This window comes from Mustela lutreola, chromosome 8 (assembly GCF_030435805.1).
Source record: "Mustela lutreola isolate mMusLut2 chromosome 8, mMusLut2.pri, whole genome shotgun sequence".
NCBI classification, from domain to species: Eukaryota; Metazoa; Chordata; class Mammalia; order Carnivora; family Mustelidae; genus Mustela; species Mustela lutreola.
This window is the reverse complement of record NC_081297.1, coordinates 20,654,465-20,726,553: the sequence shown is the minus strand read 5'-3', so window position 1 is coordinate 20,726,553 and position 72,089 is coordinate 20,654,465.

Here is a 72,089-nt window from a genome sequence, read left to right as displayed (position 1 = left end):
TCCTGGACCACCCAAACTTCTGATAAACCAACTGTAAATCTACAACCACTCCTTGGGTTCGATAATTTGCGAGAGTGGTCCCAAAGCTCAGGGAAAACAGACTACTTACTATTACCAGTTTATCATGAAGAATTCATCTCAGGAATAGCCAGTGGGAGAGATGCCCGGGGTAAGGTATAGGGTTCAGAGCTTCCGTGCCCTCTCTGGATACACCACACTTCCAGGGCTCCCTGAAGCCCATTGTTTAGGAGTTCTCAGGGAGATTCCATTACAATTGGCACCATTGATTAAATCATTGGCCATTACTGATTAACCTAATTTCCAGGTGCTTTGCTCTACCTGGAGATGGGGGGGGGGGGTTGGGGGGTAGGAGGTTAAAAGTTCTAATCTTCTCATCCTACCTTGGTCTTTCTGGTGACCGGCCCCTGTCCCGAAGCTATCAAAGCGTCCACTAAGAGTCTCCCCCTAGAATAAAAGACAATCCTAGCAATTTTATCACTCAGGAAATTCCAAAGGATTTAGGAGCTCGGTGCCAGGAAACAGGGACAGATCAAATATATATTTCTTGTGGTTCTTCTCAGGCCTTGTGAGTCAGAGACTTCTGCCAATCCTCTCTTCCCCCTTCTGCGACATGCATCTCCTGCTTGCCACAATAAGAATGTTTCTGCACAAAGACGCCTAGTACTCAGGAAGCTTCTCACAGCAGATGTCCCTTTGTAATGTGATAGTAGGCCCACCTGGGTATAGCAAACAAAACACATTCATAGCACACCCTTGCACTGAAGAACTGGATTTCCATTTGCTGTGTATTTTGAGGATTTATTCAATGACTATTTACTGCTCACCCCACCAAGAGCTACACGTTATTTTGTGTGCTGGAAATTCAGCAATATTATTTGTTTTACAAATATTCACATACTGCTTTTCTTATGCCAGGAACTGATCTAAACATCTTACAAATATTAAATTATTGAAATCTTATTATCCCACTTAGGCAGGCATTCTCTTGTGCTAGACGCTGAATGTCTATGTCCCCTTAGAAATCACAGGTTGAAACCTAAATCCCAAATGTGATAGTATTTGAAAGTGGGGATTTAGGTGATGAGGTCATGAGGATGGAGCTCACATGAATGGGATTAGTGCCCTTATCAAAGAAACCCCAGAGGCACCTGGGTGGCTCAGCCAGTTGAGCACCTGCCTTTTGGCTCAGGCCATAATCCTGCAGTCCTGGGATCGAGTCCCCTGTTGGACTTTCTGCTCAGCGAGGAGTCTGCTTCTCTCTCTGCCCTGCTTGTGTTCTCTCACACTCTCTCAAATAAACAAAATCATTAAAAAAGAAGAAAAAGAAGAAGAGACCCCAGAGAGCTCCCTTGCTCCTCCCACCCCATGTGATGGCAGAGCTAGAAAACAGCCTTCTGTGAGCAGGGGAGGAAGGTTCTCACCAGACACCAAATCTGTTGGCACCTTGATCTTGGACTCCCCAGCCTCCAGAACTGTGAGAAATAAATGTTTGTTCATAAGCCACCAATCTATACTATTTTGTTACAGCACTTGGAACTGATTAAGATACTGTGTTACAGAAGAGGAAGTGGAGGAACTTAGTGGTGGAGCAATCAGTCCAGAGTTATCCAGCAAGTAAGAGGCAGAGACCAGATGCAACACTTGGGGGCAGTATTCTTTGCCACTACTCTGGGCTGCCTTTGACACAGAAGAAAACAATAAAGATCCCTTGTCCTTATGTGCTTATGTTCTAAGGGGGCAAGGCAGACAATAAAACAACATCTAGATAAGGGAGGAGCAAGATGGTGGAGAGTAGAGACCTAGTATAATTGGGTCCCAGGAGTTCAGGTAGACCGTCATCAAACCATTCTGAACACCTACAAACTCAACGGGAGGTAGAAGAGAAGAAGAGCAGCAATTCTAGGAACAGAAAAGTGACCACTTTCTCTGGATTTTGTAAGAAATCCAGAGAAGTGAATCCGAAGCAACAGATGGGAAGAGAGACCATGGGGGGAGGGGCAGCTCCTGGCAAAGAGTAGAACAGCAGAGCACAAAATCCGAACTTTCAGAAGTCGGCTCCACTGAGGGACAGTGCTCCAGAGGCTAAGCAGGGGTGGAGACCTCATGGGGACAGAGTGGTCTCAGGAACTGCGGGGTCACAGGAAGACTGGGGGCATCTGAGTGTGGCGGAGTCCCCAGGTATTAGAATGGGGAAGCCAGCAGCAGAGACCGAGCCGGGGAGTGAGCTTTCAGCTCAGGGTTACCTTAAACCACAATCCCAGGCACTGTCAGACCCCTGCTCTTCGATCAGGGACCCCACAAGCGGCAGGTCCAGGGAGACTCCCCTTCTTCCCAGGGAGGAGCGGCGGGAACAAGCTGCAGGAATCTGCTGGGTTTGGAGACTCCAAACGGGACCGTGAGCCAGAGATAGAAATGCTTGGTCACAGGCCGGGTGAGCACAGAGCTTGGCTGGAGACGAGGGAGATGGGAGAGATTGACTGTTTTTCTCCGAGGGTGCACTGAGGAGTGGGGCCCCGAGCTCTCTGCTCCTCCAGCCAGAGACTGGGAAGCCGCCATTTTCACTCCCATCCTCCAGAACTCTATGGAAAGCGCTCAGGGAACAAAAGCTCCCAAGAGCAAACTGCGCAGAGTGCTTAGCCCGGCCCCTGGCAAGGGCGGTGCAATTCCGCCTCGGGCAGAGACAGTGGAGAATCAGTGCAACAGGTCCCTTCTGGAGAAGATCAGCCAGAAATCCAGCCAAGACCAAGTTCACAGAACAATGAGAACTGCAGAATTGCAGAGCTAGGGAAATGAAACGCATAGAATTCATGGCTTTTCCCCCCATGATTCTTTAGTCTTTAAATTATTAAAATCTTCATTATTTTTTTTTCTTTCCTATTTTTTTAATGTTTCCTCTTTCCTATTTTAACATATTTTAACTATTTTATCCTATCAGTGCCTTTTCAAAAATCTTTTACTTTTCATTTTTATAGTCATATTCTATCCCTTCATTGTATTTAACCTGACTTTTTTTTATACATTTAAGTTTTTCTTTCTTTAAAATTTTGGGATACAGTTTCTTCTAACAGACTAAAATACACCCTAAATCTAGCATATGGCTGTCTCCAGCCTGATCACATTCTTGTCTCCAGCCTGATCACATTCTCTCCTTTTTTTCCCCTTCTTTAACCAACTTCTTATCAACTCCTTTTTTAGAATATTTTTAAAATTTTTATCTTTACAGTCATATTCCATCCTTTCATCATGTGTACCCTTATTTATATACATATTTATATATATATAAATTTTTTCTTTCCTTAAAATTTTAGGAGGTAATTTCTTTTAACAGACCAAAACACATCCAAAATCAAGTGTGTGCCTCTGTTCTATTCATCAGCTTAATCATACTTTTTTTTTTCCCCCCTTTCTTTTCCCCCCGGTTTTGGGTCTCTTCTGATTTGGTTAATGTATATTTTTCTGGGGTCACTGTTACCCTTTTAGCATTTTGTTCTCTCCTTCATCTATTCTTCCCTGGACAAAATGACAAGGCAGAAAAACTCACCTCAGAAAAAAGACCAAGAGGCAGTAGCAACTACTGGGGACTTAATCAATATGGACATTAGTAAGATGTCAGAACTAGAGTTCTGAGTTATAAAGATGTTAGCTGGGCTTGAGAAAAGTGTAGAAAATACTAGAGAATCCCTTTCTGGAGAAATAAAATCCCTTTCTGCAGAAATAAAAGAACTATAATCTAACAAAGTTGAAATTTAAAAAAGCTATTAATGAGGTACAATAAAAAAAATGGAGGCTCTTACTGCTAGGATAAATGAGACAGAAAAGAGAATTAGTGATATAGAAGGCCCAATGATGGAGAATAAAGAGGATCAGAAAAAGATAGATAAATGACTTACTGGATCACATGGGGAGAATTCGAGTTATAAGTGATACCATAAAATGAAACAATATTAGAACAATGGGGATCCAGAAGAAGAAAAGAGAAGGAGGTTGTGATCTCTTCTCTTTAATTCATGATTTTATTAATTTGGGTCCTTTCTCTTTTCTTTTTGATAAGTCTGGCCAGGAGCTTATCAATCTTATTAATTCTTTCAAAGAACCAGCTCCTAGTTTCATTGATCTGTTCTACTGTTCTTTTGGTTTCTATTTCATTGATTTCTGCTCTGATCTTTCTTATTTCTCTTCCCCTGCTGGGTTGAGACTTTCTTTGCTGTTCTTTCTCCACCTCCTTTAGGTGTAGGGTTAGGCTATGTACTTGAGACCTTTCTTGTTTCTTGAGAAAGGCTTGTATCACTATATACTTTCCTCTCAGGACCGCCTTTGCTGTGTCCTAAATATTTTGAACAGCTGTGTTTCCATTATCATTTGTTTCCATGAATTTTTAAATTCTTCTTTAATTTCCTGGTTGAGCCATTCATTCTTTAGTAGGATTCTCTTTAGTCTCCATGTATTTGAATTCTTTCCAACTTTTCTCTTGTGGTTGAGTTCCAGTTTCAAAGCATTGTGGTCTGAAAATATGCAAGGAATGATCCCAATCTTTTGGTACCAGGTGAAACCTGATTTGTGACCCAGGATGTAATCTATTCTGGAAAATGTTCCATGTGCAATAAAGAGGAATGTGTATTATTTTGCTTTGGGATGGAATGTTCTGAATATATCTATGATGTCCATCTGGTCTGCTGTGTCATTTAAAGCCTTTATTTCCTGTTGATCTTTTGCTTGGATGATCACTTCAGTGATGGGGGTGTTAAAATCCCCTCCATTCTTGTATTATGTCAAAAGTTTCTTTAATTTTGTTATTAATTGGTTTATATAGTGGGTTGCTCCCATGTTAGAGGCATAGATAATTAAAATTGTTAGATCTTCTTGTTGGATAGACCTTTTAAGTATGATATAATATCCTTCCTCATCTCTTATTATAGTCTTTGGCTTAAAAATTTAATTTATCTGATATAAAGATTGCCCAGGGAAATCAGGGCAGAGCCCAGGGCCAAGGGCCAGATGGCTTCCCAGGGGAATTCTATCAAAAATTTAAAGAAAAATTAGTACCTATTCTCCTGGAACTGTTCCAAAAAGTAGAAATGGAAGGGAAACTTCCAAACTCATTTATGAATCTAGCATTACCATGATACCAAAACCAGACAAAAAGGAGAATTAGAGACCAATATCCCTGGTGAACACGTGTGTAAAAATTTTCACCAAAATACTAGCCAATAGGATCCAAGAGTACATTAAAAGGATCATTTACCATGACCAAGTAGGATTTATTCCTGGGCTGCAAGGTTGGTTCAACATCCACAAATCAATCAATGTTATACAGTGCATTAATAAAAGAAAGAACTATATGATACTTTCAATAGATGATGAAATAGCTTTTGATAAAGTATAGCATACCTTCTTGATCAAAACTCTTCACAGTGTAGGCTTAGAGGGTACATACCTCAATATCATCAAAACCATCTATGAAAAACCCACTGCAAATATCATTCTCAGTGGGGAAAAACTGAGAGCTTTCCCCCTAAGGTCAGGAACACAGCAAGGATATCCACTATCACCACTGCTATTTGACATAGTACTAGAAGTCCTAGCCTCAGCAATCAGACAACAAAAAGAAATAAAAGGCATCTGAATCAGCAAAGAGGAAGTCAGACTCTCCCTCTTTGCAGATGATATGATACTTTATGTGGAAAACCCAAAAGACTCCACTTCAAAAGTGCTAGAGCCCATACAGGAATTCAGTAAAGTGTCAAGGTTGAAAATCAATGGAAGAAATCAGCTGCATTTCTATACACCAACAGCAAGACAGAAGAGAGAGAAAAAAAGGAGTCGGTCCCATTTACAATTGCACCCAAAACTGTAAGATACCTAGGAATAAACCTAACCAAAGAGGAAAAGGATCTGTACTCAGAAAACTATAAAGTACTCATGAAAGAAATTGAGGAAGATACAAAGGAGTGGAAAAATATTCCATACTCATGGATTAGAAGAACAAATATTGTGAAAATGTGTATGCTACCTAAAGCAATCTACATGTTTAATGATGCAATCCCTATAAAAATACCATCAATATTGTTCAAAGAAATGTAACAAATAATCCTAAAATTTATATGAAACCAGAAAAGACCCCAAAGAGCCAGAGGAATGTTGAAAAAGAGAGCCAAAGTTGGTGGCATCACAATTCTAGACTTCAGGCCTATGACAAAGCTGTCATCATCAAGATGGTATGGTATTGGCACAAAAACAGACACATAGATCAATGGAATAGAACGGAGATCCCAGAAATTGACCCTCAACTCTATGGTCAACTAACCTTTGACAAAGTAGGAAAGAATGTCTGAGAGAAAAAAGACAGCCTCTTCAACAAATGGTGTTGGGAAAATTGGACAGCGTCGTGCAGAAGAATGAAACTGGACCATTTCCTTACACTACACACAAAAATAGACTCAAAATGGGTGAAAGACCTCAATGTGAGAGAGGAATCCATCCAAATCCTTGAGGAGGACACAGGCAGCAACCTCTTCAAGCTCAGCCACAGCAACGTCTTCCTAGAAATATCATCAAAGACAAGGGAAGAAGGGCAAAAATGAACTATTGGGACTTCATTAAGATCAAAAGCTTTTGCAAAGTAAAGGAAACATTTGACAAAGCTAAAAGACAACCAATAGAATGGGAAGAGATATTTGCAAATGAGGTATCAGATAAAGGGCTAGTATCCAAAATCTATAAAGAACTTACCACACTCAACATCCAAAAAACAAATAATGCAATAACAAAATGGGCAGAAGACATGAACAGATATTTCTGCAAAGAAGACATCCAGATGGCCAACAGATACATGAAAAAGTGCTCAACATCACTCGGCATCAGGGAAATACAAATCAAAACCACAATGAGATACCACCTCACAACAGTCAGAATGGCTAAAATTAACAAGTGAGATGTTGGCAAGGATACAGAGAATGGGGAACCTTTGCACACTGTTGGTGGGATTGCAAGCTGGTGCAGTCACTCTGGAAAACAGTATAGGTGTTCTTCAAAACGTTGAAAATAGAGCTACCTAGCAATCGCACCACTGGGTATTTACCCTAATGATACAAATATAATGATCTGAAGGGGCATGTGCACCAAAATGTTTATAGCAGCAATGTCCACAATAGCCAAACTATGGAAACAACATAGATGTGCATCAGCAGATGAATGAATAAAGAAGATGTAGTATACACATACATACACACACACACACACACACACACACACACACACACACACAGGAATACTATGCAGCCATCAAAATACCAAAATCTTGCCATTTGCAATGATGTGGATGGAACTAGTTGGTATTATGCTAAGTGAACTTAGTCAATCAGAGAAAGACAATTATTATATGATCTCTCTGATATGAGGAATTTGAGAGGCAGGGTGGGCGGTTGTAGGGGGTAGGGAGGGAAAAAATGAAACAAGCTGGGAATGGGGATGAGACAAACCATACAGGAATTCAGTAAAGTGTCAAGGTTGAAAATCAATGACAAACCATACAGGAATTCAGTAAAGTGTCAAGGTTGAAAATCAATGAAAGAAATCAGCTGAGACTCTTAATCTTAGGAAACAAACTGAGGGCTGCTGGGAGGTGGGAGGGGAGGGGTAGGGGGCTGGCTTATGGACAATGGCAGGGTATGGTCTATGGTGAGTGCTGTGAAGTGTCTAAGACTGATGATTCACAGACCTGTATCCCTCAAGCAAATAATACATTATATGTTAATAAAAGAAGTTAAAAAAACAAAACAATATATAGATAATCCTAATGTAAAAAGTTAGAAACTAAATGCTAAATGGAAAAATACAACCAAGAAAGGAGATCACAGATGTTAGAAAAGTGAATTTCTCACTTTAAGTAGATACTTAGGGAAGGTAACATTTGAGTCACAAGCTGGGAGTATTTCAAAGGGAACAGCAAGTACAAAGGCCACATGGGGGTAACATTCCTGGTGTGTTCAAGAAACCGCAGGCACATCAGAATGGCTTGTAAAGAGCGAGTAAGGCAAAGAGTCACAGAAAGAGGTCAGAGAGAAAATACGGCCAGTATGATCCGGAGTGAGAGGCAAAACCAGTGGAGAGTGCTGAGTAGTTGTGTGACAAGATCTGACCCCCCAACAGAAAATTACCTGGCTTCCAGTGGGACCAGACAGCAGGGAGATGCAGTTGTCTAGGTGAGAAGTAATGAATGTGACCTGGACTGGGGTTTATGTTCTATGAGATTGAAAGTTTTTGTGATGGAGGAAATAACACAGCGAGGTTATGATAAAGGGCAGAACTCTATTACTCATATCTTTGAAGGGGAGAAGCATCCCAGGCAAGGTCACATGGGGAATTGCAACCAGGGACAATGTAACAGCTAGTTGGAGTTGGAAGAAGGAGCTCATGTGTGACATGCAGTGCGGAGTTAGCTAGGTGTCCATGGGGGCCTTCATGGCTTGGCTATTTTGAATAATTTAGCCAGTTCTGGGGCTTAGAGTCTCTTAGTAGTTGTCGGATACCCATCCCTGAAGCTGTTAGGGTGGATGTACAGTGGTCCCAAATGGGAGAGCCCATTAAGGGAAGTAGCTGAGTGGTGGACTTAATGGCTGCTTGAGAAAGGAAACTGACCAGACTCTAGCTGGAACCTCAGGTTCAGGTACATTAAGAAAGTAAGAAGAGAAGAGACGAGAAGAGATGAGAAGAGGAAAGGAAAGGAAAGGAAAAAAAGAAACAAAAAACTATATTACAATGAAGCAATAAAAATGTTGATAATTGGTTGGATTGTGGCCACATGTAAAAGGAAAGCCAAGGGCCTGCTAATGTGTCAGATGTGGAAGGTGAGAGAGAGAGAGACGAGTCAACTAAAGTCCAGGCTTTGGGGAGAAATCTAGAGGAATGGAGTGGCCATTAACAAAAACAAGCAAGACTGAAAAATGAACAAGTTTGTAAGGGAACATTAGAAGTTCAGTGTAGAACATCTCATGTTTGAAATGTCTTTTATTTGTGTAAGACGTCTAATGAAGATGTTGAACAAAATAATGGATTTATGGGTCTGAAGTTCAAAAGAGATGTCTGGAAGAGAGATATAAATTTAAGAGTGTCTGACATCAATATTGTATTTAAGACCATGGCACCAATGAGATCATCCAAGAAATGAATATAGATAAAGAAAAGAAATGTGGCCTCATGACTGGCTCTTGGGACATTCCAATGTGAAGAAGCTGAGGAGCTGAAGAAGAACAAACAGAGAAACGAAAAAAGAGCAGTGGAGTGGAGTGTCTCAGGAGCCCAGTGAACGAAGTATTTCAAGAATATATAAATGTCCCAAATCACGGCATTCAAATATGCATATTAAAATGACAATGAGATACTATTTTGACTATTAGACCAGGAAGAAATTTGAAAACAGACACTGCATGATGTCAAAAGTGCAGTGAAGTGGTTGTACCAAGTTCCACTATAATTGGGAAAACAACTGGGCTGGACTTGCAGGAAAGCAATTTAACATTACATAAAAGGAATTTCTGCAGTCTATGTACTTACATTCATCATGTCCTCTTCTAGAAATCCATCCTGAAGAAACAAGCAGAAACTTAGACAAAGTTTTATATGCACAGATGTTCTCTGCAGGGTTATTTACATTAGCAAACAAACAAACAAACAAACAAACAAAAAACCTGGGGGAAAATTACATTTTGGACAAGGAAAATGATTCAAAAAATTATGAGCCCAATATAAAGTGGACACTGTGGCCCAGGAAAATGATGATTCAAAAGTATATTTAATGACATAAGAAGGTTCTCATGATACTGCATTGATTGAAGACACAAGATAATGTCCTTTTTCGTATTAACAGTAAAACTAGTAATTATCATTTCTTGGCTACCTATTACAGGCAGGGCACTGTGCTAATAATTTAGGCACATTATTTTTAATTGAATAAAGTGGGCACTATGAGAAAGTGAAGACTCAGAAAGTTAATATACTGGACCATATTCTATTTGATTACATGAACACATTTGGGAACTGATGTTATCAAGGGCATGCTTGAGCACACGTGTGTGCACACACACACTCTCACACACACAGCGACACAAACAAAGGGAAATCTGATGACCAATCCTACAGTGTCTTATCCTCATCTAAGAAGCGTCAGCTACCCGCAATGGAGGTAGACCTATCTCGTCTGGTGTAGGTGTAGGTGGACCTCCCTGTAGAGCAGGACCTCCCTGCTCTATAACCAGTGTTCGAAGGAAGGAAGGGGGTCTGCTATGTATGGCATCACCATGCTCCAAAGGGGAATGGGAAAGCCATGGTGTCTCTTCACCTCCTCCTCCTAATACACATTATCCAGCCATTAGTAACAGTCCAGTCACTTTTTTTTCGAGGGCACACAATGTGTGCTGAGTACGTATTGAGTTATTACTGAGTATGTACTGAGTACTTACTGAGCATAAAATGATACCAAAAGCCAACCTGCCCCTTACCCTATCGAAGCTTATAGTCCAGATGCAGCTGTTAAACAAATTATTAAGTAAGTTATCTTATACATAGATATATGACCAAAACAGCAGTAAGAGCTATGAGGGACAAGTACAAGATTCTAAACCAGCAGTTAGTGGGATCACACCCCAATCTACAAGTCACGAAGGAAGAGCGCCCCAAAGCCTCCAAGAATTCTATCAGTAACTCTCAAACACTAGGTGTGCACACGCTGGTAACCACATTTTCTATGTCAGAAATTAATCAGGGCCGAATGGCCTTGACAAAGAATGAGATGTTCGATTCCACTGTGTGGTTCGAGCCACAGAGGAAGAAAATAAAGGAAGTTAACGAATATGTCTTTAATCTCTTCCATAGGCCTGGAAGATTTACCGGAAGGTGAAAAATCAGACTGAGGTCCTTACTTCGAAATTTTGAGGTCTCCCAATGCAGAGACGTTAGAGAGCAGTAGTAGAAAGTTTTTTCTGACGATTACCATATAACATTCCCAATAACTTGGACCATATAGCTGAGCTTTAAAATATCTGCTTTGAAACACAGGGGCAGAGTATACACCAAGCGCTCCAGACAGAGTACCCAGGTCGGCATGCCTCAGACTGCGTTCCCTTGCTGGGACTGGAAATCAGTTTTGTGCCTCTTACCTGGTCACTTAAGTCTATTGCAAACCCTGCCCGTGACACTCCTGTACTGAAGACTCACGGACCCCTCCGGTGGCTCCTCCTCACAATCTTGCCTGTGCCAACTGGCTGCTCCCCTCCCCCACCCACGGCCCCCACTCAGGCTTAGGGACTCTGCACAGCACTGGCTGGCCCCTCTGCCTAAAGCTCTTCCTCCTCCTTGTCCAGGCTGGCTTCCAGACTAGCCCATATTTAGAACCACCTCCCTTCTCTCTCCCATCCCTCAACCCCTATTTTTCTTCCTAGCACTTACAGCTTCCTGGCCTGCTTTACAGCATTTATTTGTTTACTGTTGATCTTTCCAAAGGAAGGGAAGAGCCACAAGGGGAGGGGCTCCTTTGTCTCTCAGCCCAACACCCACAAGGGAGCCCAGCAATGGTCAGTCGTCAATAATGATTGGATGAATTAAAATGGAGGGATGAACGCAAAGATGAATGAATGAATGAATACACTGCTTAGCTTAGCTAGGCTTTCCCTGGGTAAGTGGGTGCCTCCCACTGAGATGGCATCATTGGCTCTGATAGGAAGGACATATGACATGCCCTGGGGTCAGAGGCCATAAGGAGGGCTGTTCAAGGGAAGGCTGGGGTCAGGGGAGGCATCAGGTCTGTGGACTATGACCTCACAGCCCCAGGCACTCTCCCAGGGTCCCTCATGATGACTTTTCCCTGGCCATGGTTGGGTTGAGTGAGATTTTGCTAATGGCGCCCAGATGGGTGTACTTGGGGATGGTCAGCTTTTTCCTGAATGTACCACTTGGCACTTTCCCTTTGCTCTAGTCTTCCTGAGTCTAGCAAGCTCCCAATTTCCCACTCTCTTACCTGCTTTCCTGCCAAGGGAAATCTCTTTCTAGTTGGTGAAGAGTTTTCCTCCTGTTTCTGGCCAAGATTCTCTGGTTATCTACAATCGGGAATTTTGTCATTTTATATCACTGTGAAGCCCCCAGGTGTTTAGGCTTCTGAAAGACAGAAGTTAAAAGGCAAGTATTTTAGTTCTTCAGTTTATTTTTCTCCTTCACCACATCCAGGACGAGAGGCAAGGAGTGTAGAGCGGAATTCTGCTGAGTGGCAGAAAGCAAAGGACGAAAAATAATAGATAAATTAATAAAATATATATACATTACTAGCTTGATCAGATATTCACCTCTGTCCTAATAAAGCATAGCCAGAAAAAAATTCCTTTGTGCACGGCCCTGAGTTTCCAGAGAAAGGGAGAAATGAACCCCTTTTAACTAAATAAGTGTGTGAACACCAAGTTTAGTATCAGATATCAAAGCCTTGCGGTTCTGGATAACTAATTCTTTTTTTCTTATGAAAACATTTTCCTGGAGTTATACAGCTCTATGGAAAATTTGCCTCTACTCATTCTTGACATATTAGCAATTGCAAAGTATTTTTTAAGGGGAAGATTTTCCAAGAACATTCTAGGACACATTAGCTTTCTGGTTTTGTTTTTGTTTTTTTAAATCTTCAGGGCTTGCTGTTGCTGTTTGCTTGTTTTTCGCCATCTCTCAGGAATGTCTTAAAAGCTGATAGGGCAAAACTAGCTATGGTATAAAAAGTGTAGTTCAGTGCAATTGCATTTAAGGGCTACGCTCTTTCATTTTACATAAAAACAGAACACAAAACAGCTGTCCGAATTATTTTTAAATGAATAAAGGATACGCAGAAATTTAGGAATATGTGAAGATGTATTTGCTTATCATTAGCAACCACATCTGAACGAAAGAGAAGGGAAAGGCACAAATTAGTTATAAAAATAATTTGTTTGCTGAGAGAAGGGTTTTTTTTTGTCACGTAGGTTTGGAGGAATCACAGGGAGTAGAAGAACGTATCATTGTTTTCATTCAGCCTTGGTTATCTTTAATCAACTGAACCCTGTAGTTCAGAGATGACTTCATATCTTAGACCTTCTGAGGTGATTATTAAAGGACATTTCTATTAAATTTAAACTGTATGTGCCTTTTTTTAACTTTCTGAAGAATTTGGTGACTATTCTATGTTTATTTCTGTCTTTTGACTTTACTCTGTCTTATGCTTTGAATTAAAATTCCCAACTAACAGAAAACAAAGTTTCCTTATAAATATAGAGATGGCTTCTAGAAACAGCCTTGCTTTGCGGAGGAGTGGGAGGGTTTCAGAGAAAAAGGCCTGAGGTGACTGAACAGATCCATAGGGGGCAGATGGATTATCTCTGGAGAAGGTGGGAATCTTTTAATGCAAACACCTTCAGCTCCCTGGTGGGCAGTGGGCTCAGCTCTTGAGGAAATGATTTGTGATCTAATTTGAGACTGTTGTTTAGAATCCCAACACCTAGCTTATTTCCTTCTGGTTGAGGGCATAAATAGCTGTGTCCAGCAGCTAGGAAAATCCAGTAGCTCAGATGAGCTATAGAGCTGTGGCCTATAGTAGAGACTTTGTCAGTTAAATCCAAAGACCACCCGCCATTGTCAGGTGAAAGATTGCCTACCTACTGTCTACCTCTCACTGTGGGGAAGAAAAACCCAGCACTACCCCTGGGATATAGCAGCGGGTCAATAGATGTGAATTCCCTTTCCCTATTGAGGTCCATGAATTTGTGAATTATGGAGAAAACTAGTCTCATAGATGTTCTGCAAAAAAAAAAAAAAAAAAAAATGGTTTCTATTGAAATAAGTGGAGGGAACAACACTGCTGTAGGTCAGGCTTCCTGACGCAGCTTCCAACTGCCTATTAGCCTGGGCAAGTGGTTCAAAGCAGAGGGCAGGGACCAGAATACCCGCTGGTCCTTTCTTAGCTGTGAGACCTCAGGCTATGTGCTTAACCTCTCTGTTTTCTTACTGGTAAAATGAGGGTAGTAGCTTCTACCTAATAGGATTAGTATATTACTGTTTATAAAGTACTTTCAAAAGTGCCAGGCACTTATTTAAAAGAGCTAAATAAATTTATATTATAATTTATAAATATTTATAAATTTATAAATTTATTATATAACTAAGATTCTCTGAAATATTCTTCAGAAAAAAAAATTAATCTAGAGTGTCCACAAACTTTCTTTGGCCCTGGAAACCCTCCCTACCCAACTCCACCCCATTCCTTTTTTTTTTTCCTCTACAGTAACTTTCACAGAGACAACTGCATTTCAAAATGTTCTTTAAGAAGTCGGCCATAGAGAGGAGTTCACTGAATGTACTCTCTTAACAAAGGATTAGAAAGAAAAAGTTTAAAAGAGGGGTCAGCAGGGAGCATCTCGATTATTAATTCTGAAAGCCTCAGAAATCAAAGGAGAATTTTCCAGAATATGCTAAGCGAGAAGTTTTGAGTTAATGAAGTTCATGTAATGCTGTTGATTTTCATCTTGTGTCTCACTAAGGGGGATCATTCTAGTATGATTTACAGTGTGCTGAGTGCTGATGCTTATCAGGCACTCTTCTAGCCTGTTTGGAAGCTCTTTCTAAATCTAAACAACAATCGCAAGAAGTAAGCATCATGATTCACCATTTTATAAAGATGCAGAGAGCCAGAGTCTAAGTTGCTTGCCAAAGGTCCCCCAGCTTGAAACCATAGAAGCCAAGAATTCAAATTCAGGGATTCGGACCCCAAGACCCACACCCAGAGGCCCTTAGGCACCTTTAACATGTAAATTACTTCTTCCCTCACTCCATCCCCTTCCACCGGGGGACTCAAGGACCCCAGACCCAAAATTCTGTGCTAGGATCAGCTGCTTTTTTAAATGCCCCCCCCCCCATGGGTTGAACCTGTCACTGTGGGACAAAGCTACACAGTAGCTCTTGTCATCACTGCCCTCTCCCACCTGCCCCATCACGGTCAAAATTCTGAAGACCTGAGACCATCAAGCACAATACATAATATTCCTCTCCATCTTTCGCCCTCAAAGACTTGACATTTTCACACACCCAATAAATGGAGAGAGGACTCAAACCTCAAGTTCTCCCTTCCGGTAAGGTGTTTTTCTGGAGTATCTTACGACTACTTCCAGAACTTTATGAATTTCACAGAAATCTGTCTTTGTTGTTCTTTTGAAGTGCTGACATTTAACAAATGCCACTGGTCTGGTTGCTTTCATTTTCTACTAAGGCGGAAATGTGTTGCCGAGTTCTTGAACACTGGCCGTGCGTGCGTGTGAGCTTTGATTCTGGGCAGCCAGCCACACTGCCTGCCCCTATGCTAGTGCGTGGCGAGCCCGAGTAGCACATTGTTCTAGGGACTGTGCCCCTCGCTTCACTCTTGCTCCGTCTGGGGACCAGAAGAAACATTCCACCTGGGTTTTTTTCTGAAAGGAACAATGTAGATTTTTGGAGCTGTTATTGTCAAACGTCAACTGGGTACAATGGCTTCAGTGAAATTCAACCCAACTTGGAACATTTTCTTTTATGCATAGCAAACACAGCAGACGGGTTGATTTTCTTCCTTCCTATCTTCTTCCTTCCTTCCTTTCTTTTTTCTTTTTTTAAAAGCAGGATGTTCTCAGATGCTCAGACAAAAAAAAAAGTACCCTTTAAAAGAAAATCTGTAATATATATTTACATATTTTTTTGAAGATTTTTATTTATTTATTTAACAGACAGAGATCACAAGTAGGCAGAGAGGCAGGCAGAGAGAGAGGAAGGGAAGCATTCTCCTTGCTGAGCAGAGAGCCCGATGTGGGGCTCGATCCCAGGACGCTGGGATCATGACCTGAGCCAAAGACAGAGATTTTAACCCACTGAGCCACCCAGGCGCTATTATGTATTTACATATTTAAACCCACAATCAGGTTTTCTATTTCCGACCTGTTGAGATGAAACATACCCATCTTGTCCATAGTATCTCCATGTAAATATCGGTCCTGCTGAAGAAGAAACAGAGCTGGATAGTAGTTAAACAGTAAAAAAAAAAGCAAAAAAAAAAAAAAAAAAAGCAGATTTAATTCGGGACTAGAACAATACAGGAAGAGAGACCTCAGTACAAAACCAGATGTAATTCCAAATGCAGCGGGGGCAAATGGGAGTTCATAGTCCAGGAGCAGGGTGCTGTCCGTGGATGGAAAGCTTCTAAAAGGCAATACCAGGTGTAAGAGGGAGTCTGGCTAAACCAGCCTTACAGGATCTTTGCTACAGACAGGCCTGCGGGCTGGTGGAAGAGGAGAAAGTCAGTCATGTGTTGAGTGTGAACAGATGTGGCGCACAGAGGACTCACCCTGAACTGACTTAGCGAGGTTCTTGCTAAACCTGCATTTTACAAGGCATTGCACAGAGGATCCCAAGACAAGGCTCAGGAAGTTGACTAAAATTTGGTTTGCATCTTTCCTCTCCTTCAGGTCCTGGGATCCTCAGTCAGACCTCAAATTCTTTCTACCAGAACGCCTCACCATTGGGAATGCACTACCCCACTGTGCAGATCCGTGCTTTTCTCCAAGTGGGTTCTGCAGACCCCTTGTGGCAGCATCTTAGAGCAAACCTGTTGAAAATGCAGATTCCTGGGTCCCACCTTCGGCCTAATGAATCTTAATATCTACAAGTGAGTCCTGGAATCTAAGTGTTTAACAGGCCATTTGTATATAAAAATTTCAGAACTACAAATATCTACAAAACATATAAAGGGAAAATGAAATTAAAAAGAAGAAAGAATGAGGTTTCCAGAAAAGGTGTCCATACAATTCATACTTTCAAAGATAGAAGGACGTGCTATTTCCCACAGATATTTTACACCTGCCTAACCTATAATCTTTCCTTATTTTTCCTCAGATTCTCCGTTTGCAGCTGCACCTTTGTACATGTTGAAGCAAATATCACTCTCTGTGGCCCATTATGTTGGCAGACCAAGTCGTTATCACAGGTGGCAAGTTGGGGTGTTTTTCCCCCAGCCACTGGAGGCTAAGGGTCAGGGGGCGAGGGCTGAGCACACTTGTTGTCAGCAACCACAATCCGCACACATTCCCCTTGAACGAGAGATATACGTTCCTTTAGGACTGGAAGGAGCCAGGAAAAGGGACACAGGTCAACAAAGATTGAAATGTAATCACGTTATTCCAACAAATGCTAACCCAGACAGGATGCCAGGTCACCAGAGACAGACCAGGACTGTCCCAGGCATACTGGGACACGTGGTCACTGTATCTGTGCGGCATCTGTCTCCTGCAACGTTAACCAGAGATACTATCCAACTTGACTGGGCTGCCAGAGCTTGTATAACACTGTAGATAGTCATCTTCTTTGGCTTTCTGGTTCACTTGTTTTCATTCTTGAGCATCACACTTTCACCTCTCTTTTAGACCTTCCTTTCCCTAAAGGAGAAATCTAGATAAGGGATTCATTCATGTGTTCGTTTCTTTGCTTGTGTATGCAGTGGCCCTCCTATATATAGCCCAAATCTGCTGATGGTTCAGCAGTGATGAGACATTACATTTCCAGCCATGGTGGAAATGGAGGAGATAGATACTAGAGAAAGACACACAGGAAAGGAGAGATAAGTCAGGGCCTTGATAAGTACCATGAAGAAGATGGATGTTATCCACACGGAAGGGGGAGTGGGAGCAGGCTGGCGAGCGCCGAGGGGTGAGGGGAACAGAAGAGGCTTGAGAGTGCCTCCGATCCTTGTAGGGAAGGAATTGTTTGACCAAGTACTCCTGTTGAAAGAGGTAATAATTATTTGAAGTTGTTTTTCACACAAATTCTGGGGAAGAGCCCCAGGAGGACAGAGGTCTTTTCCTACTTGTTGGCCGCCATGCCACACTGGGCAGAGGTGATCTGCCCATGTCTGGCCCCTGACACAAAGGAACCCTGGTCCATAGATCGGGCATGAAGGGAATCAACAGCCTGTGACAAGCTGTGGCCCAGTAAGCCTGGGTCATTATAAAGGGAAAGTTAACAATGTGGAGTCTAGCGATTTGAATACTGCTTCTCTTCTTACTAGCTATAAAGTGGGTTTTGATGAAAATAAAATGAGTGAATATGAGTTTAACATGCATAGTACAATGCCTAGCACATAGTAGGTGCTCAACAAATAATTTTAAAAGAAATAGATCCTACTTGTATAGTATAAAAAGTACTGGGGCGCCTAAGTGGCTCAGTGGGTTAAGCCTCTGCCTTCGGCTCAGGTTATGATCTCAGGGTCCTGGGATCGAACACCGAATCGGGCTCTCTGCTCAGCAGGGAGCCTGCTTCCTCCTCTCTCTCTCTCTGCCTTCCTGCCTCTCTGCCTACTTGTGATCTCTGTCTGTCAAATGAATAAATAAAATCTTTTTTAAAAAAGTATTGAAGGACTTTAGAACATGATATTGCCCAAAATTGCCACTTTGGCACACTCTTATTTTGAGTGGAGGGCACTCGAGAAACCATAGATAAAAGAAGGGCTGTCTTCCTCTTTTCTACCTAAAAGCAGGTCATGAGATTTCCCAGGAGAAATGTGCCCTCCCTGCACCAAGAAGAGGAGAACATTCTTATCCCTGGAGATTCAGAGTTGACACCAAAATGGATCTGTACCAACTACCTACTAAAACAACTCTTACCTTCCATTAGCTCCCCTGTGGATTTCCTAGTCACCATCCCACAATCTACTGCCCCAACCCATGCATCCTTGTCCTGTCACCTCCCCCAGAATCTGTTGTTCTTTGTTTCAAAAGATATATAAACTTTTGGCACAATAATGTCCTAGGTTTTTCACTTTCCTTATGAAGATTCCCACATACATGTAAAAATATTAAATAAAACATCATGCTTTTCTCTTTTCTCATTTGTCATACGTTAGTTTAATTCTCTAGCCCAATCACAGAATCAAAAAAGATAGAAGTTTTCTTCCTCTATAAGGTGTGTATAAGTGTATTAAATAAAAGTTTGTATTTTCCTAACAGGAGCACTCTGTCCTGGGCAATGAATAATTAACTCAACTAGAATTTCTTACTTGATTACGTTGATTAGGAAAAACATACAAGAGGACCCAGATAGTAGAGTAGTACAGAAGCCAAGACACACATAAAGGGAAAGTAGTAATTAAAAGCCTTGAGTAGGGGCACGTGGGTGGCTCAGTGGGTTAAAGCCTCTGCCTTTGGCTCAGGTCATAACCTCAGGGTCCTATGATCGAGCCCCGCATCAGGCTCTCTGCTCAGCGGGGAGCCTACTTCCCTTTCTCTCTGCCTACTTGTGGTTTCTGTCTGTCAAATAAATAAATAAAATCTTTTAAATAAATAAATAAATAAATGCAAGCCTTGAGTAAGCAGAAGCCATATGACATGGCAAAGGGAGTAACTCGTCAGTAGAGCAGCAGAGGCAGAGACAATGAGAAGCTAAGAGCAAGCCTGGTAGACCTGTGTTAGCATGCCTGCTAAAATTACAACTTTATTCTGAGAGTTCTTTCAGTTCCTCATAAGAATATATTACGCCACTAGAATCCTTGTGAGGATGCTGAGCTCAGTCAGTCAGTCCTCATGCCAACAGCTCTAGGCTTGCTTTCCCAGACCTTCAAGGCAAGTGGAAAAAGGTAATACGTCTTTCAAAATGCCCGGCAAGCCTCCAAAGACTCCATCACGTTGATTCTGGTTGGGACCCTGGGCCACCCCGGAACTAAGCCCTTGGCAGGGAGAATGGACTTTCAGCTTCAGCAGGCTCTGTAGCTCAGGCCGATATCCATAATTCCATGTAGACTGAGATTCACAATAGGCCGACTCCCCCAGGGGAAAACTAGCAGTAGAAATGGAAATTAGCAACTAACAACAACAACAAATAATAATAATAATCTCCACCTCAAGGGGCAGATGTCAGGAATACCTGGACAGGGACAATGTGGGGTGCTCAGTGGGTTAAGCACCTGCCCTTGGCTCAGTTCATGATCCCAGGATCCTGGGATTAATTCCTGCATCAGGCTCCTTGCTCAGCGGAGAGACTGATTTTCCCTCTCCCTGCTACTCGCCCTGCTTGTGCTCTCTCTTTCTCAAGTAAATAAATAAATAAAATCTAAAAAAAAAAAAAAAAAAAAAAAAAAAAAAAAACCTGGGCAGAGTCACTTTTCTTGAAAAGAAGGGAAGAGGTATGACGAGCAGTCCTGATAGGCACAGAGAATAGCTGAGCTCCAGCCTTCCAGCCTCTCAGAGAGGCTTGCGTGAAGGTAGAAGCTGAATCCTTCGAGTCTGTGGGCTCCCCCCACGCGTTCCCATTGCCAACGGCAGATTTCATCTTTATCTAGGAGGTTACTTCACTGTAAGAGTTTGCTTTAGATGCTTCTGTCGAAGTGCCTGTGGCAAAGTACTACACAGAAAGACAATGACATTACACACCAGTGCTTGTATTTTATGGCAAACAAATCTGGCTGAGTATGAATTTCCATCATTTCTGGGAACCCTGGTGAATTTATTTAATCAGGGAGCTTATAGCATCATTTTACTTAAGCCTCCTTAAACAGTTATGTTGTAAACATCTTTGCAGCAAGGAGCTTAACTTTTATCGTTCAAGGAGAGATGATGTCTCAGCATTTTAGACTCCGGGAAGAAACATGGTCTAAGATTCTGCAGAAAAAAAAAAATCTTTCCTGTTATGAGTCAGGTCTCTTTGCTGTTTAGCAGTGAATGCACAGCAAATTCAAACATGCAGAATCAGAAGATTAAAGTACAGAATGCCAGGTGGAAATGATTCTAAAAACTAAAGAAGAAATCAAATAAAGGTATGCTGGAAAATGCTCCTTCACAACCGGCCAGTTCACTCTGATTCTCCATCTGCTCCCAGCCTCTCTGGGGACCAAGAGTCCCACTTCCAAATTCTAAGGAGAATCCACAGCTTCAAGCTTTTCTACCCTTCCTAAGTTTTTAAGGGATAGAAAGTAGCTATCATCACCCAAATATAAAAATACTCTACTTTCGGGGCACCTGGGTGGCTCAGTGGCTTAAAGCCTCTGCCTTGGGCTCAGGTCATGATCCCAGGGTTCTGGGATCGAGCCCCACATCGGGTTCTCTACTGAGCGGGGAGCCTGCTTCCTCCTCTCTCTCTGCCTGTCTCTCTAACTACTTGTGATCTCTCTCTGTCAAATCAGTAAATAAAATCTTTAAAAAAAAAATACTCTACTTTCAAACTTACATCTCTGCTCCAAAATGTAATATGATTTCTACTAAGATTTAGGATCCTACTCCCTTTATGAACAATACCAGTTTTCTTCTTCATTCTATCTCTATCACTGAATCAGGGACTATGGTAATAGAATTTCTGTGGCTTGTGTCCTCCCCATCACAGAAGCTGAAGAGCAATAGAGATCGTTATCTCCAAGCAAGAATACAAATGATTCTGCCTTCTTAACTCAGAATGGATCTTCACAAAGACAAGAAGAGGAAAAAAAAAAAAAAAAATTCGCACACCCACGCACTACCAGATCTTTTCTTCTATTCCTTCGTGGATCTATTCTCTCTACGCACCTTTCGCAAGACACCCAGATCTTCAGGTTCAGCAGGGGCTATTATCTTCCAGGGTCTTTTTAAAATTTTAGACTCCAGTTTTCTTTCCTTTTTCTAACTAAAATAAGACCCGCGCCACGTTTCCTGCTGGCGGGGCTGTGTCTGTCACATGTGTCTAGTCACAGAATTTATTTTATCCTGAGTTCTCATCAGCTGGCTCTTCCCTTTCTGTTTTGTGAGGAAGCACCACATCAGTAACTCTGCCCACCTTTTCCAGCTTTTCCTGCAGGGAACGAAGAGACAATCCCTGGACCCAGCAAAGCAATTTTGGGAGCCTATGGCTATTGTAATGAAAATCCTGGTGATCTTGACTTGGCAAAAAGCTTTCTTAGGAAGGAATAAGCATTTCCCCTGTTCCTTTTTTTAAAATCAAGGAAATGAGACTGTTTCTCTTCCCGTTCACAAAGCTTCCCTTAGGGGTATTTTCTAGTTTCTAATAGGAAAACCTCATTCTCAAGCCTTGAACTTGAGCAAATCATCAAATGCTGACTTGCCTAAATGGGATTTTGCTAAAACCCCTTCCCTGAAAAAGTGACTACAAATTGCAAAGGGGCCCTAAGAATTTCTGAATGCAGTAGGCAGGTCACTGCACTAAAGAGATCACAAGATAGAAATCCCAAAGCCTGAAGTGTGCCATCTGTGGAATGATGAGGACAACGTAATAAAGCAAAGTTTCAGTATGCTGGAATGAACTATGAAAATGGCCAAATGTCACACAAATGTTTGCCCTGGAATGCACTGCTGCCAATGATCCTCTCATCGCCTGTCCACCAAAGGGCAGTAGGAAGCAAATTGTAAATCTGAAACCACAGAGAGTGAGAATCTATTTCTTTGAGCTTTGGGAAGGAATGTCAAAGAAATTTAGGTAGGCTTTCATCTTCTTTTCTACCCAGGTTAAAAGGGCGCCCTCTGCTCAGACTGTCATCCCCTCAGAATTCCTATGTATCCTTTTGCCGCCGTTTCACCCCCAAATTCTTTCTCAACCCCCTGAAATCTGACTGCTGCCTCCAAACCACCGAGGGGGTTCATAATGCTCATTTTGCTGACCTCTTCTTTCCCTTTGCCTGATCCTGATGCTTTTGTCCACAACCTCCTGATTCTGGAGACTCGCCACCCATTTCTCCGTGGTCGTTGGAGACCGGGCCCTCCCTGCTGGTCTCTCCTCCCTTCACTGGTTCTGCTTTGTTGGCTCCCCGCCCAGAGCCCCGGCTCTCACACAGCCCACACCAAGCGATTTCCCTCTGAAATCTCAGCCGAGTTTCTTGGCTTCAACCGACTTCGAGGAAAAGATGTGCATATCTGTATCCAAGCTCATTCTCCTCCAGGCTTCCCCCTCACCCCGCCACCGTATCCCCAAAAGATGCCTCAAGTTCATCTTCCTCCTAAGTCATATTCTCTCTGCACATCCTAACTTCTGGTAACAGACACAAAATTATTCATGTTAGCTTCTTATGCTTCTTGTCTTCTTCCTCTTCTTCATTTTTATTCACTAACATCTTTTTCTCCCCTGTCTTCAACCTATTGCGATAAACTCCCAATCCGCTGCAAGGTTTACAGTTTCTCTCCATTGACTGATTTGAGCCAACCGACTCTTTCTGAGTGCTGGAGGGTCAAAGAAGACCAAGACAGAGCATCTGTGAAGATTTCAGTCCAACGCAAGTATTGGCGGTGGGGAGAGGTAGAAAGGATATTTAAAATTCTCTGAAACAATTTTTTTTTTTAGAGAGAGAGAGTTTGAGAGGGGTGGGGAGGGGGGAGGGGCAGAGGGAGAGGGAGAATCTCAGTGATGTAGGGCTCGATCTCACAACCCTGAGAACATCACCTGAGCCAAAATCAAGAGTTGGACACTTAACCAACTGAGCCATCCAGGCACCTGCTAATTTTCTAAAGAATTTTAAAAGGTAATGACAAGGTGAAAAAAAATGCATAGACTCTAGGACATCTAAGTCATATTCAGGTAAAGGTGAGGTGAGGTCAAGGTCCCCAGGGAAGGTGAACTTGGAGGTGACTTTGAAATGACAGATATAAGATGGATACAAAGAAAGATAAGAAGACATGTTTTACTTAAAGCTTAGAGGCTTTGAGGTATCTTTACAAGTCTCTATGGCTAGAGTAAAACGGGCGTTCCAGAACCTCCCGGAGGGCAGGCTAGAAGGTGGGCAGGACCAGGGAAATTCCCAGGAGGATGAGTTAGCACACTCACTCAAAAGGCTGTAAGTGAACAGAATTTAGATTTAACAAGGGGACTTCTGAAGTGTGAATGGAGCAGAACCAGACTGAAGTCTAACAAGGGCAGGAAGCCATTAACCGTCACTGTCGGGAGGGAGGGAACGAGGGATAGGGGTCCTGCGAATGGAACCCATGGCCTGTTGTGGCCATGGGAGAAGAGCTCCTGGCTTCACCCCAGAGAGACACGCCCACATTCAGGCTCCTGGGACAGGCAGTGACACCACCCTGGGGGTGAGAAGTCATCAACTCTTCTCTCACCTTCTGTCTGATATCCTGTCAGTGCTTCTCATCAGACATAACCAGCGAGAACCTGGACAGCCAGGAAGCCAGAGTGCACACACGCCAGCCTTCCAGAACACACAGCCCCGGGCGGGAAGGGGAGAGCACAGAGGGGAGGGTGTGTGGGGAGATGAGCGCAGGAATTTCTGGGCAGCGAACTCTGTCGTTGGCTTGTTTGGGCATTGTGATTTGTAATTATCTCTGCTTAAAAATCTTTACAGGACCTCTTCCTTCACCTTTTGACATCTTTATCCTATTTAAAATTAATTGCTAGAACAAATTATGTACGCTGTTGTAAATTTCACTTCACCATAGTTTTTAATTTTACTTTAAGAACATGTTTTTAATTTATGAGATAAATTGCAACCAAAATATGTTCTTTTAGGGTCATTAGGGTTTTTTTTGTTGTTGTTTTTTGGGGTTTTTTTGCCTGCAAGAGTTTCTAATTTTCCACTTTATTTTTTTTTTAAATAAATTTTGTAATTTAGGAGTCTGTGCTAAACACTTTTTTTCCCTAGCATTCACCCCAAACCATCTACTTTGCTCTATGGCATGAGGTAAATGAAAGTGGGGAGCAAAATCACACGTAAGTGAGAAGAGTTGTCTTATTTGATAAATGGAGTAAATATGAACAGAATTCAATCTATTTGACAAATGGGTTTAATTTAACTAGTGTCTTGTGTCTAGTGCATTTCTCCACTTGGAGAGAACATTAGTGTTTACAGGTTTTCCTGCCTCTCTCTGTAGAGAAGCGTCCATAAGGGGACTCCTGGTCTTCGGTGGAAATTTCCCCAAGATTTCCATGAGTAATGAGAGATCACATTTTGTCTAACAAATTGACAGGGAGATTAAAATGATCATTGTGACATTTGAGGGATCTGTAGGGATAAGAAGAGGGAAGGGGGTCGGGGATGGGTCGCATTCCAGAGGGATCTATATGGGATCAGGTTTCTCCAAAAACTGCCCTAGAAGGTAGTAGAGAATGGAAAATGACCTCAAAATGAATCAGAAATGATTTGAACTCAGCATTCTATTTCTAGTCAGATCATAAATCAAGTGTAAGTGTAGACTGGAATATTTCAGACCTGCCAGTTCTCAAAACAATGTATTCCCTATGGATGGACCCTTTTCCAGGAAGATATGTTCCACCAAAATGAGGAAGGAGGGAGAGACAGAGAGAGAGAGAGAGAGAAGGGGGGTTGAAGAGAAAGGGAGAGAGAAAGAGAGAGAAAGAGGAAGAGACACAATCACACAGAAAAGGAAAAGAATTCTCGTAACAATGTTGAAGAAAAACTGTGTACAAGGCTAAGTGTACAACAATCCAGATTGAAATAGGAATTAACACTCTTAGAGATTTATCTTCAGGGCTAAAAAAAGTAACATAATAAAGGGACTCGACCTGATGTGTTTGATTATGTGAGCAGTAACTACTTTTATATGATTCAGTTTAGAAAATTAATACGAGGAAAAATCTACCAACTCATATCATCTGGCTAGAATAGCATTGATATAAAGAGTACATAAGGACAAGAGAGAAAATACAATTATAGATTAACATCATCTATAAAGGTACTTGCAGATATTTAAGAGAACATATTAGTGAAGAAATTTAATAAAATATTTTAAAAAGCATGACCAATTCATATCTAGTCCAGGATACATTCACTAAGGATGGTTCAAAAATTTGGAAATTTTTAAATATAATCAGCCACAGCAACTGAGTAAAAATCATATTTGATCTCAAAAAATTAAAGAAAAAACATTTACTAAAAATCAGCATTCATTAATAATCGAAAAACAGGAAAGTATTTGCAAAACCCATTCTTATAAAGGACTAGTATCCAGAATATACCAAGGATGCTTTATAATTTAATAAGAAAACCCCATTAAGGGTGTCTGGGTGGCTCAGTTGGTTAAGCGACTGCCTTCAGCTCAGGTCATGATCCCAGAGTCCTGGGATCGAGTCCCACATCAGGCTCCCTGTTCCATGGGGAGTCTGCTTCTCCCTCTGACCTTTTCCTCTCTCATGCTCTCTCTCACTGTCTCTCTCTCAAATAAATAAATAAAACCTTAAAAAAAATAAAAATAGAAAAATTTGAAAAGATACTGAAGTAAAAAATAATATACAAAGGGAAGATAAATCCATGAAAAGATACATATTAAATCCATAGTGATCCATAACTACACTTTCTGAATGGCTAAAACTTAAAAAAAAAAAAAAAGAAAGAAAGAAAGAAAGGAGGACAAGTGTTGGCATGATGAGGAACAGATTCTCATGCCTTGTTGGCGGGAATGCAAAATGGTACAGATACTGAAGAAAGTTTGACAGCTTCTTACACATACTTATCATACAACCCACCAGTTGTATTTCTGGGAATTTACTCAAGAGAAATAAGAATATGCATCCACTCGGGCGCCTGGGTGGCTCAGTGGGTTAAGCCGCTGCCTTCGGCTCAGGTCATGATCCCAGGGTCCTGGGATCGAGTCCCGCATCGGGCTCTCTGCTCAGCAGGGAGCCTGCTTCCCTCTCTTTCTCTCTGCCTGCCTCTCTGCCTACTTGTGATCTCCCTCTGTCAAATAAATAAATAAAATCTTTAAAAAAGAATATGCATCCACAGAAGACCAGTAGCAAATGTGGATAACAGCTTCATTCCCAATACCTGTATCCATCATGCTTTCATTTTATTTAATACATATTAAATTTAATATAATTTTATATAATTAAAATTATATAAATATAATTATTTAAATATAAATATATAATATAAATTAAATAAATAAATAAAAATATATAATATAAATTTAAATTTTAAAATTATATAAATATAAATATAATTATATAATATAAATAAAATTATATTAATATAAATTTTATATAATTAAATTAAAATAATACATATTAAAATTTAATACATATTAAATTTTAAATTTGAAAATACTGACATGGGTAAATCTAAATTATATTAGTTTGGGTGGGGGAAAACAAGTTGCAGAATATGCACATTTATCAAATTTATATAAAATTTAAAATGCTAGTCAAAATCCTAGACAATGATTTTATATACAAAAATAATATAATTATAAAACCATGGATATGAATGGTAAACATAGAATTCCTGTTTTTTTTAAGATTTTTTATTTTTATTTATTTGATAGAGATAGACACAGTGAGAGAGGGAACACAAGCAAGAGCGCGGGGCCCAATGCGGGGCTTGATCCCAGGACCTTGAGATCATGACCTGAGCCCAAGGCGGATGGTTAATGCCTGAGCCACCCTGATGACCCCAGAATTCCTATTAATAGTTAACTCTGAGGATTCAGGGAAGACCATGGATTTAGGAAGATGATCCTGAGGGCCTCAATCATATTTGAAATGTTGTTTTTGTGCTTGGAAAATTTTATAAAAATAGAACATTAAGTTTAGATTTGATGAATTGTTCAATGTATTTTGTATGTTGTTATCTTTATGTTTGATATATTACAGGATACAAACTGAGATAATTGTGTTTCTTGTTTTTCCAATATTTAGCTTTTGTATGCGTGTGTGTGTTTCCCATAACACTAAGTAATATTAACACATTTCTTAGGTTTTCTTAATATTTCGAGGGACTATTAAATCCTTTTTCTATGTTTGGACTTTTAAATGGCTTTCAATTTTTCAACATGGTAATTAATACTACAGTCAAATCTTTTCACAAAAGGCATTCAATAGTTTTTTTTTAAAGTATTAATGAAGTGAGTTACTGGAAATGAGACTAACACAGCAATGAAGAACAGAAACAGAAAACTGTTCTTGGCTGACTGTTTAAAACCACAGGCAAATGAAGCCTGGGTGGCTTAATCGGTTAAGCATCTGCCTTCGGCTCAGGCCCTGATCCCAGAGCCCTGGGATTGAATCCCGAATGGGACTCCTCGTACAATGGGGAGCCTACTTCTCCCTCTGCCTGCAGCTCCCCCTGCTTGGGCTCTCTCAGCTCTCTGTCTTTCTGACAAATAAATGAGTAAAATCTTAAAAGGTAAAAAAAAAAAAAATCAAATCAGAATCAACTGTTGAAAATAATTTATTTTTAATAAAACTGTAAACATAATCAAGGAAAAGCAAGTAAAGGAAACTTCATCGTCCGGCAAGGAAGCATCCGATTCTACAAAGAAATAGTAGAGAAATCACAGCCACATACAAGTCAACGATTCTACGACCCAGGATTGTGCAATGTTCACTTTCAAAGCCGTGTTTATCCACTGTTTGTCAATCCCATTACTTAGCTTTTCCATTGTACATGGGCTACAGTCTCTTCCTAAGTAATACTGGACACATGGAACAGGTCAGTCCTTCACGCTGGCCCTTTCAGTTACTCAAATGCAAAAATAGCCAAAAACCTGTGGTAAAAATGGAAAAAACTATTTTCCATTCATGCATTGCTCTCAATCATGTTTTCCAGAAAAAATAAAAATCACCTTAAGGCTGAGAAAAAGCACACAAAATAACAACCTGAAATCTAAATATTTCTGGAAATGAGGGGCGCCTGGGTGGCTCAGTTGTTAAGGATCTGCCTTCAGCTCAGGTCATGATCCTAGGGTCCTGGGATCGAGCCCCACATCGGGCTCTCTGAAGGTAGGAAGCCTGCTTCTCCCTCTCCCACTCCCCCTGCTTGTGTTCCCTCTCTCACTGTGTCTCTCTCTGTCATATAAATAAATAAAATCTTTAAAATAAATAACTAAATAAATATTTCTGGAAGTGAAATGCACAGAAAGAAAAAAAAAAGAAAGAAAGAAATGCACAGAAGTGGGTCAGAAGGCAGATGCTCACCCCCAGTCCTTTCTGTTCATTTCAGAGTCCTGTTACCTGAAGCATTCTAACGGAAAAACATATGTGCAGAAAATATCCTCCCCTTATAAAACTAGCTTTAGTCCTGCGTAAAACAGAGGAGGAGTATAGATTATAGGGCCAACTTCAGTGAGCGTTCAATTTTTGCCACTTTACATTGAATGAACTGAATAAATATCTAAATATTTCTGGATTTCTTTTTCTTCCATCTCTGAGATTAGGATATTAGAGAGAATTCACATTTGTCCATTTCATGTATTTTATTTTAGTTTTTAGAAAGATTTTATTTATTTACTTATTTATTTATTTTACAGAGAGAGAGAGAGAGAGTACGCATATGTTGGGGGAGAGGGAGGGAGAGAATCTCAAGCAGACTCCCCACTGAGCGAGGAGCCCAGCATAGGGCCTGATCTCATGACCTTGAGATCATGACCAGAGCTGAAATCGAGAGTTTACGCTTAACCAACCAAGTCACCTATGTGCCTCTGTTTTATCTACCTTAAATCTATTCACACTTACCTTGCTTTAAATATTATTTGAAAGTAAGCAGGGCATCAAAAATTAGAGATTAATTAATAATCACCTCATCTTGCTTCTTTAAGGATGCAGGAAGCTATATGAGGGCTGTCTAGTCTGCAAAAGGCACCCCAAAAATGTTTGTCCTTTCCACCCTCAGGAAAAAACAAAAAGATACAAAATTGTGTGTCTGCAAGAGTTGTGGAATGGTGCATTTCTTAAAATACATAAAAGGAAATTTGAAGTTTTTATAGGATTTCACAATACATAATTCTTCTTTCATATCATTACCCTTGGATATAATCTAATTCTTCATATTAGAAGCACCCGGTAAATAGCAAAAGCCAATTTATTCATGAAAATGCCATTCATTTGTGTATTTCTTGACAAGGTGCAGAGTATATTCACCTAAGAATTTCCTACCTAATGTTAGAAGGTTCTAGCTAAATAGTCTTTCTCCCCTACCACCTGACTTTCCCTTCATAGTGCTGTGATCGTACGTTTCATTACTTGATGGAATAACCGATTTTTTTTCATAAAAAAATTATAATCGACACCACCGCTTTACAGAGTTTGAGAGCCGTTTGCTCTAAGAGAAGTCTGAATGCCACTGTGTTAGAACAACGTGGGTTACTAATGAATTGTCCCCCACAGATCGGCAACGTTAAGCTCTCTGGGAATGTGTCCTAAGAGTATGTCTTTTAAAACAGTTCCTCAGATTATTCTGACAAAAGCCGATGTTTGCAAAATACTTCTTTAGTATTTAGGTCAGCGTGACAAGGATTACCGTAGATGTTTCCCTCTGCTCTGGTGGGAATATTCCTGCTATTCTGTTGTAGGTATTAAAGACTGAGGGTTCCTACTGTTATTGTTTTATCAGATATTGTCTGGTATTCTTTGGAGGGGGGGGGAGTACACAGAGTAAGAAAACACTCTGCCATATAAATAATAGATCACCAAAAATTGCACAAACCTTCCAAATTCCAGGCTAACGTCTATGCTTTGAAGGTCTTGCATGCATCATGTGTCTTCCTAGAGCCACTGCTAATTACAACCATTGGGGAAAGGTTCTCTTTTTTCCAGCCTGGCCTGGCCAGTGATCGAAATGCCAGGCCACATGTCCCAACACCAAAGAGAAATACCTTTACACTTGATCTTAGCCAAAAGGCCAAAATACCTTTAGAAAGCTTTATTCCAACCAGCAGAACCGTAATTGTTGCAGCTGGCTAAACAAACACTCTTGGACCTCAGGCCCTAAAGACAAAGATCTGGTTTGGAAACTCTCGATTAAGGTTTTTATATGCCTTTTATTCAGGTGCTCTAGCTACTTTAAACGGTAAGGAGAGAAATAAACTGATTTCATTATTGATTGAAACAAACTGATTTCATTATTCATATATGATTCCATATACTCTTAGCACCCTGTCCCTCCCCGACCTGCCCACACCAGGCCATTTATCTGGAGGTCTAGGTGCTTTTGTTAAGAAACTGGGCCTGGAGAGGCAGAGGCTACATGACATGAGAAGGACGGAACAGCGGTCACGGTACGATCTGTTCCTTTCCAGGTCTCCAGACTAGGCGTGTGCTTCTGTTTAGAGCAGAGAGATGCTGTCAGGAGAAAAAGACACCCAGTCATAAGAGAAATTCTTTTTCGGCAAGGGAGCGATATTACATCAGGCTTCACTCTGGCCTGGGAGAAACAGCCATCAGCACCGCACCCCTGCTGGCCCAAACACCACGATTTCTTCTTCAAGCATGCTCAGTACTATGGTCTTGGGAAGGCAGTGTTGCTCTAGAGAGAATCGATGCATGTTTGCTGCTGTAAAGCAGGGGCTGTGCTTTGGCTATGAACCAATTGTCAGTTTCATGTTTTGAAGTTCCATGCTGGTTAAAAGGAGGGGCTCCAGCGGTCCGGGAGCTTCTAATCCGCACGTGGGATTGCCTACTGCTCAGAGCCAGACCAACTCAGTCTTCCTCTCTTCCACGAGTAAACCCCAGGGACTCGGCCTCTAGTCCTCACGTCCTGCAGAGAGCCGCCCTTTCTTTCCCATATAGTACTTTTCTTCGCTACACCCCTGTACTTTCTGTCCTTCCTCCCTAACCCATTAACGAGTAGAACAGAACCTCCACACACCCTCCACGTCCTCTGGGCTCGGGTTTTAAGATTGTGCTTTCTAATTTGTAACTGAGGCTCGAAGCTGGCTGGCCCTTACTGTGGAGATTTCTGGTCTAGAGCTCTTGAAGTGCTCTGAGAAAGTCAAGCATCCAGGTCATAGAATACTCCCTTGAGCCCTCAGCTCTATCCCTCTTTTTCCTGACTTCAGTTCACAATGTCCCCTTCCTTCCTGCCCTGGTAAAGCCTGGAAGCCTCCTTTATGGCCTTCAGGTGAAATCACGGTGCAGATGTTGGCAGCTGGAAACCCATCTAAGAAACTGTGTTCTGACCCAGATGGTGCTTCTCATGGCCCCCTCCTCCCGGACTTCTTACCCATTATGACTTTTCCCACAGATTCAAGGGACCTCTTCCAATAAAAACTACATATTTTATTTCGGAATGCCCCCAAATCTCCAAAGTGAGGACTTTTTATTGTAGAATGTAGAACCACTAGAGTTTATCTTTCTTAGCCTTTGCCTGCCCCTACCCAAATTGCCGTAGAACAGCCACATCCCAACCTAACTCAGAAAATGAGCTGTATTTCAGTACTTCCTCCCATGAAATTATAATTTGACTAGTGTTCCTGCTACTAAAATAAATGAATAGCCACAGCATTATGAAAAACTCAGATCTATTTTCCTTCTTTTCAGAATGAAGGCCCAATCAACCTGAAAAAGCTCTTATACCATGTGCTGGCTTGGGATTCTCCCAATAACCACCATTGTTTCTGGAAAATCCCCAGTGCCAACTTGATGCAGAGTCCTAGGACTGTCAGAAAAATGTGCATGGATAGAAGAAAATAAAAATGAGAGTTGGGGGTTTTTTCCCCTATATTTTTTCCTCATCGACATCCTGTATTGGTTTAAAGTGACCTGTTATGCTTTATCTTGAGATCGTAAGCATAAAAACTTTCCTCAGATATGTTCATTCATATCTATGACATTTTATCTGTTTCCAGTACAACATGTGGGTAAGTAAGATGTAGTGGCTGTCAAGACTAATCGGTTTATTTTGCGCTAAAATGCATAATTTAATAGGCTTCCTTATTAAGGGTGACTTATAAAGCAGATATTTATGCAGTGATGCACGGTTTCTGTGTGTGTGTGTGTGTGTATATGTGTGTTTGCATTTAAAGTCATTGGATGTTCTGGACTTGTACTTTGTAGGGAAGCTTAAAAGGTTGCCAAAAATTGGAGATGAAGGGAAACTGAGGTTTTATTAACATCCTGGCACTTTGGACACAAAGCTAGGAACACACCATTGAGTCCCAATGAAGTGAGAATTGGCCGTGGGATTATCCTGAAAATCTTCTACGTGTGTGACCTGGGCTCTTACGATCCTTAGTCTCAGTGTCCTAGCCTATGAAACTAGAGTCCCTCAGAGGATTGCATTGAGGATCCAAAGGAATAACAGAAATGAAAGAGTTTTTGTAAACCATGACATACTACGTGAAGGTTAAGGTCTTCTGCTTCGGGGGTCAGTTCCCTTCCGTTGTCTTCCACACAAACACACAGCAGGAATGGTTCTCTGGGTCCCTGGTTAAGAGCCATGCTGAATAGTCAAGTCACAATGGAGAGGTCCAACTCTTTTGGCAGTCATCCATGGCATTAAAGAGAAATACCACTGTGTGGGGTGTCTCCCCATCACGCCTTCAGGATGCAAGCCTTCCCTTCCTCAGAGGCTGTGCGTGTCAGCTTCCGGCAGCTGCTGCTGGGTCCCTCTCCTGCCATTGCCTGCACCAGCAGGAGAAGCTTCCCAAGATCTGCTGATAGAAGAGTACAAAGGCCTGACCTGTGCCTCCAGCGGGTCTCCACTGAGGGGCATCGGGTATGAGCAGAAGCCTCTGCAATGGCACCACCGCTCCTGCTCTCCTTCTGCCTGGTCCTGCTCCTTCCCCTCCCCTGGCCGATTGTCCTGTTTAGGCAGGTGTACTGCCTCACAGAATCCTCCTGCTTACAAATCTTATGGTCCACTCAAGACATACTCTTTTTGCAAATTACTAATAAAAGAGTCTTCTTAAGGCTCATGAAGAATACTTTTTAAAAAGTCTGAAACATCATTCTCGATAATGGAATATTTGAAACATCTCTTTAATATCAGCAACAAGATTGTCTACACCAACTTTTCTATTCAGAATCATTCTAGAAGACCCAGTCACTGTAAATAGGCGAGAAAAAGAAATCAAGAGTAAGATCACTGGGAAGGAAATAACAAATGCTTACTATTTGCTGCCAAAGCAGCTATAAATAATAGCACTTTCTGAAACTCCAGAAGGCTTGCTGGCGGTGACATTAACATATCCAGGCTGAGACCCCCACTCTCAGCCCTGCTGTTGTATCTCTGTAACCGCTGACTTTTACAACTGACCTCCCCACCAACTCCACCACCGTCAGCCTACCTCTGTATCAGTTCACCATTTTGCCTCCTAGGTCCCTGTTTGTTCCTGTCACATAGAGATTTCTCTTTCTGTTCGACTCAGGTTTTAAGTTTTGTTGTCATGATATTTTCTCTCTCAATTTAATACACCTCTGGAGGTGATGGTCGGCCTTGACTTAGTCATCTGTGTGTCAGAAACCTAGTGGAAATATTTTTGTCCGCTTTAGCTCCGTAAACACACACACACACACACACACACACACACACAGAGTACTGAACTTCTTTTTTCTTGAGGATCAGAACTGCACATTCTTTCTTTTGTGTATTGATTGCAGGGTTTTGGAATGTTCACCGTTCTGGTGTACATCATACAAACAGAAATAAAGCCCAATTCCCATTCCTTTCAGATTCCATCATGAATTCCACAATGAATTCAAATGGGTAAATGGTGTGGACTCCAGGTTTGCAAAGAGAGGACTCACCTCCCAAAGCATGAGCCTGAAAGTTTTTCTCTCCTCCCAGAGGCATGGGCCCAGAATCCAGGGGCCTGTCCCACCTGAGCTAAGTAATGTCTGGGAAATGCTCCAGAATTCCAGAGTCAGTGATGGAAACAGCATTCCAGGGGCATGTGATCTGACGGAGGAACTTGGGGGTAACGGCTCTCATCCTTAGTCCACTAATGGTCACTGTCTCAGGAGCCTTCCATGAAGACATGAGCACTTAATGAGTGAGAAGCTGGAAAGCATCATCATTATTATTTATCATTAAAGCGACATAGGTTCGCATTCTGGTTTTTCATGTGCTTGCTATTTTACCAAAGCTCTTTAGTGTGTATAATTATATACATATATAATATACACGTGGTAAACATATATTCACTATTAAGATAATAAAATAATGTTTTATTTTAGTCTGGTAATAGTATTTCCTTCATAGGCTTCTTGAAAAGTTTAAATAAAGTGCTTAAGCCCCTTGGCATAGATTCAAACATGTCATAGTCTCTATTATTACCTCTATTTATAGTACATTCTATTATAATTATTGTTGGCACATTTGTCTTTACCCACAACATGGGGAGCTTGTGAAATGTAGAACGTTTGTCTTGCTTTTATTGTTTCTTTAGTGTCAAGTTTAAAGACCACATCTAATAGGTACTCAGAAATTTTTGCATTAATAAACGGAGGCAGTACTTTAGAGAGATTAATCTAGTGGATTCACACATGATAGATCAGAACATAGAAAGGCTGAAGCCGGGGAGATGGGTTAAGAAATCATTACAAAATGAGGAAATTTGATGGGAATGTGGGATTAGAAATGACAGGTAAGGATAAAGAGGGGGCAAAGACTTCTAACCTCGGTCTCTGAGGAAGCCAGCTTCTGTAGAAAGGGATCTTAGGTTTAATTAAGTTTAATTGTTGATATCTTGTTCCCTTTTTAAACTTACAGCTTTTGTTAAATTTTCATCATCTGCGGTAACCTAATGTGTGCCTGATTCTTGAAACCTGAGGGGTCCTGAGTAATACAGATGCTCTGGAGTGTGTGTGTGTGTGTGTGTGTGTGAGAGAGAGAGAGAGAGAGAGAGCGAGAGAGGAAGAGAACCTGAGGCAAGTCATTAACGGACATATGATTTGAGTAAAAACAACTCAGACACATTTGCTTCTTCTGAAGATAATATGTTTTCAAGTCTTTTCCTTTGGGTATATTCACTCCAAGCATACTTAAAATTACTCATTAAGAACTTACTCTGCTCTCAGCAACATAGCAGTGTAGGGAAGAACAATCATTTAATTCATCAACTGAATAGCACTCTGTCTTTCTCTCCCTCCCTTTTTTTTTGCTGGCCATATTCCATTCATTTCCATGCCTGTTTAAAAGCTGCTAATTGAATTTGATGTCATTCTGGAGTATTTTGGGTTTTTTTAGGTTGTCTCTTCTAATTTTTTTTTTTTTTTCCTAATCACTCAAGTCTGTGGTAAAACCGTAACCATCCCAGAAAGCTAGAGTAATGGCGGCAGTGAACAGTCATGCCAGACAAGCCACATGGGAGGCTGGACTTCCAAGGACCTGGGAAGAAATGGTACTTCGTGTGTGGAGGTCAGAGGGTTGTCACATGTTGTCTTTGGGTTTTGCTCCCAAATCTCCTCAGGGCTGACAGGCTTGTTGTCTAGGGTGCAACTTAGCGGCCCAGGAGATAAACAAGGAAAGCTCCTTGATACAGATGCCAATTAAGCCAGGAGGCACATAACACAGCCTGAGCTGTGTGTTCCTGAGGGGCCCCAAGGAAGATAAATATTAAATTAACTTTAACCACTTGTAAAGTGCAGTGATTACTGTACGGATTCTGCCTCCCGTCTTATTACTACCGTCAGTCCCTGTCTTTTTTCTTGAAAATATTTTCCACTGCTACTATTACTCAGAATTAAGCACACATTCAGTTTTCCACTCCTGGTCACGACCGACATTCAAGTTCTAAGACGGAATCATCCTTACTTCAAGAAACGCTCTCACTTCCCACGTACTCCTTGATGGTGCCAGCTCTGAAAATTTGGATAGCTTGCCTCTCTGTTTCAACCATGCTGTATTGAGTCAAGTTATTCTGCATCTCAATGTGTTCTCTTCTGCCTGTAGCTGTGGGTCATAAAAAGCTGTGTAAGGGGGGCACCTGGGTGGCTCAGTCAGTTGAGTGTGCAACTCTTGGTTTCTGCTCAGGTTATGGTCTCAGGGTCGTGAGATCAAGCCCCGAGGTAGGCTCAGCAGGGAGTCTGCTGGAGCTTCTCTCTCTCCCTCTGTCCCTCAACTCCCTCCCTCTCAAAAAAAAAAAAAAAAAAAAAAAAAAAAGAAAAGAAAAAAGAAAGATGCATAAGGTTTGGTACTACCATCAACGACCTTAAAAATCTTAAGTCAAGTGAAACTGAAGACAGGTAAGTACTAAACCATGTGGAGGTGACTGTAAGGTCAAAATGAGTTGTGAGAAGGAAAAGTCTGTGTGGACCTGAAGGGGTTTCAGAGGCGCCAGCAAAGAGCAGCAGTTTATAGGCGAGTCAGCAAGGAACAGGTGGGAGAAAAGGGGAGACCCATGGCACAGCAGTGACAGTAAGGATGACTTTATTAATTTGGCTTTAAGGGCTGTCTGGTAGACTGCATGTGAGGACTTGGAGGAAGGAGGGAACAAGGAAACAAGAACTGATCTGTTAATCTAAGAATGGCACTGTTGATCCAGTTATGAAGCTAGTAACCTTAAAATACCACCCCTGGCCAGGCCACTAAAAATAAAGATGGGCCTCAAGGCAGGGATCTCCATCACGATCATAAAGCCGTCCAAGTAAGCGAACTGCAAGAATCATGGCAGAGTGTACCTAGTATCCCTACAGCCGTGGTGTGTTTGTTTGCTCTTGCCTAGGGTGACTGGATACCAAGCCGACGAGAGGAAGAATGGTGCAGTAGCATCTTTAAAAAACTGTTGTCATCAGGCCATGGTTCTGTCATTAGATTAGAAGCTCCTTAAGATAGGAGGCCATTTCTTATAAATATATCCTGGTCAGACACCAAAGATGGCAAAAGTAATGTATTGTTGGTGCTGGTGACAAAAGATGGTAACTGGCAGTTCCCCAAACTTGCTGTCCCCTCCCTTGTGGTCAGCTGTCATTCATCAGGTTGTGACAGGGAACTGCCTCCTCCCCAGCTTCTTTCAATCCCCCATCAAATCAGGAGGAGAAAAATGAGTTAATAGTATTTGTTTCTTTGCTTGTTTCCCATGCAATTTCCTATCATCTATTTTGTGTTCTAATTTCCCAGGATGTTCTCTTAAAGCAAAGAAAATTCTCTTCTCTTCCCACCTCAACTATTTTAAAATACCTCCCGACAACTCTCAACCAAATGAATTCCCCCAGCGGTTCCTAAGTCTATTTTCATTCATTAATTTCTCCATTCAGTTCTATCTTCTGAACATCTACCACAAGCCAGATATCGTTCTTAGAACTGGGGAGACACACCAAATAAAGCCCGAGTCATTATTCTCCTGGTGATTTCATTCTAGACAATAAATAGATGAAAAACAAATATATATTATGCCAAGTACTAGTGTTATTGAGTGAAATAAAACAGGGATAGGGAGTATGAGAGCTCAGGGTGGGAAGCTGGCTATTTTATTTTGCATGAGGAGTGGAAGTCTTATTGATAAGGTGATGTTTAAGCAGAAACCTGAATAAACTGAGAGAGAGAGCCATGTTAATAATCTGGAAAAGAAACATTCTAGGAAGACAGAAAAGTAAATACAAAGAATCCTGTGGCAGAAATAGGCTCACCTTGTTTGAGGTACAACAAAGAGGCCGGTATGACCAGAGTGGTCAGAGTAAAGGAGAGAGCAGAAGCCAGTGACATCAGAGGGGAAGCTGAGGGCTGCCATGAAGGACATTAGAATACGATAAGAAGGACAGGGGTAGACAAACCAGCTAGAACACGGTTGCATCAAACCAGGAAAGAAAGGATGGTGGTTTATAACATGGCCATCATACTGAAAGGAAGAAGTGCCGAGACTCCAGATTTAATTTGAAAACAGATTCAACAGAATTAGCTCAGATTGGAGATGGGATGAGAGAGGGAAAAAATGCCCATCATGAATTTTTCCAAAATTGTTGACTGGAGCAGCTGGAATAGAGAAGCTTCCATTTCGATGGGGAAGATTAAGAAAACCAGGTTTAAAGGGTGAGGCAGGGAAAAGTTCAGAAATTTGATTTGGCACTTGTTAGTTTTTTTGATGTTCATTAGACATCTGGGTAGAGGCATCAGGTAAGTAGTAGGATAAACCAGTTTAGAGTTTAGGAAAGAATTTTGGCTGCAGATCAAAATTTGGAAATTATCAGCATGGATATCGTGTAAAGACAGGAGACAAGATGAGATCACCTAGACAAGGATTACAAATAGAGAAGAAGAAGAGGAGCAGTCCAGAGTCTTGGGGGAATTCTGATGTCTAAAGACTATGGAAAGGATGAGAAGCCAGGCAAGGAGCTTGACTGCTGGCTCACGGCCAGCAAAGTAGAGGGCAGTGAGGAGGAAATGGCCACGAGGATGCCAAGTAAAGCAGGTGTTTTAAAAAAAGGAGAGAGTGAAAGATAAATATGATGAGGACCAGGAATTAGCCTTTGGGTTTGGCAACAAGAGGGTCATTAGAGACCTTGACAAGAGCATTTTTGATAAAATTAGGAAATGTGAGCCTGATTGGAAGGAGTTCAAGGGAGGGTGAGGATAGAGACAGTGGACACAGCATACACAGACAGTTTTGCTGAAAAAGGAAGCAGAGAAAAGAGAAGGTTGAAAGAGGAACGTGTAGGCTCTGGAAAGTTTGTTTTTATTCCACCCAAAGATTATCTTGATCCAAGATTATCTTGATCCATTTATATCTATCATCATGTTATTAATAAGATAACGTACAGTTGTCTTTTGATAAGAAGCAAGTTCCTTTGTTTTATCAAACTAATTTTGGCCCCCTGGATTTAGCTAGTGTTCAAAGTTGTTAGAAGATTTTATGATGTTAAAATACTATCACTGAGATATCTCGGATTCTGATAAGCTATTCTAAGTAGCCAAGATACTTTTCATGAAAGGAATCTTCCATCTTTTTGGAAAATCTATAATATACACCTCCATTTTTAGAATCACATAAACTTTTTAATGGGGTTTTAAACATCTCCTTAATGAAACTAATAAGCTTTTACTTTGACCCAACACTAGACAATTCAGGGTCACATACAGGAACCTGGACAGGTTCTGGAAGGATTGGCCTCTATTCACTTAGTCCTCCAGTGGGTGAAGCACAGGACACAGGCCAACCAATGGAAAGGCAGGAGTGCAGAGGCCAGTAATGAAACAGGAAAACCAATGGTGTGTTTGAGGCAAGAGGGCCATGGGAACTGAGACCAGCCTGGGACACAAGAGCACCAGGTGCTCAGGCAAGGATGCAGTTTGCTGACGGGGAGGGCCATTGGTTCTATAGGCAGATTGGTCTTCTGCTAGGATTGGGCTGAGGTCTTTCTGATTAAGCTCCTGGATGGGAAGTGCTTAGTATACTGCAGTCAGTATACTGAGGATCCAATATGCATCAAATCATTTGATATCCACCACATTTCTGCAAGTTCAAAACCTTTTATTCATTTTATAGGTGAGAGAACTAACGTTCAGAGATGTTAAGGATTTGTCTGAAGTTACACATATGTCACATGGCTGAATCCGACACCGATTATGAAATGCAACCTTTACGTTTCTTGGTTTGTTGTCCACAGTTACGCAGACCAAGGAGGGAATGCCTGTTAGTGACTCAAAGGAAATATCCAATGTCTTGAATGACAGGGTTGATTGTGGCATCTATTATTGTGCTGTGGTCGCTCCCTAGGAAAACACCCCCACATTTAGTAGCTTAAGACAAGAACAATTACTTACTTTGCTCACCAAAGTTCTCTACACTCAGGTTGAAACTAACAGGATTTGTTTTGAAACTCACTTCTCTCTTCTCATATTTCATATGTAGATAAAGGCAATTGTTGACCCTTTTGACATGTGACCTGAAAATCTCCTTACCCAGATCTATGAGCTCATCAGATACGTTTTCTGTTTTCTACATTCTACAGCTGACAGTTGCACTATACTTTTTACCATTACGTGATACGGGTCATTTTATCTCCAGCATTTTTCTGACTGTGCTTCAAAGTTTCACCAATTGTCTCCTGAGGCACTTCTAGCTTCCACCTGCTAACTGGTCCTGAAGCTACATGTTTAGGTATCCGGTTAAGACAGCATCCTATTTCCAGGTAACAATTTCTGTTCCAGATACATTGAAAGTACTCCAAGAGACTGACAAGGTTGCTGCAAGTCTCTTAAATGCTGGACCCAGAAACTTCAAGTTTGCCCAGATTCAAGAGAAGGGCACATAGATGCTGCCTCTTTTTTTTTTTTTTTTTTTAAGATTTTTATTTTTTTGTGAGAGGGAGAAATTGAGAGCGAGCGAGAGAAAGAGAGAGCATGCTTGAGTTGGACAGAGCATCAGAGGGAGAGTGGGAAGCAGACTCTCCACTGAGCAGGGAGCCTGAGCCAGTCTCAATCCCAGGACCCCGAGACCATGATCTGAGCCAAAGGCAGACGTTTAACCAATCGAGCCAGGCAGGCACCCCCAGATACCACTTTTTGATGGAAATATTTGTCAAACAAATTTGAGGCATCTTTAATCCATCACATGTGGGGAAGCATGAGGGTAGCAGGTTTGAAGATGAGAGTTCATTTCAGCATAGGGACATTGAGAGAGACAAGTGAACATTTCTGATAGGCATTTAGATAAGACTCTGGATCCCAGAAGAGAACTCTCAGCTTGAGGGGAAAAAATCTAGGAGCTATGACCCAGCTCTTTCTGGGTTTTCTGTGACCCAGAGAAAGAGTAGAAGAATAGAAGAAGGCTCAACACTCATGCAGAACATTCCAGTTCCAGTGGTGGAGTGTCTGATGATGTACGCAGAGGAAGAGTGTTCTGGAAGGCAGGAGGAGAGCCAGGCCAGTGGGGTAGCATGCAAGTCAAAGAATAGAGCAAGAGAGAAAGAGCTGTCAAGTGACATGTGTGCTTTTCTCCACCAGGCTGCCTGCCAGTCCATCTAAAACAAATTAAAAAACAGCATACTTTCCTACTGGGTTAAAATTACCAGCAGGGTTTGGGCCAGACTATGAAATCTGTTTTTGTAAAAGAAAGGAAATACTTAAATAATGTGAATTTCTAAGGGAAAAAATTAAAAATCTAACAAACTCAATAGCCATGATCTTTCTCAGCTGAGCAAAAACAAATCCCTAGTGGGAACAATAGGCAAGAAAGAGAAAGAGGAGTATAAAACCAACAGCGTACCCACCGACGGTCCTCTAACCAAGTCAGACCCTTTGCCCTCTCATCTGCTTGTCTTTAGGGAGAAGGACAATCTTTGGGGAAAATTAATATGATATATATTTCCATTGAGTATAAATCAAGCAAGGAGGCTGTTGACAAGTAGACACTTCCTTTTCAGACTACATTTAGGAAAGTGAGTTTTGTTAAGGATGCCGCCTGGGTGGTATTTCTGGACACTATGAGCTGACCTTGTATTATTGGACGTAAACATTGCAATTGGCTTGAAATATTTTTCCCTACTAGTATGCCTCCTTAACCCTTGGTCCAGTTCCCGGCCACACAGGAAGCCAGGATTCACCTGGCTCCCTTCATCTTCACCTTCTCTCCCACTTCCCCTGTCTCCTTCCATGGACAAAAAAGCACTGGATATAAGACAAGACCCTTTGGAGTCTGTTCCTTGAGAGGCCCTGGAGCACTCTCTGTGGACGACTGCCCTGCCGTGGGAGGCAATCATAATACATGACAAGCACAGCTCTGTCCGTGTCCTTGGGGGTGGTGGGTTTCATCTCCTGCGGGGTGAAAGCTATAAAACAGCTTTTGTGTAGGTGTTTCCCAGTTCCTGAAGCTCTGGGGGCCAGGCCACCCAAACTGTCCATGTTGAATATGCAAAGCCAGCCCAGTGCTTTGCTAGCATACCTCTCAGAACAGGTGTCACCCCCTGTAGGATGGTTGTCTCCGAAACAGTCCGAGGAGGATCGTAAAGTTCTGCTGGCAATGAAGTATAAAAATAAGGAGAAATGGGTTAAAAGGAAAATATTCAGCAAGAGGCGATGTGTAAAAGATTCCAGGAAGGCACTGGGAAATGATACAAGTTTTTCCAGAGGGTTGATTTGAATTTTGGAAAACTCCAACTTTTCTAACTGCCCCAGGTTTAGGCAAATCCAAGTTCTGAATGTTTTTAAGGTCTGCCCTATCCATCATAATATATAAAGGAAAGAGCTAATTATCTTAGTACTGTGCAGCTGCATGCTGCCTTCAGATTAATAGCAGAGTTCAAAAAGACAAGCAGATGTGTAAGACAGAAGCAATGTCAGATATGTACTTTGGGGCATTAGGAAATATTTGGTTTGATGAAAGAATCTTATTCAATAATAATTTTCCATCTCTCAACCATGACGATGGGATTACTATATATTAGTCTGTCAACTAGGTTGCTGTTTTTCATTGTATTTGTTATTTTTCATTTGGGGTTTATTAGACAGGAAATTGCAGCTTTTTTGAAGCCTGTGTAGGTTTTGTAAATCACAAATCGAGAGTCTCAGAAAAATAAATCCAAAATAAAGTGCCTCCGCTATTGTCACCTGCAATTCATTATTCTCCTTTTAGCAGAAGTGAGAGTGATGCTACGTGATTTAATTTGCTGAAACCTGTCTCTTAATTTCTTCGCTAACTAGTTGAGGTTTGGACACAAATTTTGAAGACAACAAGTATTTGTTGGCTTCTTGTTTAAGCAATCTTTCTAGATGCCTTGGAAGGCTGGCCCAGATATTTCGGGCTTCGAAAAGTCCAGAGCCAAAGACGCAAAACAGCCAGTGTGACTCTGGCAGAGGCCTAGCTTTGTAACATTGGCCTGTCTTCGCTGAAACCCAGCCTCGTACCAGAAGGCTCTAAAAATATTCCACTTGGAAATGATCTAGGTAAAACTGTCCACAGCAAACACGATCGGGAGAAAATGCATCAAGACATCAACAGTCAACATTTGTAGGAAAACGAACTGTGGGACTTCATTCCTCTTCAACTTCTCTCTTTCCTTTTTCTCCTAAATTTTCTACAGTGGGAATAAATGAAATGGTGACTAGTATTGGACTGAGATAAAACTAAATATTTTATAATGTTCTAACTGAACGTCAACCCGCCTCTAACAGAATGTCAGCTCCTTTCTAAAGTGAACATGTCAGCTTAGTAAGTGGCTAAAATTTAGAAGTGAATTTTTAAATCCTCTAATCCTCCTTGAAATGTTTATTTATTGATAGAGAACAAGAAAACCTGGGGCCCCCTGATCTCCAGTATTTGTGGAGTATGAGCTTTCTTTATTTTCATGCTACAATCAATAGTACGATTTCTTTATCATACAAGCTGAAACCATGATCCAGAGTTAGTGATTTGTTTTCCTTAATATGAATCAACCGAAATTCTGTCCTGGCACATTCCAACTGCCACGTGTAGAGATACCAAATTGGGGGTTAATGAATGATAGTGCAGTTAGAGCTGACATAGTCATCAGGGCTATGATGATCAGTCATCAAGGAACTGGTGGGAGGAAACAAGAGAGAAGAGCAGCTGGTGAAAACTCTTGTCCAGAAAGCAGTGTCCATTGTCAACAGCAGACATCAGGTTAAAGGGGACGGGTCTTCTGCGACATTGCACCCAATAGCCCAGGACATCAGCTGTAGATTTCTGGACTTTCTCCCTGGTGCAGGGGATGGTGTGCCAGCAGAGATTCAATGCCTGCACCCACCGCCACTGAATCAATGAGTGCTAAAAAAGACAATGCATGGGACTTAAGCCCCTACTTTATGCCCATTGGTGTGTTCTACGTTTCACAGTCCCTATCTCCTTGAGCACTCACAAGTCTGAAATGCTACTACCCAACTTTTCCAGGGTTGCCTGAAGCTCAGGGTGGAGAAATCACTGGTTGGAGAAATGGCAGAGTTGGAGTCTGAATCTGGGTCTGCATGATTTCACTGCCAGTGCCCTGTGAGGTTACAAACCTCTGCTTGCTAACATCTGTATCACATAATTATGTAGATCTCACTCTTTGCAGCTGTGGAAGAACCCCCTCACCTGGGTTCTCCCAGCAGCACTGAGGTAGAGGTAGGAGACAGCCCTTTTATCCTCTACACAACCGGAGGGATGGAGTGCTACACCCAAGGCCATGGACCTAGAAAATACTGGAGATGAGGCATGAAGTCGGGATTTCTGCCTTTCTTCTTCTTTTTTTTTTCTCTCATAACACATTGTCTGCAATTTCTCGTTTCATCAGTGAAATGTCTTTGTGCGGTAGTGAAAGCTATATATTTTCTACCAACCGAACAGGAAGAATAATGAGCCATGCAGAACATAGTCAGGATGTTAATAACCCTGCCAGGACCTGGGATTAACCTCTTTTTCTCTCCAAAGGCACAAACTATGCAAACTCTGATCACCATAAGAATTAGATTTGCATCTTATCCTAAGTATAGATTTCATTAGTTACTTCATCTATGGATTTTTTTTTTAATTTTTTATTTTTTATAAACATATATTTTTTATAAACATATATTTTTATCCCCAGGTCTGTGAATCACCAGGTTTACACACTTCACAGCACTCACCAAATCACATACCCTCCCCAATGTCCATAATCCCACCCCCTTCTCCCCAACCCCCTCCCCCCGGCAACCCTCAGTTTGTTTTGTGAGATTAAGAGTTACTTATGGTTTGTCTCCCTCCCAATCCCATCTTGTTTCATTTATTCTTCTACCCACTTAAGCCTCCATGTTGCATCACCACTTCCTCATATCAGGGATTTTCTGTGGAAATCTTCATCATATATTTTATGAGCAACAAAGCCCTGTAAATGCCTGTGATGAATTCCTTTTTAGGATTAAGAGCAGCCGTCAGGATGATAGAAGCACTTTTCCACCATGTAGCTGCAACCTATTTTTCTACATGTTTGAACCCAAGTACTTTCTGATTGAATACTTTCTCTTTCAGACCTGCTTTAGAAGAAAAAATTGGAGTAGGGTGGGTTCAAGGTCTACATTGATCAGTTATTGACACAATAATGTAGAAGCCAGCCACTCCAAAACAAAGTGGCTTAAGACAACACACTTTTATTCCCATAGCAGACTGGCTATGGTTCGGTTGATCCAGGGTGGACTCGGCCGAGCAGCTCTTTTTAGGCTGGGGCTTGGCTAATGTTTGTCCCAGGTCAGTATTGGAGAGTTAGGGTCAGGTCTACACTGTGTAGATTTACTCTGGAGCCGAAGTGGGAGGGGCGGCCAGTCCCTAAGATCAGAAAGCCCTCCAGAAGGCAGTGAGGCTGTGTTTGTCAGGCTAGGTCCTCAAGGATTCCCAAAGGCTTGGGTTCCTTCAGCAATGTTTTGAGGGGTCATAAACCAATTAAAATAAAAATGCCTGAAACAGTGAACCTTGCCACCCTTCTGTTGGGCAGGACTGGGAAGCTGGAGGAGGAATAGAACATCCCATAGCCAGTAGATTGCTCCTCTCACCATTCTCAAGTTAAAGCAAGCTTTGGACTATGGGGTGGAATGGCTACACAGCATACAGTTAAAAAAAAAATATATATATATATATACACACATATATATGTATATATATATATATATATATATATATATAAAGCAATCTCTATAGAGCTAGATATATATGCCACTTTCCCCCAAATCTAAATATATAATAAATATATAAATATATAATAAATATAATTATATATAATAAATATATAATAAAATATAATAAATATATGTAAACATATAAAATATATATTACTTATTTATAAATTATATAAATTTATATATAAATATAAAGATATGGCTTTACCAAACCCAGAGCTGAACTCAGACCTATGACAAATACCACAACAGTGAGAGCCAAGTCAAGAATTACTCTCTCTTTTTTTTCCCTAAAATTTCATTTTGCACAGAGGAAGTCATGAGCATCTGAGCCACATATAACAGATAGAAAACATTAATGAATAAAATATTGTCAACTTGGAACCCTATTTCCCAAAAGATTGGAATGACAGAGACAAAAATGAATCTTAGGGATTTTATTCCACACTGAAATCCTCTTGCTGTGATTACGTCTTGTTTTGCATAATGAAAGGACAGCAACCACTCTAGTGGTCTAAGTTTACGTTCGCACGATTCGAATATCAGCATCCATGATTTATGACCCACTGATTTACAGTGCTTCATTTACGTAGACAGAAAATACTCCTCATTAAAAATAAATCCCTAACATGAAAGTTTTATCCTTTCTTCTTCCACATTGAGTTCTTAATAGTCACTGGCTAAATATTGCTGCAATGTCTAATTTTGAATTGTAATACCTTTTAATGTCTTTTTACTAAACTTTAAATACGTATCCTATGTCTGGGAACATTATGACATGAACCAAAAACTGAAATACAAAATGAAGCTTTTTCAGATGTCTGAGATGAAAACGTGGAAATCCAAATACCGTGGTAAATCTCAATACATTATAATTTAAGTTTGCACCAGGTTCAAAAATCTGCTTGCTAGTTTGAGCTGACCTGGTACCAACTCCCCCTTGCACTGTTCACCATTGACCAAACTCCTCGTGTCTGGGTGTTTTGACCCCTTTGGATCCGCAGCTGTGCTCAGACCTCTGTTCCAACTTTGTCCCCCTGAGACAATGTTTCCTTTTGTACTTGCCTAGTTTATCCCTTACAGAAGCTGAGTATGTAAATTCCAGGCTTTGCAACTTTACTCCAGCTTCCAGAGAGAGAGAGAGAGGGACCTGGGTTTCGGATCCAGGGAATGTCTATGCTTTCCACGAGTGAAGCTCTAGGAGCAGGGACATCTTCACGGAGACGGGTCTAGGAGAGAGCCAATTGTTGTCTTTAATCATCAGCTTCAATCAGAGCATCTTTATTTCTATCTGTGTTTACATGAGAGTTCCATTTACGATCTCATTTGCAAACGGAGTTCTCTTCTTGAATTCCTTTTGAAAATCACTGCCTTATAATCGGTTTACAAAATAGGAGGCAAGGACAACATTCTCTGATGTATATCTCATGAAATCCTTGGACAGCTCGCTTTCTAGAACCATCTGTGTGCATTTACCCACGACCTTCCATTTTTAACCCTAACTGTAATCGTCAAAGGGGGTACTCAGAGATCTGTCTGCAATCACTAAGTCTATGTCTCCCTCGAATCTAATTAATTACTTGCAGGCATTTTGTAAAGGCAAGCTGGTTTGCCTCTTGGCAATTGGGGCAATCACATCATTTCATCCTCCATTAGTGTCCGTTTGTAGACTCTGTCCTTGTTCTCTGTGTTCTTTTGGTAAAGACTAAGAGAACAACATTGCCTCCAAGGGGCACAGAAATCTCACATGGCTATAAGGAAAGATTCTGAAGATGTCTTTTCTTCCTCTTATTTATACTTTCATGAGCCTCTGTATAATTTTAGTAGTCATTTATTTGTACATAATGATGTTATTTGAGGACATGCTTAATCATTACTCTTTAGTATATACTCTGTAAACAGAAAACCCCCTCTGTGTAGCACTCAGAGGAAGCCGTTTTATCCTTGGAGACCTTGAATTCTCAAAGAGCTTTTATGTTGATTAATTCATGTAATATTCACAAACACTTTGGGATGGAAGTAGATACTATTAAGGAGTGGATATGGTTAAACTGAAAAGAATTTGTATTTAAAAACAGAGACTCCGAGAAGCATTTGTTCTTTCAACCATCAACAGGTTAGTTATCAGCATTGCAGATCAGCCTGGTTCCAACTGCCCTGACTGTGAGCTTGGCCATGGGATCCTTTGACTTGGATTTGTCTTGCCTGGTCTTGCCTTGGCCTTTGGCTTTAACTTCCCTACCCCGTTACCTCAACTTCATTTCTTTGTCTATTTCACTCAGAATTCCTATCCTGTTTCCAATTCTAGCCGAGAATAATTTATTTTTTAAAAATCTAAATAAAAAAAAAAACAAAAATGTTTTTGTCTTCTTGAGGAAGATTTTAGAGAAATTGGGAATCAAATAAAGTGCCATTTCTTTGCCTAGTTGTCCTTCACCTGCATGGAAGTTGCCTTGACAATCGGTTGACTCTCCAAATCCCCCATGACCTTTTGTCTGTGCTGCAGAGTAAAGTCGGTTCTGTGGTTTAGTTATTAGAAAGTATTATTGGTTATTAAGCCCTTACTGCTCACCTTTTGGGCTTAAATATCACTTTCCTATAAAGCTTTCCTGGGCTACCCTGCCCAGGTTTGTTACCTGCTAATACACACAATAACAGTGAGAGCACTATAAACTCTTAATCCACGTTCTGGCATTTTAATGACCTATTTCTTCATTCCTCAATAAACTATAACTTCCAGGTAGGCAGAGAGTGCTTTGGTCACTACCTGTATCACCTCAGACCCAGCCCACAGATACAATAAACATGTACAGATGTGAATAAATGTGGGACAGTATACTCAGCACAGGACAGCAAGCTCTAGAAGGCCTCTGAGGGAGCTCATTGTCTAGTGGGGCACGCAGAACAAATAAATACAAATACAAATAAAATACACATTAAAATAAAAAATAATCAAATGTGTAATACGGTTTTAAAAGTTATCTTTTCAACAAAGTCTATAAGGACTTAAAGGAGGGAGAACTGGCTTTGGGATGGCCAAGCAAGGTTGAATAAACAAAGGTGAGAACCAGAAAAATGGAGTGAGTTATTCACCTAAGTGGACAGGGTATCCTCTTGGCAGGAAAGATGGCGTGAGCGGAGGTGAGGAACCCATGCACAAGTGATTCTGGAAACATGTCCATGCATTTTCATTTCATTCCTTTGGATACCAATGGCAATGGGGCTCGCTCGCTCTCTTTCTGTTTTTAACCCGATGTAGTAAAAGCAACCTCTAGGAACATTTAATGTGATAGTATGCAGAGGTAAAAAGTGTGAAGGAAAGTAGTAAATTTTCATAGTCATCCATGTGACATAATGAGGGTAACAATAACAGCACATATGGAAGTAAAAACTCCCTTCTACCCTCTTAGGTTCTGTGACTGGGCCTGAAAATTAAACTGACATAAGATAGGTTGACAGGAGAAAATCATGCAGTCTTAAATATTTTTAGGTGCGTATGTGAATCTTCATGAGGAAAATGAAGATCCAAAGAAGCATGGAGGACTGAGAACTGACATACTTTTCAAACAAAGAATACATTGTGGAGATTTGATAAGATATAGGGGCTTGGGCGAGAGCAGTAAATTATGGGCCATTGAATATAAATATCCAGTAATGAACGAATGGGGAACTAATGAAAGGTAAGGTAGTTTCAGCAGGTTGGTTTGTACAAGTTTATTTTGGCATCAGCTCTGAGTCTTCAGGGATAAGAATATTCTCTCCCTGGTGCAGGAAGGACACACTTCTCATGGGAAATCTCATGACCTGCTTTTAGGTAGAAAAGAGGAGGACAGAAAGCCCTTCTCCCATCTGTGGTTTTTCAAAGGCCTTCCGCTCAAAATTATCAGTATGCCAAAGTCACACCATTTGGGGCTGGCATGTTCCGAAGGGACAGGAAAGGGACAGACCTGATGCCTGACTAGACAGAGAAAGTAGAGGCCAGGGGAAAGGTCTTAGAGGACTCCCAGATTTTGAAGAGATATGGGATATGAGAAAGAAAGGTCAAATACCTGAAGAAGGTCAAATACATTGAGTTTGAGGTGACATCTAGCACACATGTGATCTTGTGGCTCAGTTTGTGCTGAAATTTGGATCAAAGGACAACTACATATGAATGTTTTGCTGGCCTGGGGAACTTCTAGAAGAGTCTTCCATTGGAGAAAAACAATATTGATGTGTAGACCTTGCTTATAAATTTAAGAGACAAATAAGAAAACTATCCAGTTCTCTCATGGAAACCCAAAAAGGGATAGTGATCTTCTCTGTGGTTCAAACTTTGCACACCCCATCCGTGATGTCCAGTTACAAAAAAATCTGAAATATGAATACAGTTTAATATTGTGACTTTACTAATTACTGTTAACCTGGAAGGTCATAGCGAAACTTCAGTGAATAAACATGACTCTCATTTAAACTGAACAGATGGCCAAGGCCAGTATTATACAATAAATGCACAAGGTTCACACTCTCATTTACTATAAAAGAAAGATTACTTACAAGACATGAACTTTTGCAGCATGAACTACTCTGTATGAAAGAAAAATTGGCTTCGGCTTTGAGAACTCAAGATCTCAGTGTGTGGAAAGTGGGCCAAAATAACAGTGACGCGTCAGCACTGTCAAACAGTTCTACAGCTTTTTTCAATAGTGTAGCCTTCGAGTCATCCGGGCTGAACAGTGTTGTGGTTATTGGGTAGGTTTTTACTTCGATGTGTGGCAGATTCTTCAAGAAATTAACAGATAGTCAGCAACTATGGGGCCAGATCTTAAATGGCTCCAATTTTTATTGCTGAAATGCTGACCCTTTTGTGAATGTGCCAGAAGCAATGATGAGATGGCAGGTCGACACCAGTCTGCCAAGTCCCCCCTCATTAAGCTCCCATCTGATTTTAGCATATTGGCCCCAAACCTTGCAGGCCACCTTCATCCAACACAGGAAGCCCTCCTGACACTTGGCAATGTGTGGTGGGAGCCATGTTGAGAAAGCCAGGAGTCTGACCAGATGGTAGCTCTCTCTTGGACTTCTTCAGAGATTTATTTTCTCTGTGAAGCAGAGGGAATCAGGCAAGACGGCCAAGCACATGGCCTTTTTTGTACTTTCATTATACAAGGAAGCCCTGGCTAGTCTTTTGGCAGCTGAGAATTTGGCAGACTGGCAATCTTGGCAAAGCCATGCGGCTTGCAGACTCAGGAGCCCTTCGGACTACAAAGCAATTCTCACACTTTGCAAAGTTCTTAGATGAGGGAGGGAAAAAAAAGATCTATCATAGGCACCTAAAGGTATTCTGGAACTATGAACAGCTCTGCCAAGACAGAGAGTGAAACAGAATGTATTTAACAAATCTTTCTAGTAGAAAACTTATTTCGGAAAGTTTGAAAATGCATAAATGACGAGTGGGCATTCCAGAATGCCATTCGTGTATTGATTCCCACACATGTGTCAGAATTATCCCAGACTCCGTGGATCTCATGGTGTGGTAGACTCTTTTCTTATCATTTTATAATGACTATTACTCCCATCTTTTTTTTGAAGGACAGTAAATGGTTGCTTTCACCCCTAATCTTTCATTACCTTTTTTTAAAATGACTTTATTGAGATACAACTTCTGTGCTATATAATTCACCCATTTAAAGTGTGCAGTGAGGATTTTTATAATATTAAATGATTAATTTCTTTAAATTGTGGTAAGGTATATATAAAACATATTTGCCATTTTGATTATTTTAAAATGTGCTATTCAGTGTCATTAATTACATTCACAATATTATGCAAACATTACTGTTATCGACTCATCCTGAAAAAATTCCTCACCCCAGGGGCGCCTGGGTGGCTCAGTGGGTTAAGCCTCGCCTTCGGCTCAGGTCATGATCTCAGGGTCCTGGGATCGAGCCCGGCATCGGGCTCTCTGCTCAGCAGGGAGCCTGCTTCCTCCTCTCTCTCTCTGCCTGCCTCTCTGCCTACATGTAACCTGTCTGTGAAATAAATAAACAAAATCTTAAAAAAAAAAAATTCCTCACCCCAAACAGAAGCTCTGTAGTTATTAAGCAAAGCTTCCCCTTCCCTTGTCTCACACACACCAGGTGGGTCACCTTCAATCTACTTTCTCTAGTCTATGAATCTGCTTATTCTAGATAATTCAGGTAACTGGAGTCAGACAGTATTTGCCCTTTTCTGTATGGCTTATTTCATTTAGCCTAATGTATTTCAGGTTCATCTATGTTGTAGCATATACCAGAGCCCCATTCCTTTTATGGCTGAAGAACATTCTGTTATGTTGTATATATGACATTTGTTTACTCATTCATCGAGTGATGGGCACTTGGGGTTTTCCCACCTTTTGGTTATTGTGTTCAATTGACTTTCGTCACCTGAGTGACATTTCAAGGGGGAAATTACGAACCCAGATACACTTTGCTATCAGCAGAACATATATTATGAGTCCCTTGCGGTCAATGCTCTAAAAACAGGCATCCCATGACAGGTGACCCAGTGCCCAGCATCAGTGAAGATTGGTTGGAATGAATTGCATATATATAAAACAGGGGCAGAAACACTGAACCTTTCCCTAACTAACATAAGCTACTTGGGAAAATGGTAATGTGGTTTTCCTAGGCATAAATCATGCCTGACTAATCCAATAGACTTGTTGAGGTGATACATATTTATGTGGAAAAACAGACACTGCAAATATGGCTTGTTTAAATTTTCAGGATGTCTTAGAGAAAGTTTTACACCAAGGCTATTATATTTTAATTAAATCACCATTCCATTGGCAATAGGAGCAAACTGTTTTGTCATTATAGAAAATTGACATTTAATTTGATGAATATTTATTACAGGCCTAGTTAGGAAGTATGGAAAATACAAAGTAAGACATATTCCCCCAAATCCACAACCCAATAGAAAAGGAAGCACAAAGAATAAAATAAAATGTGTAGAGCATAATGGGTAATACTTCTACATAAAAAAAGTTAAGGAAGGGAATTCCTTAGAAAAATCAGATCTAAGGTCTTATTTTAAATTTATTTTATGTAAAATGGCAGAGAATATATATGAAGAAACCCCCAAGCTTACATATGTCAATGAATTCTTCCAGAAAGGAAAACCACAGATGAATTCATGCTTTGTGAATGAACAACAGTGACAAAAATGACTAATACACTCCAACCGAACACTGAAAAAGCTAATGAACTACTAATAAATAAAAATCCATCTTAAAAAATGGATTTTAATTGGTCAGTTGTGCTCTATCAAATATGACTCAGGATACATGACTAAATATGTTTTCTCCACATCGAGATTATTATATTAGACACACATAATTTTTTTAAAAAGTTGGTGATATAAATAATAAGACTATCTGGAAATATGCCAGAAAACATCTGCTGACCTAATCACAATTTTGTAACAGTCGTACCTAGTACTGAAATTGAAAGCTTGAAATGTGGAATTATAGGAGCTATATAATCCTGTTGTCTCATAAGGTCCATTTCAATGAAAATATCAACTTTATAGAGTAACAAAAATCTCACCACTAAAAGCATGGGAAATGACTTTTTTAAAAAGAAAAACAACCCCTTTACTCACATTTTAGGCTAGACATGAACAATACTGTGGTATGAACTATTAAAACATTTTGGTGAGAATATGTTTAAAATTTTTGCGAAAAATCAGAAAAACATCAACATTAATAGAATGGTCAGAAATAATCATTTAACTATCAGTGAATATTATTTTTGGTGTTAATGACATACATCTTATCACCAAGTGGTAAAGTCTGAGATATCTGATTATAGAAATAGTACCATAAAATAATATTTAAAACATCATCAAACTAAAAGAGAATTTAAAATGTGTCAAAATATTAAAAAATGCCAAACATTAAAAGTTCACTATGTATTATAACCATTGATCTAAATTAACCATGAGGCTTATTATGTGCCAAGATCTCCCTTCTTTTTCTGCTCACTAACACGAAATTTAATATATTTGTAATGGGTAAAATAAAATTGACCTGGAAGAGATCCAGAAAAGATAAGAAAATGGTCAGAATGGTGGTGGTGGGTGTCAATGAAGACAAATGAAAAAGTTTAGAATCATATTGGAAAGGGAAGGATTGAGTGAGGCTATTTTTGATGTTGAAAACTGCAAAGGACAAAGATAGAGGAGAGTAACCACTAGTTCATCAAATCCTGGGATATTAGAGCAAGGAGGATATCTCTTCCATCTTTAGTATAAAAAGCTTTAGGTTAATATTAGTGATATAACTCTTCAAAGTATAATGTAAACTAGTGATATAGAGTTTAACATGAAGAGGAAAATAAAATGATTTAAGTAAACTCAAAGCTCAAAATAGAAGAGCACCTTTCTTAGATCCTAGGGTTTTTCTTACCTTTGTAGGAGATGCTCATGGAGTCAAACACATCCGTCTTCCAGAAACACATCTCTTGGGGTCCCTATCTTGGCATGCTGGGTTGGATATGGATGGTAAGCCCAATCCACTCTTCTGATTCTTGTGCTCTTACATGTAGGCAAGCTCTTAGAGGTGAGACCTGAGTGCAGTCCAAGAAGAAATTAAGCTAAATACAAATGCTAAGAGGGCATGCTTTCTCCCTGAGAATCTGACAATAGATTTTGAGTGACTTTACTGAAAGCTACTAAAATACATCCTCCTTAATCAATAACTTGAGGGGGAGGTGAGGAAATCTGTGCATTTTAGAGAAACAGTGGGGAGAAGCTTCTGAAACCATATAGATTTGGGAAATATTTGTATACGTGACATCAACAACACACTCTCAAAGTTGCTAGGAAAGAAATATTTCCAAGAGTACTTTTTCTCATCCAAGAAAACTACTAATGATTCTTACAATTTATATTTATTTTTAAAGTATCATTGTTACAATCACATTTATATAATTCTTTCATCACTTTGCTTCCCTGTGAGATGACGTGGATGGTCCATTTCACCATTTCTAAGTTCTTTGTTCAAAATTAAAGCTAAACCTAAGGTGAAAAAACATGGCCTCCGTGAATATGGCTGATTTGCAGTGATCCTTGTCTTTGACAATAACAGAGCTCAGTTCATACATAATTTGGATCAGAATTCACCTGGTTTCATGAAAGTTCCAATAACTGTATCTAAAGCAGGGGAAATAAGCCAGGGCTTTATCGGAACAACAAACAAATTAGATCAGTAAAATGAAGATAATTCTTTACTTTAACAGGAAGTCACCTCTAATCCTAAAATGTTCCAGCTGGAGCTAGAAAAATAAACAGACGACTCCAGTAATTTAGTGATAAAATAATGGTTGAGTTAATTCGATTCAGAAACTATTGCCCTTTATCTGCTTCGGAACAGATGCACTAGGTGCTTCCAATTATGGAACCAGGATCAGAACTTATTCTTCCCTCCAGGAAGAAAATTTGAAAGTAAAATCAATGTCTCTCTTCTTGAGGTGCAACTTTCAACTACTTCTGGAAACAATGCCCTGGTGAAAAATGTGAAATATGCTTCGGTTGAAGTGCTATATTCAAAAGCACCACTGCAAGATCCATTATTCAATAGCTTAACACCTGGATCACATAGGGACCCTGTCTGCTCACAGACCAGATACCACAGAGTCAGGAAATCTACAATGACTCAGGAAAACAGCCCCATGTTTTCCCCTATGCACAAACAGCAGCTGGTAAGTAAATGCTGTGACTCTGGAGAATTCTGAAAAGGAGCTATGGACCTAGGCTGGCTGCATCCATAGGAGGTCAAAAATGTTGATGAAAATGAAAATGAAAATTTGAAAATCAAGTCAACAGGATGTTCTCAAAGTAGACCAGATGTCCTGAATTGAGCACCTGTGTGTGACCCATCAGTATTTCCTTTCTCATCTGGATGTCCTGGCATTGGACAGACCAACATGTGTCTTAAATTGCACTTGCTTTGAGAATGCTTCTTATGTAACATCAAACTTTCCTATCTTTTCTTACAAATGATTTTGTTATGTACACCAGCTTGATTTCACTAACAAATTTTTGCTTTCATTAATGTTTTTACCTGCCTGTTTTTAATCCTACACATAGCCCACCATTTCATTTGCCTGAATTTTTATCTTTTGAAGCAGAAAGTGGATGAGGCCGGGGCTTCTTAAAGTTTCATGTGCAGATATAAACAACTTGAGGATGTTGGGAAAAAGTAGATTCTGACTCAGGAGCAGTTGTGTGGGTCTTAAGCATCTGCACTTCTGACAAGCTCCCAAGACATGTGGGTGCTGGGGGTCTGAGGACCACTCTTGGCATGGCAGGCAGAATGAAGTCACCATTGCTTAAGCCATCAAATGGTGTGTGTTCTGAAGATATTCTGTGAATGCCACTGAGATTCTACATTCTTAGTCTTAAAATTGCTATTTTTCCACTCAGGATCTGTTTCTGAGTGAGACTGCCTATCTCATTCAGCATGCAGTCCTTATCTTGAATTCATAAAATCAGATCACACCTTGGAGGGGTTCATAGGAAACACATAAGATTACCCGAATGTAGAGAAATGTCTTGGAGTAAACAAAAATCATTTCTGGCTTCAATAAACATTCCCTATGAAGAGTGAAAGTTGTTTTCTATTTTCAGAAACTTCTCATGAAATAGAAAGACAGTGACTACACTTTTAAAAGGTCAAGAGATTTGCCTTGGGTTTCCATACCCGAAGGGTTTCATCACTTTTTCTCCAGAGTGTTGAGCTTCTGGGACTTTGAAATGAAATATCTACTGTTGCAGAGATTTTTCTCAAGCATCACTGTTACTTCAGGTAAGTTTCTAATGGCAAAAGTTTGTGAAGTGCTGTCTCACTGGCTAAGGGGCATTGTCACAGTCTAAAGAGGGGTACACATGAGCCCTTGAGAAGCAAAGACAATGATTCAGAACATGATTTATAAGATTGTATTAACAACGTTGAATTGAAAATATAGTTTAATAAATTAAACAAGTTGCTATGCTAAAGTCAATATAGCTTTCTCAAGACAAGATATATATTCATTGACATTCTGATCAAATAAGTTTTAAGTAGAAAAATATATAGGAAATATATAGGAAACAGGTAATTGAGGATTAAAGAAATGTAGGTGAACCTCATCAGGTATAATATGCAAGATTAAGGTGGATTAAATATTGAAAGAAACCTCATATCTTCTCTCCCCAAATTCTATGGATATGACTTTTTTTTAAGGTTTTATTTATCCATTTGAGAGAGACAGAGAAAGAGAGAGCATGGGAGGTATGATGGGGAAGGGCAGAGGGATTGGGAGAAGCAGAAGCCTTGCTAAGCAGGGAGCCTACCAGGACCCTGAGATCTCGACCGGAGCCAAAGGCAGACACTTAACAAACTGAGACACCCAAGCGCCCCTGCATATGATTTCTTTTGTATTAAAATTCCAAAATTCTATACTTAGTGAATAAACTACAGAAAGATAGAAATTGATAAGCAAAACTAAAATAGTTGCAAATACATGTTATACTGACTTTATCGAATCTATTCCAAGTTGGAAACAAATGTATTAACTGTACATATTAAGCTATCTGACTGTACTTACAGTGTTTCTAAAGTATAAAAACATTAATTTGTATAATTTTATGGTACCATTCTTTTTTATTTTATTGAGTTAGTTTATTAATTTGCAAGGAAAATAGCATGATGTATTTGTTCCGTTCATAATGAACCATATAGGTGAATGGATTCAGTGACTGATAGTGACAAATAATATTCAGCCGTAGAGAAATTTTAAAATAATGAAAAAATATCCCGACATTCTCTGCTTAAAAGCTAGATTTTTAAAGTTAAAATAAATGGTATCTGTAGCCTGAGAAACTGCTGTCTCAACACAATGATACTGCTAATAGTATTATAGGTAGTGGAGTGATAAGAAAAAAATTATAATTTGGACAATTATAGAAAGGATTAAAGATGGTTGTAGGCATGATGGAATTAATCCCAAAGAGAGTATGACCTGGTCACAAACACACACAATGCCTTGTGGCTTATATCCCCCAGGAGACACTTACTTCTAATTAGATTTGGCAATGATGTACAAAGGAAATATCCTTACCACAATGAATCTTTAAAAGGGTGACTTCCACTATAAAAACTGAAATGATAGTCATATTAGATAACAGGTTATTGGCAATGTTGCCTTTTATACATGAAGATATATTTCCTCAAAGGTTCACAGAACTTATTTTTGGTTGTTTGGGCCTTGGCTGATGCCTTAACTCAGGACAGGATTTCCTTTGTGATGGCCAGATTCCTTTTAGTATAAATTTGGGATGCTGCTGAATGCTAGAACTATTGCGAGGAAGAGGATTTGTTTAACTAATAACGATTTCACTAAGGTTAAAAGAGTTTGCAAAGCTCTATAATGAAATTCAACAAAGCACTGGGAATATTTGCAGAGGACTCTGTATTCAATAGTCACCTTGAAAGAATTGTTTAATCGTTTCAGCCAGGTGGCGTTATCAGCTGTCACCGCTCTCCTCCTCGTGGCCACTGACTGTGGCAAGCAGGCCTAACCTGATTTAAGTTTGTTTAGGTTAACTGGGCAAGGACTCCTGACTCCTTTGGGCTTCCTATTCTGTAGCCCTTTCTAGAATCACATCTGTTTTAAAGACAACACCCTAAAAATGACTTCGTTATGGTCTGAATTCAATATTCGTATCTTCATTGAATAAAAGGATCTTCTTGTTCATTCCATTCTCTTTTCTAACATCCTCTTTTTTCTTCCTCCTTTGGCCTCTTTCGTACCCCAAATATCTCTGCCTCTGCTTCCCTTACTTCGGTTTCATAAAATATAAAACACAACAGAAGGCTTTCCCAACATTTCATCCACATGGAGGGTAGGTGAAGCAAGATATGCATGTGTGCCCGCACACACACAAAGTGGCATGTGACTCTCTAGGAACATATCTCTGTTTCTTTCTCAAGGCTTTCAATTTTTAGCTGTTAATTAGTTTTAGGTAGTCAGAGATAAATGAATTTCCCTTTGAGGCCCTCCAGGTTACTTATTTATTAATTTTAAAAAGATTCATTGCGTGCTATGTTCCAGACACTGTGCTAGAAACCACAGGCATAGAGGTTGGGATGACACGGTCTTTGCCTTTGAGAGATCCACAGAATAAAAGAGAAAACCAATATTTTCCCCAAAGGACCTAATGACTAGTATTAAAATACAAAATGTAAAGAACTCTTCATTCATGCAATTGTTCATTCACACATGAACTGTTCATTCATTCATTCATGGATGGTCAACAGGAAGTATAAGTTCTCTGCCCTTGGGAGGTAGATGCTGAGCTAAGACTAACCACATGTGCCTTCATGCCTGGCATGTGCACACACACACACACATATACACACACACACAGGTTGTACAGGTACTGACTTAAAATGAATTTTGTTTTTAAAGGATGTGTTTGATTTTGCCATCACACATACACAGCTGGAAAAACTTGTGAATTCTGCTTCCTGCTATGCTGTGAATGGGCCCCTGACATCAGGCTCAATATAAGCCCCCTATTTCTCATTTAAAATACTTTCCTGGTGAATATTTACTGGTTACCACTCCACTCGCACGTGATTATGGACAAGCAGGACACTCTTTGAAAAGAAGTCCTGCAGTTTCAACTATTCCTGAGGGGACTCCAAACCCCTGGATTTAGTGATGTTTATGGAGGCCAATGACTGTGCTCCATAGAAGGATATAGGCAACAGGCAAAGAGCTATCTCTGTATGTGAGAGTTCTCAACAGAAAGTTTAATGGGATGACATTATAAAGTAAATTTATTAATATTTTCTCACATTGATAAGCAACTACTTTTGACTCCTGTCCAGTTTACATATTCCTTAGCTATTTAGAATAAATGAATCATTGATAGAGAATGAAGAGTAAGCTGGAAAAGAGGTCATGGTCTGTGTGAGCGAGGTGAGGGCAGCTTCCAAACTCATTTGTAGAGCTCTGAAATTCTCAAGCCTCTTCCAAGTGAGGGGTAAATATCTTAGAAAGGGTTTATGTGCTAATTTTCTGTTTCAAAGGAGCAATTAAAGAAAAAGCAGTTAGAGGCTTATCATGACAGTAGGAGTGAAAGGGAGAGGAAAGTTGAATCACCACGACCAGAAAATAGGAAGAGACCAAATCAGAATTCCAGCAAGTTATCTTGTGGATAGACAGAAACTGATTCTACAGTTTATATGGAAGGCATAAGACTTAGAGTAGCCAACACAATACTGAAGAAGACCAAATTATAGAACTGACACTACCTAGGGTCAAGACTTACCAGACAGCTATAGTAATCAAGACAGTGAGGTATTGACAAAAGAATAGACAAACAGATCAATGGAACAGATAGAGTGCCCAGAAATAGACTCATACTGATATAGTCAACTGGGTTTTGACACAGGAGCAGAAGCAATTCAATGGAGAAAAGATAGGCTCTTCAACAAATGGTGCTGGAACAACTAGAAATCTAAAAAAGTGAATCTAGATGCAGACTTTATGACCTTCATAAAAATTAACCCCAAATGGATCATAAACATACATGTGAAATGCAAGACTATAAAAGTGTAAGAAAACATATGAGAAAACCTAGGTGACCTTGGGTTTAATGATGACTTTTTAGATATAACAACAAAAATAAGATCCATAAAAGAAAAACATTGATAAGTTGAACTTCATTAGGATTGAACACTCCTGCCCCATGAAAGATACTGTTAAGAGAGTGAGAAGACACTACAGACTTGGAGAAAATATTTGCAAAACACATTTCCCATGAAGACATTGTATCCAAAACATGCAAAGAGCTCTTGGAAGTCAACAATAGGAAAACAAAAAACCCAACCCAATTTAAAATGAGCTAAAGATCTGAGCAAACAGCTTGCCTCAGACATATAGTTGGCAAATAAGCCTATGAAATGATGTTCAACATCATATGTCATTAGGGAATTGTGAATTGAGATACTACCATACACCGATTAGAATGGTCAAAATTTAAAACACCAACAGACCCAAATATTGTGAGAACAGGAGCTCTCATTCATTGTTGATAGGAAAGCAAAATGGCACTGCCACTTTGGAAGACAGCCTGTAGCTGGAAGGAGGCATAAAGGAAACTTCTAGGATTTCTACTCAATTTTTCTGTAAACCTAAAACAAAAATAGAGCGTATTTTTTTCAAAAAGGGAGAGAGAACAAAACTATTCCTGAAACAAAAATCACATAAAAGTCACTTATGGTTTGTCTCCCTCCCAATCCCATCAAATACAAAAATAATGAAAGAAAAAGAATAAGAAAGCCTACCCTTTAAAAGAAATTGGAGGACGGGGGCGCCTGGGTGGCTTAGTGGGTTAAGCCTCTGCCTTCAGCTCAGGTCATGATCTCAGGTCCTGGGATCAAGCTCCGCATCGGACTCTCTGCTCAGCAGGGAGCCTGCTTCCCTTCCCCCTCCACCTGCCTCTCTGCCTACTTGTGCTCTCTCTCTGTCAAATAAATAAATAAAAAATCATTGAAAAAATAAATAAAAGAAATTGTAGGAAATAAACTAAGCACAAAGTAAACTTGTCAATAGAATTAAAGTGTCTTGCAATAGGACTATGATTTATAAATACAGAAACAGAAACAACAAACCCGAGATAAAAAGTTCAGAGGATTCAATCTCACATTACTTTCATAGCCATCAGGAACTCAAAATTACACGGTTATGCTCTATATTCCAAAAATTCATTTGTCTATTTTGGCATACACAATATTCATATTCAACTATAGGTGATATTATAGTAATTAGCAGTCTAGGAGATGGGCCAAACTAATTTAATTAAAGTCTCTCAGAGAATCATTATCATGAATTAATATTTGATGTATTATATACTGCAAAAGTAAAACAACAGAATCCCAATTCCAGGTTATAATGATTCCTGACATCTTCGTGAAATTTGAAGAAATGTTATTTTTCTGCTACATGGCATTTTGGGAAATAAAAAGAGCAAGGGGTACCTGAGTGGCTCAGTCATTAAACATCTGCCTTCAGCTCAGGTAGTGATCCCAGGGTCCTTGGATTGAGCCCTGTATGCAGCTCCCTGCTCAGAGGGAAGTCTGCTTCTCTCTCTCCTACTTCCCCTGCTTGTATTCCCTCTCTCATTGTCTCTCTGACAAATAAATAAATAAATATTTTTTTAAAAAAAGGGAAAATGGTGTAAAACTGCAGATAGTGAAGGAGACCCAATAATGAATAGCTATTTACAGATATTGGCAAATGGCATAGTATTTAAGCAGTCAAATATACCCCTGTGAATGAGTATAACACCACAGAGACAAATTGGGTTGGCCCTGAATGCCAAGAAAAACTGTAGTTACTGTTTTGTTTTTGGAAGTTTTCTTGGGCATTTGTTACTATAATTTAGGTAGAATTAGGTTTTGGCAATTAAAATCTTTTTATTTTTATTTATTTATTTATTTTTAAAGATTTTATTTATTTGACGGAGAGACACACAGTGAGAAAGGAACACAAGCAGGAGGAGTGGGAGAAGGAGAAACAGGTTTCTCGCAGAGCAGGGAGCCTGATGGGGGTTTGATCCCAGAACCCTGGGCTTATGATACAAGCAGGGGAAGTAGGAGAGAGAGAAGCAGGCTTCCTGCTGAGCAGGGAGTTGCATACGGGGCTCAATCCAAGGACCCTGGGATCATTACTGAGCTGAAGGCAGACTGGGCCAGCTAGGCACCCATAAAATCTCTTTTTAAAGACCTGATCACTGCTTGATTATTATTTATGATGAAGTCTTCTGTGTGTGTGTGTGTGTGAAGATGGATTTTTTCCTTCAAGTAAAACTCTGGATGATACATATTGACTCTCAAGTAAGACTGTAGGATCCAGTTTGCCCTTCATGTTTGGGACCAGAAATACTTCATGTTTTCAAAAGGCAGTAGAAGCTACAAAGTTCAGTATTCGTACCTGATGGCAGCCATTTTACTTCCAGTCTTTCACATACCTGAGGAGCTTCCCTTCTACCATGACATAGGAAAACGAAATGTCACCATGTTCCTAAGTCTATAGACACAGACATTCTGTCATAGTTTCACTAAATAATCAATGTCATTTGAAGTGGACATCTTCATCTGCTCATGGCACATGACAGAAAGATAGTTAGCTACTTCTCTAACCTCTTATATAAGCGCAATAATCTCCTCATGATGGCTCCACCCTCATGACCTAGTCACCTCCCAAAGGCCTCACCTCAAAATACCATCACATTGGAGATTAAATTTTAACATACAAATTTCAGGGCGGGGGCTCCAACATTCAGTTCTTAATATCTTCTTTACTTGCTCTCTTTCTCTCCCAGTTTTTGAGGAAAAGTATATATTCCTTTTTTAACTCAGTAAAAATTAGTTGAATACAAAGGAGAACACTAATGAGATGTGCTGTTTCAGTATAGGATTGGCAAACATATTTTGCCAATACCGAGTATTGGGGGAGATGTTGATGGGATTAAGAGTTGGTACAAAACTGTGACAGATGGGGCTAGTTATTGACCAAAATGCTCGGGCTTCCCCAGAACACGTGAGTTTAGCTGGGAGGTAGTTGTCAAACTAGCCACTGACTGCATTTCCAGCCTTTCTAATAGCTGGATATGGCCTAGAGAAGAGTTTTCACAGCTGAAGTCAGAAAGTACCACTTCCAAGACAGAGCTCTTAAGAGCCAGATGTGCCTCCTGTACTCTCACATTCCCTGTCCACCAGCTGGAGGTGGTGGGAGCAGAACCATGCATTGTCAAGAGTCCAGATTTCTGCATGGAGAAGTATGAAGCACAGGCTGGGAACAATTGGGATGCACTCTTGTCTTTGGGTCTTATCATCGTAGCCTCCCAGCCTAAGAGTTACTGTGGAGAACAATGCAACCTGATATAGAGAAACAGAAAGATATATATTATTGTCCAACAATTTCACTTCTTGATACTTCCTGGACAACAATGGTGCTGACTATGAGACGCTGCCCCCTGCAGCCTGTTTGTAGCAGCCAAATATTAGGACTACCAACATGTGGGTTGTAATGGGATGAATAAAAGAAAATATAACACTATCATAGGATGGAATATCAGATAACAGTTAGAAAAAATATATATATATACATACATATATACATACATATATATATATATAGATATAGATATAACATTGAGTGTATCTGTACTTTATTCTTTCTTAATGTGAGTTCACCGAATATGTGTATCCCATTGTTTATCTATTCATCTGTAAATGAATATATGTGTTTTATCCATTTGGAGATATTATAAATAATGCTGCATATAAATCTTTGTGGAGATGTACGTCTTCATTTCTGTTGGGTAGTGTGGTGGGTTGAATGGTAACCCTCTCCCCCTGCCAAAAAAGATATGTCTATTTAGAACCTGTGAATATGACCATATTGGGGGAAAAGATGTTTGCAGATATAATTCAGGTAAAGATCTTGAGGTAAGATCATCTTGGATTACAAAGGTGGGCCTTAAATCTGGTAACTGTGTTCCTCTAAGACAAAGAAGATGAGAAGACAGACAAAAAGGAGAGGACATGTGAAGATAGAAACAGAGACTGGAGTTATGCTGCCCACCAGAATGAGGGGCCAGAAGCTGGAAGAAGCATAGAAGGATCATCTCCTAGACCCTAGAGTGGAAGCATTGTCCTACCAACACCTAGATTTTGGAGTTCTGGATTTCAGAATTGTAAGAGAATAAATTTTTATTATTTTAAGCCACAAAGTTTGTGGCAATTAATTATGGAAGCCCCAATAAACTAACACAGGTAGATATCTAAGAATAGAGTTCACATAGTAAGTGATCATTTAACCTAAAAAAAAAATGCCAGACTATTTTCCAAAGTGATTGTACCATTTTATACTTCCCAGCAGCACTGTAGGAGAGCCTTAATTCTTCCACATCATTGTCAACCCTTGGTATTGTCAGTATTTGTTTTAGCCATGCTAATGATGTATAATCCTGTCTCATTTCCCTGAGGACTAATGATGTTAAATATCTTTTCAAGTGCTTATTTCCTATCTTTGATCAGGGAGAGGGAGAGAAAGAATCCTCAAGCAGAGTAAGGAGCCTGACTGAGGGCTCCACCCCAAGATCCTGAGATCATGACCTGAGCTGAAGTAAGAGTCAACTGATTAACTGACTGAGCCACACAGACACCTCTGTGGTATCTTTCATATATCAATGCACATCCGTTCATAGGTATGAAACTCTGCCAAGATTCCAGAAGGTTACTGATATTCAGTGACGTGGAGTGAAAATTTTGAGAGAAGTAGAGGTTGTTTGGGGAAAAAAAATGCATTCTTTACAATTTAAGTACTGAAATCTAGAAATAGCCATAGCCATCCCTATCTTTTGACATTCTACTTTAAATATAAGAGCACCTGAATGTAGTTCATGGTCTTTGATGTATGAAAGATCTAGTTTTAGGTTTTTTAAAAGATTTCATTTATTTATTTATTTGATAGAAAGAGTTTGAGTGGGGTAGGGGTTGGAAGGTAGGGCAGAGGGAGAGGCAGACTCCCTGCTGAACAAAGGAGCCTGATGCAGGGCTCAATCCCAGGACTCTAGGATCATGACCTGAGCTGAAAGCAGATGCTTAACTGACTGAGCCACCTGGTGCCCCTGGGTTTACATTTTACTCTGTCAGTTTCTATGATAGACAATATTTTAATCTCACTGAACTTCAGATCCATTACCTTTAAAATGGCAAGCATAATAGCTAGCATATCGGGGATCACTGAGCACCTACTTTGTTCTGAATTACTTGGACATAAAAAAGTATAAAAAATATTCTCTATTTATCCATTTGTGTACCCACTATTCATTTATTTAATAAGTAAAAACTGGTTAATGATATGAATACTGATAATACAGTATTATATCTCACAAAGTCTCCATTCTCCTAAGTCTTATATTTCTGTGGAGGGGGATGGACAAATCCAAGTTTAAAAAAACAGTTCTTTTAGGTAGTTTTGTTATGAAGCAAACCAAACAAGATAGTGCCACAGAAAAAGTATTGGGCATGGGGAGGAGGCTTTGTGAGAAAGTCTTTTTTGGGGAGTTGCCAATTGGGGCCAAGACCATCAATGATAAGAAGGAGCAGGTATAGGAATATGTGAAGGAAAATTCGCCTTAAACAGAATAAACAGTAAATTCACAGATGGACTTATGAAGTATAAGTTCCAGAAGTAAAAGGAAAGCCCAAAAGGTTAGAGGTTAGGACAAATGTGCCCACAGGATTAAGGCCTCTTAAAGTCAAGGAGAGCTCATACAGGGTCACCTCTACAACACAGGGCAAACAGCTCCCTTGGCAGGAAGGACCTTCAAAATACTGTTGCCATGTTTTCCAAACATTACACTTTGTCCTCTGTCACAGCTACATTTTTCTGACATACAAATTATGCTGTCTCTCTCAAGAGTTTCATTCCATTACCATATCTGACTCAATATCAAAGTCCAGAATCTCATTATTTAAATCAGATCCAGAAGTAGATGAGGCCCCTGGGTGCAGATTGGCCAACAAAACTTAACAGGTTTCTCATCTCATTGCTCTCTGTCAAATCCCTCAGCGTTTTCCCATTGTCTTGAAAATAAAATCCAAGCTTCTTACCAGGTCTTCTGCAAGCCTGGCTCGCATCCCATCTCTCTTCTGCTCACTCACTGCGGCAGATACACTGTCAGTCTTCCTCACCACAGAGCCTCTTCAAGAGCCCCATCTGTCTGGAGCGCTGTTCCCCAGTTCCTCCTCTGACTCGCCCCTGGTCACAGCTCAAATGCCAAAGAGGCCATCCCTATTCGCCCCATGCCCAATGCCATTCATACTGTGTTCAACTGTCCTATTTCCTTTTCTTCACACATTATTTATAAGTATCTGAAATTATTATTTTTGAGCTTTTTATTATCTGTTACTCCTGCTACCAGAAGAATGCAAATTTGATAAACACATAGACCTTCTGTCTCTCATTAACTCCTGTCTACCCAAAAGTTAGAGCAGAACTAGGTATGTGCTAGGTATTTCGCAATGCACTATAGAAACAACATTGCGATGCTATTAATGGAATAAAAATTTAAGATCAACCTGACCTTTTCCACAGATAACCTGAGGTTTTCTCAACACTAACTACCCTACATGTGTTGTTACTATTCTTAGTTTCTCAACTTTATTGAGATACAAGTCACATTTCATATAATTGATGCATTTAAAGTATACAGTTCAGTGTTTTGTAGTATTTTTAGAGTTGTCAACCATTGTCACATAGTTGGTACATTCTCATCACCCACAAAAGAAACACTATACATAATAGCGATCACTCCTCATTCTTCCTCTCCTTCCTCTAGACAACCACTGATCTTCTTTCTGTCTCCATAGACGTATCTATTCTGGACATTTCATACAAATGGCTTTGTAAGTGTGTTTTTCTGTGACTGGCTCCTTTCACTTAACATGTCTTCATGGTCCATGTCATACCATGCATGTATCAGTACTTTACTTCTTTTAATTGCTGAATACTATTCCATAGCAGGCATATACCATATTCTTTTTTTTTATCCATTCATCAGTTGATGGACATTTGTGTTGTTTCCAATTTTGGTTATTATGAATACTACCATATGTATTTACAACTTTTTCATGTGGTCATATGTTTTCATTGCTCTTGGTTATATTCCTAAAAATGGAATTGTTGAGGCATGTGGTAACTTTATGTTTAACATTTTATAGAAATGATAAATTGGTTTTCTGAAGATCCTGCACTATTTTACACAGCCACCAACAATGTATGAGAGTTTCAATTTCTCCACATCCTTGTCAATGCTTGTTACTGTCCTTTCCATTGTAACCATACTACTCAGTGTGCAGTGGTAGCTTACTATGGTTCTGATTTGCATCTTCTTAATGACTAATAATGTAGAGTATCTTTTCACATGTTTATTAGCCATTTTTGTATATTCTTAGAGCAAAGTCTCTTCAGATCCTTTGCCCATTTTAATTAGATTGTCTTTTTAATTATTGTATCACATGACATTCATATATTTAAGATATAACTTCCTTATTAGATATATTTTTTGTCAGTGTTTCCTCCCTTTCTGTTATTTACTTTTTCACCTTCCTATTGATTTACTTTGTAGCACAAAAATCCTTAATTTTGATGAAGTCCATACATTTTCTTTATTGTAAGAATTTGTCTTTATCATTAAGTTAGATGTATAACATCTTAATGGACATCAGACCTCTATCATATAATGATCAATAAATAGATTATTTTACTTAGGATGACAATTTTGGTTAACAGTGAAAAAAATTTCCCCATATAAATTCACTGTAGGAAAAAATTAGGGGAACACCTCAAATGTAACTATCTGGTATAGTCATTTTTCAGTTACCTTTCTGAGAATTCACTAGAGCAATAACACTTCTCTGGCCATTCTAACTTCTGAAGTAGTTACTGGATTTCTCTATAGAGAAATAGTTTTCCAAAAGAGAACTTTTGAGTTGCTTAAAACATCTTTAAAGCAAAATAATTGAATTATTAAATTTAATTATTTAAAATGTCATAGTATTATGATGTCTGATGGTATAGTGGCTCATTGTCATGTATTCTTGTTCTTTCTAAAAAATCTGCAGATAGAAAAGAAAGTATGCCAGGAATTACTGAGCTTATAATATGTGCCAGGTACTTTCCAAGGTATTCTACTATGTGGTAAAATAACTCGTAATACTGTTATTCAAGAGAAGCTGACAACTACAAAGGATCCCCACTTCTGTTTCTGGTCCCTGCAACATAAAAGCGATTAATTCATTCAATTTGTGAAAGAGAATTTTGCCAAATGCCTAATATACACCTAGTATCCTATTAGATATTACTTACAATCACAAATGTGATCTGTTTATTCTCAAGGGTGTTACAGTTTCGGAGGGGTAAGGAGAAAGATGCAAACAAATAAGTATGACTGTCTGACCAGGAAAGGGATTTTATAGGCAGACGGAGTAACAAAAGACAATATTAGCAAATGTTTAGGTGATTTACATAACTTGTTTCATTTCAATACACACTGCAACACTGTAACTCACACATTTCCATCTCTGCTTCACAAATGAGAAACGCAAGGCTCAGGAAAGTTAAGGGACCTCATAAAAAGGTCAGAAAAACAGCAGTAAGAAAAGCTCAGACCCAGAAGCATCAATCATTCTGTTAGCACTTTCTCTACTGATTATTAATGTACTCTCTATCTCATTCTTCTGCTTCTTCACATCTAGATTTACCCTTATATGCTGTCAGATTATGGCACTGATTAGGAATATCTACTAACTCTTGAGAATCTTTTTTAAACAAAGTATTTATTTTTTTAAGATTTCATTTATTTATTGGCCAGGAGGGAGGAGGGAAAGCACAAGCAGGAGGAGTGGCAGGGAGAGGGAGAGACAGGCTCCCCACTGACCAAGGAAACTGACACGGGACTTGATCCTAGAACCCTGGGATCATGACCTCCGCGAAGGCAGATGTTTAACTGACTGAGCCACCTAGGCGTCCCTAAACAAAGTATGTTAGAGTCCTTATTTTTATCTTACAATGATAAGCCTTGAGGTAAATTGAATCATTTTTCAAAACTCTTTATTCACCCCACCGCACCACTTGAAGCCTTACATGTCCACAACCTTTGCCAGGTGACTTTTCAATACCAACACTAAAGTGAGCAGAGATTAGCCCCCAATTCCACTGACACTGGATTTGGCCGTTGAGTCGTTCCGAACGATGGAATATGGGCAGAAGCAACTGTGTGCCGGTGTCAAGTGAGGCTGATGAGGCAACGCATGTTATGACACAAGCATGTAGTTACTTCATCAGCATTTGTGATTGCTAGACAAAGAGGTTCCTTAGTAGTTGCTGTATCTTCAGGCTGAACCCTATAATAACAGATTAAATAGACCAAAGCCCCATCTGCACTGAGAAGCCAACCCCAACTCAGTTTAACTGAACCCAACCATTCTGCAAATGCATGAGAAATAAATACTTATGGTTATACCCCATGGAAACTTTTATGGTTGTCTTTTATACCTCAATAGCTAATGGAGACAAACCCCCTTCCCTTGATCACCCAGAATTTAGAATATGAGTACTCCAGATTCATTTCCTCAATTTATAACTCCACTTGAACGCATCAAATTTAACAAGTCAAAAACTGAACACTTTGTTTTTCCCTCTAAGACTATTCTTTCCTTGGTCTCCCCATCATACTATATGGTGCCATGAGAAACCTAGGAAGTCATTCCTGAAAATTCTTTTTTTTTTTTAAATTTTATTTATTCATTTGACAGAGAGATATACACCCAGAGAAAGAAAATGAGAAGAGGGAGAGGCAGAGGGCAAAGCAGGCTCCCCACTGAGCCAGGAGCCCAAATGGGGCTCCATCCCAGGACCCTGGGATCATGTCTTGAGCTGAAGGTAGACATTTAATCATGTGAACCACCCAGATGACCCTCATTCCTGAAAATTCTATGTTATTGTTCACTTCATCATCACCACATCAGTAGTCTTTCCAATATTTTTTTTCTGGAATTCATTCATTTCCCTCTTGGGACCATCACAGTCTCTATTCTGTAGCTGTAGCATCTCTTTTCATCAAAACATAACATAGGAAAAGTGATAGACAAACCACACACACACACACACGCACACACACACATGCATATAGATTTGCTAGCAAAGACTGGGAAAAGGGGATCCTGGGTGGCTCTGTCAGTTAAATGTCTGCCTTCGGCTTAGGTCATGATCCCAGGGTTCTGGGATCAAGTCCCGTGTGAGATTCCTTGGTCAGTGGGTAGTCTGCTTCTCCCTCTCCTGCCTGCTGCTCCCCTATTTGTGCTCTCTCTTTCTGTCAAATAAATAAACAAAATCTTAAAAAAAAAAAAAAAGACTGGTATAAAACTAAAACACTAGTGCTCAATAGAAATATAATGCAAAACACATATAAAACTTTAAATTTTCTAATATTCACATCCAAAAAGGTCAAAAGAAACATGTAAAAATAATTTGAACAATATAATTTATTTACCCCATTGTAACAAAAATATTATCATTTCAATAATAAATCCATATTAAATTAGTAATGAGACCGTCTATGTTTTTTCCATACTGTTTTAAAGTTCAATCTTTATGTTATACTTAAAAAACATCCCAGTTTGGCCAGACCATATTTCAAATGCTTAAGAGCCACATGACTGCTATACTGGACAGCACAGATCAACAAGGAAAAGACATACAGTACAAAGGAAAAAATGAGAGAAAGATGTGAACACAAAAATGAATACATTTAGCCTTCTTTTACTCTGTTTGTTTTCATGGACATAGTACATTTAAAATGCCTGTTATGAGACCAGACTGAACATTGTGGGGGTGTGTGGTGGGGGGAGGTGTTCCTTGTCCTCTAAAAAAAAAAAAATTTAAATGGGGTGATGGAAAATATAGGCTTTGGAGTCAGGCAGATTTAAATTCTGATCAGAAAGCTAAATTTGCCTGTTTGGGGATCTCTAGCTGAAGATCTTAGAAAAATCTTATAACAGATTTTTCTGCTTAGAAAAGAGGAAGTAGTGAACTAGAAATGGCTACAAATCTTAATTTTCCATAGTCACTATTAAACACTGGCCATATTGCCACCAAAGTTTTATGTTTAATATTATTATCTTTTAATGGTTATTGATGATCTTAAAATTCTAATTCCAAGATAATTTTCATTCTGATAG